Raw genomic sequence first — 63,547 nt, 5'->3', positions numbered from 1 at the left:
CTGTGGTTGCAGGTATACTTTTTTGTACCTAAACGTACGGGATACGGCTTGTTCATAGTTCATATCACGTACGTTGGTATGGTTAGGGCAGTGAATTATAATAAATAATTTATATATTTAATGTTAAAATCAAACACTGATATTTTCAGTCTACTAAACTGTATTTTATTGTTAAAAAATATAAAAAATTAATTTGTGATAATTGTTTCGCCTTGTTATGGCATTTTGAAACTAATGGAATTGTCACAAATTAATTTTATATGTTTTTTAACAATAAAATATGTTTTGGGTTGTGGTCCCGTGGTTAGTGTCGTGGACTCTTGAGTCAGAGTTTCTCGGTTTTAACCCACTCTACCACAATTTGATGCCTATTTCTAATAATGAGCCGCTTAGGCTCACAGAAATAGCATGAAATAGAAGTATTTTTGTAAATAATAAAAACAACTACTTTTTTTTAAATACAGTTCAGCAGAACCAAAAAAATCAGAGATTGATTTTTACATTTAATATATAAAATAAAATGGAGTTCTACAAATTAAACGCCAAATTTATAAATAATAAATAATTACGCATTTACTTTCCAAGTTTACAATCGTGCATTTTTCACCAAAAAACCTGGTGAATGGAATATAATTGCATTAATTGATTCAGCAGTCACTTTGTGGTAAAATCTATCCATTTTTAATTAATGTTTTACTTAGTAAAGACCACTTTTTCTTAAAATTTACTGTGACACGTGTTTCGATGCATTCCGCATCATTTTCAAACACCGTAAACACGGATTATATCCAACACGGTGTTTGAAAATGATGCGGAATGCATCGAAACACGTGTCACAGTAGATTTTAAGAAATAGCGGTATTTACTAAGTAAAACATTAATTTAAAAAAATATACATAATTGGTTGCCTCTGTAGTGATTCAGCTCCCAAGTGTGAAATTCCGGTAAATAAAAAGTCAAACATTTTAAACCATCTTATTTATTCATGTTTATAACAAACATATTATCGCATTTTTGTATGATTACGATCCAGCCCCAAGTGTGAAATTCCGGTAAATAAAAAGCCAAACATTTTAAACCATCTTATTTATTCATGTTTATAACAAACATATTATCGCATTTTTGTATGATTACAATTGTATTCAAATATCTTCAAAGTATAACATCTGCTTTGACTAACGAGAACTAATAACAAATACTGCATGTAGAACTGGGAACTAATAATTACAACTTACCAAGATCATTTCCACCGTCCCGTCTGCTGAGACGGAACGATTCCATCGCAGATGTAATGCACAAGTCGGTGCATACATCCGAGAGGTTGCAATAAATACCAGAACTTAAACAATAAAATAAAAAATCCAGAGTACAAATCAGTATGGGGTTTTAGCTAAATGAAAATAATTTACAATAGAAGTTCTCTTACATAAAAATAACCTTTGGAATTTTATAACTTTAACCATATTTTTTTCCATACTGAGAAATTACAGTTTTCTTTCTATATTCACTTAAATTAACTTAAAATTATTTACATAAAATATTTTATTTACAATTATAATCTAGTAAGGGTGCGTGCGGGGAGGTTATGTATCATAATATGGAACCCTCGGATCCAAACAGTGAACAGATAGGAATGGAGATTACGCCAACTGTTCACGTCATTCTGATACCATAAGTATTCAGAACAATCCACGTTTATTTACATATACATCTCTAGTCACTTTCTACCAATCACTCATTCAATACGACCGTAATACAAATAATAAACGTTACTCAAACTCGCTTTCTTAAGTTGGAAAAAATGCATTTTATTTCATCAATGGGCAAGATCTGACAAATGCCCTAGATGCGTTCTTAACCCACGATTAATCATCAACCTTCACCGTTTCTAACCTCTCCATTTATATTGACTTTAGAACAGATAACAAGCGTTCTCAACGGCCGTCAACTAGACCACTTATAACACTATAACATCTATGACACCCATTTTGACAAATACTTAAATGTTATTACACTTGTGTATCGGATTTATTATTTTTAATTAATGTACTTTTTATATTAAACAAAAATTAAAAATAATAATGTTAAAATGAATATAAATGCAAATATAAAATCTAGAAAAACTATAATTTACGGACTCTATCTACGGCTTTGTTCGCCCGAGAAACATCAGTTTGACTTTAGTTAAATTTCCTCTTGTCATTTATCTTTTTTTCGATTTATGACCAAAATTTAATGAATAAATACCATTTTACTGTCTCAAGATATGAAACACGCGAAATCTGTAGTCAAAATTTTGGGAATTGACGAACAATGACACCCGAAGATACAAATTAAATATTAATTACTTTTGTAGAAAAGACTCATCATTGGTCTAGCAGCAGACATATTTGCAAACATTTAAGGTTTGCTGCTTGTATAGTATTGCAGCGCCTAATCTAATCCCTTTTTTAATTTGTCCGCCTCCATGGTGAGCACATTCGGCTACCGCACTGGAGGTCCCGGATTCGATTCCCAGGGGGGAGGTCAAATTAAATGTAAGTGATTTTTCACTCTTACATTTATTCAATATTACCCTGGACTGGTACCTGAAGCGGAGGGCTGATCACCTTTCCTACATGTGTTAACGATTGATCTTGAGATAACACTGTTTTTATCATGCAGTGCCCTATGCACCATCAGGTGTGGATAATGTGGACATACGGGTTGTATGCATGTAATCTAATCTACCACAATGTGACTTGTATAGATTTTGGGGGTAAACACTTTTGTTTCTTTCCCACAAAGATGATTTGGAATTTTATTTTTCATTTTCAGATGCTATAGTTTTAAAATTTTAAAATTTTTTTAAAAAGTTTTCCCCAAACGCAGATGTATATGTTTACCATTTGCAGCATATGATTGGTATGAATTTGGAGGAATTTATTTATATTAAAGCGATGCGCCATTGGCTTTTTTTGTTGATAAATTTACTCTTGCTAATCTTTGCATTATAAACTATGTGAATCTGAATAACACTGATATAACTATATATTTTTATTTAAAAATAAATGCCAAGGCAAACCGCATTATATATATACGGACCAAATTGAAAATATGAAATATATATACTAAAATAAGTGAGAAATAGGGACGAAATAAAGAAATATAATTTAATTTTACACCAAATAAATCATTTTCAGCCCAATTAGAAAAAAATAAAACCTTTTTCAATTTTTTTTAAAGGAATGCTTTTATATTTTCCACAACTTTACCTAACAAGATAATACTTTTTTATTATTTTTAAATAACACGTCCCCTATAGTATGGCCATTATAGCACAGCGAAACAAAAATGTCTCCAAAGTTTCCCCACAAGAGTTTAAATAAATGAGAATTTACAAAAAGTACCGCAAAAAAATATCAGGTACAGTTCACTAGTAACATTTATTCAACTAGCCTGCATTTTGTAGAATTTCACGATTCTAGGCAGCTGCCTGCCTGCTAAACAGCTGTTTTCCCTCGAGATTTAACTGTCATCAACAATTAAAAACCTGCGTACCCAAAAGGACAACCAACTAAACTCCACAAGCTCACAAAGGATATGCGGAAGATTGATTAGGATATCGCCATAAAGAAAATATTTAATTTGCAACTACACTCTCTGGGTGGTGTTTCCACGTCTCGTCAAGATATCTAAAGTGACATTCTAAAAATCCACACACTAGAAAAACCAAATTTATTTTCATCACTACCCCCACCCTTAGAAATTCTTTATATGTATGTATATATCTGTCAATATGGTTTTAATCAATACAGTTGGACAATGCCATCGCAAGGCGATACGGCTGTCACAATACCAAAAATAGATTAAGCGTTATGGTGGGCCATAATGCTTAATCTATTTTTGGTATTGTCACAAAGTCCCCAGACTGACCTACAGCATTTTGTCGTAACGTAACGTCGTAACATCCCTCCGACTATGGATGGAGTGCTCGGCTCGCTGTATTGACTATACGAATGCTCGCATCGTAACATGTTACGTTACGACCAAATAGCTCCGGTCAGTCTCCACCATTACATGTTGTCCGCCTCTGCGCCTAAGCTTTAAAATTACATTCACAGTAAAATTGGGATACAATTTTATGTTGTTTCACATTTTCACATTTCATTTACAACATTTTGAGTGTGTCCAAATACTTGTTCACAAAAAAAAAAAAAAAAAAAAAATAATAATATTCACATTTCATTAAAAAAAAAATGTTTTGCAAGAGCAGATCTGTCAGGAAGCCTAGATGCTTCTGTATCAGATCTAGGAATGCGGTGGGACAGCTTTCAATGTGCGCCTCTGCGGTGCAATGGTGCAATGGTACCGTCCGGGAGGTCCCGGGTTCCATTCCCAGGGGGTTGAAAACAAATATGGGTGATTTTTTGCTCTCATATTTATTCAATATCACCCTGGACTGGTGCAAGCGCCGGGCCGATCACCTTGGCTTCAGGCAATAACGATCAAGATAACATTGCGTCGCTGAGACACAGTGCCCTATGCACCGTTAGGTGCATAGGGCACTGTTTGCATCATAAGGGTTTGATGATGATGACGATGAACATGTTACAGTAGAATCGCGATATAACGAAATCCAAGGGACCAAAAAATATTAATTCGTAATAACGAATTCCCACATATAACGAATTTTTTTAAATCATACTTAGTATGTATATGTTGCGCGCCGTTGCAAAAAATGTTGCGCGGCTTTTCAAAAAGATCGCAAGTTCTGCAAACAAAGGAGGAAGGGGGCCATAGGGAACTGAATATCTACATATTTTCACTAGTTTTCTTATTAACCTTACGGTGATAAAAGTGCCGCGGGAATCGATGATACTCGTATGTATTTTGTACACAATATGAGAATGTGATTTTAAAACCGGAAAAACGTAAATATTCCTAGTTGCTTTTACTGGCCATATTTAAAGTTGAAATATAACAATTTTGTAATGTTGGGTCTGGTAAATATGTATCTGAAAATGAGAATAAAATAATAATAATATCACAAGTAGCCGCCAAAGCCGAGAACGAGAACGGCTTGCGCGCTACTGACGGCCAGTGTTGTCAGACGTCAAAGAGTAGTTTTCGATATTGAGATTGCGAAATTACGAAATTGCGAAATTACGAGACGGCGAAAAAAATTTTTTTTCCAAAATTTACGCGATGAATTTTTTTTCGCCGTCGCTAAAAATTTCGTAAAATCCGTTAAAATTCCGTTATAATCCTTCAAATTCCGTTTGATCTCTTTATTCCTTCAAAATCCGTATAAAACGGACAAATTCGTATTTGTCCGAATTTGTCCGTCATATTTAATATTCCTAGTTGCTTTTATTGGCCATATTTAAAGTTGAAATAAAACAATTTTGTAATGTTGGGTCTGGTAAATATTATTCATAATGTCATTCATTTGCAGCGACGGAAATAAATAATTTGTAAAAAAATCGGGAATCAAATCCTAACATAAAATCGTAAAAATACACAAACGTTTCTGTGTTTGCGCGTGTGGCGTGCTTTGTAAGTATGCGTGCATGTCGTACGTCGTAACACGTTACTCAGCTAGTCCAATAGTGTGCAGATTGTCTTACCCGACACTACGCCCCACTTAGGGCGCTTGTCCACTACCCGAAATTCCGTGTAATTTTATTGTCCGGCACGTCAGTTAGCGTTTTAAAATGACGATTGGCTTGGATTGGCTTGTGCTTTTGTCCATCTTTCTTCGGATCGGAGCTCTTGATCGGTGCGTGAACACGTTGCGCGTAAATTCGATCGTAAAATCGTCGTTTTAAAACGCAAACTGACGTGTCGGACGGACAGTAAAATTATTCCGTGTAGTGGACAAATGCCCTTACGATGTAGATAAAAGACGGATGCAATTTGAGGATTATTATTGTCAACAGAATCATTTCACTGAGATAAAAAGATGGATTGTAATTTAAGAATTATTATTGTCTACCATTGAGATAAGCAGGTGGACTGATTATGGGAGAGAATATACTTGAGAATTTTTATGGCATACAGAAATAATTTCATTGAAATAAGAAGAGAGATTATAACTAAGTCGCCTACTTTCAAAATCCGCCAGATCCATATAAGTCGATTTTACAAAAAAAATCCAAATTCTCCGGATAACATTTATGTTTCAAAGATTTGCCTATCTTTATATAAAATATTTTAAAATAGAGAATTTTCCCATTTTTTTGGAAAGTTTTTCAGTACTCAAAAAAAAACACGAGACACAAATCGATAATGACGTCATCTTAACTTTTGACCTATCTCCGCTCTCTGACCGATATGGGTCAGAAGGCAAGTTTCATGAATATATCGGAATTTGAAATACAACGCTGTTTTTAAGTATTTTTTAGCGGTGTTTTCAAGTATTTAAAAATTTTGAACAATAAAAACCACAACTGGCATTCCGATAGAGTATTTATTTTGAAATCTTATAAAACTGGATCTAGCGGATTTTGAAAGTAGGCGACACAACTAAAGAATTATTATTGCTAAAGTAAATCATTTCACTGACTCATTGACTCTAATTACTAATTACTCAAGATGATGGGATATTGTATGAATTACTTTTAAAAATCGCTGTGCGGCTTGAATAATTTTATCTTAACATTTTTTATTTCCGCGCGGCGCCGTGTTTTAAAATATTTTTATCATAACATTTTTTATTTGTTATAAATTTACTTAAATGTATTGGCACTTTTTCGTACGGGACAAAAGTGATTTTGTTATACATAATAACGGGATTTCGTTATATAAATGCATTTTTGTATGAAAAATTAGTTTTAGGGAGTAAATTTGTTTTTCTTTTTCGATATACGTCATTTTTCGATATATCGCGATTACTTATATCGCGATTCTACTGTATAAGTCATTATTTGATCTCAGTAAAAAGTGATCTGACATTATTTCTTTACATTGATCTAAAGTGTTATCTATATAAATCTGTATTATTATCAGTACTTAAGCACTTTGGAATTCTAATATAAATATAAATATAAAAAAGGAGACAATGGGGATTCTTTAATCTTCCTTGGCAAAGGTAGAACATAAGACAATACGCAGTTTCACCCGATATGAGTAGTCCACTTGCAAACCACGTTATGTTAAAAACATTAAGTTTCTTAGCCAATATGATATCTTCTACCGATTTGAGCTGTTTTGAAATATTTTAGAAAGTGAACTGTCGATCGGCATAGCGAGTTTTGCAAGAGTATTGATTTTTCTATTCAATTTTATTCCTAAATTACCGAGTTTTGGCAGATTATATTAAAAATAAACGTTAACATTATTAATTTACTACCGATTGGAGCCATTTTCTAATAAAAACCTAATTTTATAACATAACGTGGTTTGCAAGTACACGTTATGTTATAAAATTACACATAAACATAATGGTAGGGACGGACCGGAGCATTTCGTCGTAACGTAACGTCGTAACATCCCTCCGACTATGGATGGAGCGCTCGGCTCGCCGTACCGACTATACGAATGCTCTCATCGTAATGTGATACATGACGAAATGGCTCCGGTCAGTCCCCGCCATAACGTGTACTTGCTTTTACAAGTAAAAAGTTATGTTTTCATAAAGTGGACTACTCGTATGTTAGTTGGTCACTTTTTGCCCTACAGCGGCAATCTGTCGGAACAACAAAAGGCGGTAACTCTAAAATAGAGAGAGGTTTCGGGTTATGTCTTAAAAATATAGTATATATCTTTACTCTATGGCAGTAAAATGAGGTCGGAACGGCCAATGTGATACAATATGCGACAATGACACAGTGGAGTGATTGTTCTGAACACTTGCGTAATACTCTCTTATTACTTAACTTTACACTTATCACTAAGCTTCCAAGGCCACACTTTTCCAAATTTTATCCTTCGAAATATAATAATTGCTACGCGACCAAATGTAGGCAAAGGCAGCTTGTGCACTACACGGAATTTTACCGTCCGGCAGTCTGGTTTTGAAAAATAAAAGCGACTACGACAGTTTAGCGAGATGGAATTTACGCGCAACATGTTCTCGCACCGATCCGAAGAAAGATGGATAAAAGCACGAGCCAATCCATCGTTTTAAAACGCTAACTGAAGTGCCTGATGGTAAAATTCCGTGTAGTGCACAAGCGCCCATATAGAGGGAAAAAAAAAACATAAAATTTGGAGATTCTGGGAGATGGTCGTCTGTAAAGGATATCGGTTTCCCGGAATCGATTACCGGGATATTCTGATTAAAAAAACGCCTCGTTGCGTAATAACATTAATATACATCAAATAACAAACAAACATTTGAACCAATTCGGGAATGTCTAATAATATTTACAGTAATCGGATTCAATTAGAATTTTTCCCAGAACTTTACGTTACAATCATCATTATACTTTTTTTTGTTTTTGTATTTTTTTTTGCGAAAAATGATCGGGTAACTCTGAATACATATATTTTTAAACGCTTAACACTTATATTTTTCTCATTACATGAGCTAACTGTTTGCCCGCTAGTACACCCGGGATATTTGTATAATACACACCCAGAAATGACACAGAACATACAAAAATTGTTATTATTTTAAATTAGTATTGTCCACCTGACTTAGTTTAGATAAACTCCTCCCGCTACATATATCACCTAACCTACGATTCAAAACACGCGTGGAATAACCCAACACTGATCCCGAATAGCATTTATTTTAAAATCATCTCTGGAGAGAAGGACTTTCATAGATAGCTAGTTTACACAAAGCTGTACCGCACTTATCGCTATATTTAAAACAAGACCATGTTATACATGTTCTCAGTTAAATTGTTTAAAAGTAACTTAAGGTTCGAAATAGTATTACATATTTTACCTATACAAGTCATTCATCTTTGGTCATCGATGCGACGAGAGAAGTCAAGCGGTAACCGCCCCGAGTACAAATATTCATCTCGCAAAAATATGTGCGGCGCAGCTGCGTACAAACCTAACCTCACACGGATGGGATCGGACACACGCCCACACGTGCCCTAAAGCGGGAAGCGTGTTCACAAAGGGAAATACCTAACCGAGTATTTTTTCTCTCTAAAATATTCCTTCCTGATACGGCAGTTGCGCATTTATTGTATAATTGTTAAGTCAACACCAAGTCACCTCCACTAGTATCGGTGTATTTGTATTTTGTAAAAATAATACATTTTTATCACTTACGACAAAGCGATGTCCCATAGGCTCAGTAAAAAAAATTACAGACGTGGATCGACACAATTAAGCAGTTTTTTTGTTAATGGCTTATGAGATATTGCTCATCGTGATTGATAAATCTTATGAACTTATAATTTTTTATATACATATATAAAAAAAAATTAAGAAATGTCAAATAAAATCAATAAAAAAAATAAACTAAAGTATATTTCCCCCTGCACGAAAACTCTCGTACCTTTCCGAAATACTAAATAAAAATGTACAATAATTGTGAAAATAAGCTCGTTGATTCCAAGTTGAAGGGAACAAAATTTAAGAAATTCATAAAAAAAGGTATTTTCCATTTACGAATTGATACACGGAGATATTACAAAGGTAATTTGAATGTTTTGCTAACAATAAAATATCAAAGACTGACTGATACATGGAGATGTTTCAAAGGTAATTTACATGTTTTGTCAACAATAAAGTATCAAAGACTCTAACTGATACATGGAGATGTTTGAAAGGTTATTGCATGTTTTGTTAACAATAAAATATCAAAGACTTACTGATACATGGAGATGTTTCAAAGGTAATTTACATGTTTTGTCAACAATAAAGTATCAAAGACTCTAACTGATACATGGAGATGTTTGAAAGGTTATTGCATGTTTTGTTAACAATAAAATATCAAAGACTTTAACTGATACATGGAGATGTTTCAAAGGTAATTTACATGTTTTGTCAACAATAAAGTATCAAAGACTCTAACTGATACATGGAGATGTTTGAAAGGTTATTGCACGTTTTGTTAACAATAAAGTATCAAAGACTTACTGATACATGGAGATGTTTCAAAGGTAATTTGTATGTTATCAAAGATTCTTATTAATATTGGATGCTACCAAAGTAAGCTTGTATTTTTTGTACACAAAAAACGAAACCGGTAATAAAATTGGAAATGTGATTTTTTATATTCAAATAATCAATCATTAGAGGGAGCAAATTTCAAATTTGACAAAAATTCACATTAAAGTTGATTGAATCTAAGAGCTTTTATCGTACAATGAATTCCCCGTAAATGTGTACACAAATATGAATACAATAAAATTGTTTGTCACGCCTGCCTCGGCCGATTGTGGTTATTGTAATTAGGAGTTGTGGATAACGCCCCCCTATCTGTGGTGCGGCTTGTCCTGGTGCGCGGCCGCGTGCCACTCGGGGTCCCGGGGGTCCTCGTCGGGGGGCGCCGGCGAGCCCGAGTCCTCGTCCTCCGTGTCGGAGGGGGCCGGCGGGGGCGCCGGGAGGGCCGGGACGGGGGCGGGCGCCGCCTCCGCCCCCGACAGCGGGTGGTTGTCGGGCATGGCGCCGAGCATCTTGCTGTACACCTCCTCCTGGAGGGGGAACGCGCGCGGGGAGTACGGCGGTATCACCTGCAGCGGGACAAGCTATAGGATTATCCAAATAAGGCGATAGAAAGCCTCGTCATACATTGGTTCTATCACAGAGATTATCAATACGCTTCGGATGGGAGAGGTATTTCTACCCGTTCAGTCAAAAAGAATTAAACAAATATTTATTAAAATTGAGCTGACTATCCTACATGCAGACAAACCTCTTAAATAGGTACTTTGTGGGTTATTCCTTGTAAAAAAAAAAATTAAGTAAACTACAGCAAAAAATTCAGTTTGTTAGGCCATGTACTCAGTATATCTCCAGACTTTGCATTACTGCATGAAAATTCCAAAAGTAAAATATACAATGCGCTCGGGGTTCTATAGGGTCCGCCATCTAAAGTTTTTTTTTTCAACTAGTGCTTATTTCGTGAATGGTAACACTTAGCTCATGTCTGATTTGACAGATAATTAGTTTTATCCTTCCGCTGAGCGAATATGGTTGTGTATACGCTTGAACAACGCTGGGAAATATTGCGACATTACTTTGAAAATCATGGTAATGTTGCAGAATGTGTGCGAAAATTGCGTACGGTTTTTGGAAGAAGAGAAGCACCGTCAGCTCCGTATGTTCGTTATCTTGTGAAAAAAGTGAAAGAAACTGGCATCCTCATCGATAAACCAAAGCGTGAAAAGCCAAAAACAGTGCGTACACCCGAGAATATCGATGTTGTGGCAGAAAGTGTGCGTGAAGCGCCATCAACATCAATTCACCGTCGTTCTCAACAATTGAACATTTCGGAGACATCATTGAGACGAATTTTGCATAAAGACCTTGGTATGACGCCATACAAAGTCCAATTGGTTCAGGAGTTGAAGCCAACTGACCATCCAATGCGTTTTCGCTTCGCTGAGTGGGCCTGCGATCGACTTACAGAAGATGCCGATTTTGCCAAAAAAATCATCTTTTCGGATGAAGCTCATTTTGATCTTGGCGGGTATGTAAACAAGCAAAATTGTCGTATTTGGGGCACAGAAAACCCGCACGCATACATTGAAAAGCCGGTACACCCAAAACGAGTCACTGTTTGGTGCGGATTTTGGTCCAGAGGCATAATTGGGCCATTTTTCTTTGAAAATGAGCAAGGAGTGGCCGTTACAGTCAATGGCGATCGTTATCGGGCCATGTTGAACGGATTTTTGTTCACAAAAATTGAAGAGGAGGATATTGGCAACATTTGGTTTCAACAGGACGGCGCTACGTGCCACACAGCCGAAGCTACACTCGATGTTTTGCGCCCTGTTTTTGAAGATCGCATTATCAGCCGCAGAGCTGATGTCGTTTGGCCACCTCGGAGCTGCGATTTGACACCGTTGGACTATTATTTGTGGGGTGCCCTCAAAGATAAATGTTACGCCGACAAGCCAGAGACAATTGACGCTTTAAAGGACAATATTCGTGAAGCCATTGGTGAAATACAGCTGCACACAATCGATAATGTGCTTAAAAATTGGACCGATCGTGTAGGCTACTGCATGGCCAGCCGAGGCAGCCATTTGAATGAAATTATTTTCCATTATTAACCGGAAGGATTGTACTTATAAATAAAAAAAGAAATTTGAGAAAATATTCAGTAGTTTTTTTTTTATAGCATTTTCAAAAAAAAAAGTTATTTGCCGAACCCTTTATTTGTAAAACGTTTCAGTGAATGTAAAATACATATCATCGCTCAAAACATTAGAAAAAAAGAGACAAAACATTGAAAAAAATATATTAAAAGAAATGTTTGAGCTATGAAGAAACTAAAGTACGGTGTGAAATTGCTAATAATTGTTACAGTTGAAAGTTGTTTTTTTTTTATTTTTCGAGTATGTAAGTAAATGACCTCCTGGGTGTCCTCGGTGATGCGGCGGCGTGCGGGCAGCGGCGGCGCGCTGTCGGGCAGCGGGGTCACCAGCACGCAGCAGGCGGGGGTGGCGGGGGGCGAGGGCGCGGGTGCGGGCAGCGCGGGTGCGGGTGGTGCCGGGCTGGGGGCGCGCGCCGGGGGCGGCGACCTGCTGCGCGACGCCTCGTCCGCCCCCGCGGGCGCGTCCCCGCCGCCGGGCGTGTGCGGCGGGGTCTGCGTGGGCGTCGTGCGCGAGTTCTGCCGCCGCGAGTGCTTCCTCTTCTTCAGGTACTTGCCCCTCTCCTGCGCCTCGCAGCGCTCGTGGCGCTCCAACACGCCCGCCTCCGACACGTCCTCCTGATAACACAATCGGACATCACACATTGTACTAACCGCATGCTACTATTGGTACCAATACAATTATTCGATATGGAAAAGGGTGCATCCCAAATGCTATTGTCACATTCAATTCAGGCTTTCACGAATAAAGCACTGCATATTAACAAAATTCCTTACGCCATTGTCCTGTCTCTCAATCGCGACCATTTTTATATTTTTTTTAAAAACTAATCCAACTTAATGAGTTTTATTTTTATATACGACTAGTTTCGAAAACTTACAGATGTTTTCATCTTGTCATCTGGTCATTTTTATAATTTTTTTTTATAGCTGATCATCGCTTTTGTTCTTTTGTCAACAATAAATACAAATCTATTACAAAACATGGCCGTGCATCAGTTTACGTATGAATAATTCGTGTTTTTATTTGCACATTTGTTGAATATGGTTTATATTACTCATATTGAGTATTTTGATTGAATCAATCCTCACCTCACTCTCCTCATCGCCGGGAACCAGGGAAGGCTTTCTGACCAGCCCGTTGTTGGGAGCCGATTCTTCTTCTACTACTCTCCACCTGCAAAAGTAACCATTCATTATTATAAGTACGCTAGTCCCTCTACATTCCCGGAAAGGGTTTGTAAATATTTATTATTCTACTGTCAGTCTTTCTTCTAGAAGCGGAATTAATTTGCAGAACGTATTTAACATGCGAGGAGAATGGAACCATCCAGACTCCCCCACATTGCACTGTACGGCTAACCCCATGGCAGACTCCCGGGCAGACCACCAAAGAGATGGGTCGATAGCTGGGAATCGACATCGCAGGAGGCTAATCCCTCTTAAAAACAGGCCACAAGGCCTACAACAAGATGAAGAAGAAGAAGATTTAACAAATATAGCCAAAAAACAAAACTTGCGTGATGTCAGCATTGCCAACCCTACCAAATTTTCGGTAGACCAATAGAAAACGGCTAGAATCTACTGTTCTAACAAAAGTACAACGTTTTTAGCTTCAGTCTACCTTGTGTGGAAATAAATTTTTGAGTTGGAGTCTGAGACAATTTCTCTGGTCATCGATGAGATTTGCTTTCGAAATCACGCTCGCATTGCAAATTGTGATACAGTAGAGAACCTATTATTATCCATTATTCAGACTAATAACCTGGGATAAAGATAGTCCAGATGAGGAAAAAACGCGCAGGAATCAAATCTGGGAGCTCACTCATGGTCGTTAATAGCGCCAACCACTTATTATACTAACTACACTATGGGCGTTTGTCCACCACATGGGATTTCACAGTCCGGCAGTTCGGTCTTAAAAAATGTAAATGACTACGACAGTTTAGCGTGATCGAATTTACGCGCAACGTGTTCACGCACCGATCTTGAGCTCTGATCCGAAGAAAGATGGACAAAAGCACAAGCCAATCGTCGTTTTAAAACGCTGACATGCGGGAGGGTAATTTACACGGAATTCCGGGTAGTGGACAAGCGCCCTATGGGGGTGGACTCATAGAGTGGATAACAGAGTTAAAAGGTACAACTTACTTGGGAGTTAAGATTTCTTTGTACTGTAATATTTCTAGTTTGGTATTGGCAGCGATGCTGTGGGGGATCATGATGTTGTCTATGTCGTACGAGGAGTTCAACCTCGTCCGCTCTCTCTCTCTTATCCTGTATCTGCAACAAGGGAACACAGTTCAACCAAATATAGGAACAATGCGACAATACATAGCATACTGATAATTCCAGTTCAAGAGAGTACAACTGCACAAATAGAATCTCACGTTTTATTGAATTGGACATATTTCATACATTATGAAAAAAAAAAGGATAACAAAAACATTCTGTAATTTTCCATCGAAATAAAAATTTGTTACACCGATTGAAGAATATTTTATGCTTCTGTATTCACTACTTTTTGTAGTTTTACTATCCCTACTGTAAAATTGTATTTTAATTCTCAAAATACTGTCAGAATCTATTGATAACGGTATTGAAAAAAAAATATTATTTTGAGATAAGAAACTGAAATGAACTGAGATAAATTCACATTCCCTTATATATAAATCTACCCTCTGTACGTATATTATAATATGTATATCTACAATTTGTATTATTTTTATAATGTATTTATTTATGACTTTAGTGCCAACCAACAAAAAACATTTAGCAATTAATTACGTTTTATCTCAGATGCAAAACTCCAATGTATCTGACAAAATAAAATATGTTTAAATATGTAAAAATCCTTCATATGTAAAATTGTATTTAATGGTGAGTGGAGTGATATTTAAAAAAAAATTGAATTCTCTGGGTGGCTAAAACTGGTGGTTAAAACTAACGTTTTAACTACCCATATCTAGTTTTTTTTTAAAAGGGTGTACATTAAAAATGAAAATGATACTGGTTTCTGTCTCCACATTACATTAGTAACCTGATAAGACACATTGTTCATTCCATGCGATTAGATTCGTTCTCGCGACAATTGCTAAGCTGAAGATCGGTTTATAGTATATCTACTCATACTGGATTTGGAAAATATCATCATTTAAACATTCCAATTTCAGCTGAAGTGGATATACTAAAACATAAGTCGGGCGGCGCTCCACATTCCGACTCCACAGCCGACCCCGGGCCAGTTTCTGAGTTGGAGCCCCCTTCGCCGCATCTTGATTCCTATTATTGATAACAGACCTACGAAAATGGTATTAATCTATAGCAGAGGTTCCCAACCCTGTGATGATTCGTATGTGCCCGCCACTATTCCACAGAGACAGAGTTTTTTCATAAACATTAATTTAAAATGTGAATTATTTTTGTTCATTTGTTAATAATTTCAATTTTATAGTTTAAATTTTTTGGAGTGCCTAGGTTTATTAAATACATTGGTATATTTGCGATACTGTATGTATGAGTGGTTCCTTTGCTGACAAAACTTGTCGCGACTTGTCTAGCGGCGATTGAAAATAGGCGGCGCCCGTCACCCTACCGATATTTTAGAATGTGCTCTTGAGTACAAAAAGGTTGGGAGCCCCTGGTCTATAGGAACATAAATGCATCGGAATAATTATAAAGCTTCCCAAAGCATGTTGGTGGAGAAAGTATGTGATGGGGGTACCTGTGGTGGTCTTGGGAGTCGGGCGCCGGGCTGCTGCCCCCGCTGGGCGGCTCCTCGTCCTGCAGCGAGCTGCGCCGCGTGCCGCCGCCCCCCGCCACGCGCGCCCGCCGGAGCCCTACACACACACGCCACAGCTTACACCGCCGCCTCGACCCCACTACCCTCCCCCCTCCCCCCGACGCAATACAGTAGACTCTCCATTCACCGGGACGAGCGGTTCAAACTAATTTCCCAATCAATCCGGTAACATAAAACGAACCCATCTATATATCTGATTTATAATGGCTGTCTCAAAACTGACTAAGATAATGAATTTAAGCTCATTTTTATTGTGCCTTGCATTTGAACATCGTTGTTGTTACAAAAATGGCATAAATTTTTCGATCATCAGTCAACAGCATCTCGCCTCGCTGTGGTGAATTTAATCTATAAATTTGAGGCTATTTGGTTTAATTCTGAATATAATAATTTAATTCTGAAAAGAGCTGATGACATATCGCTCACTCCTTTCAAGAACATCATAAATCAAAAATCGTCAATTTTCTGTTGTGCATGTTTTTGGAATGCCTAGAAAATGACTATATCCCAGCAAAAGCGGTATATTTTTAACTTAATATTTACCCGCTACAGGGCAGAAAATGTGTTTGCATTTTAAAAAAAAGGTATTGTTTAAGTTTAAGTATATTAAATATTTTTCAAATGGAGAAAAACATTCAGGTTTAACCTAAAAAGATGTGTTGCAAAGTAAAAATTTCAATAAGTGGCTTGATATTTGTTTTTAATACATTGTATTATATTTTTAAACTTTAAAAGCTTTCTCCTGAAAAATCAAGTTTTTTGATTTATGACGTTCTTGAAAGGAGTGAGCGATATTCTTCCTACAGCATGGTGCATCGGTCACTGCGGCCAAAACAACGCAGTTATTGCAGTATAATTTCCCGAAAGTGTTATCCCACAACGGGGAGAAGTGAATTGGCCACTAAGATCGTCCGATCTAAAGATATTATACAATTTTTTCAATGGATTTTTTTAAAAACAAGTGTACGCAAATAATCCATGACCACTTTTTGTACCTTAATATGAAAATTAAAATTATCATTGGTGAAATTCAGCCTCGATTATCTCAAAATGTGAGTCGACACATTTTGAGAATCAAATATTCTACACGTACCTTCTATATCCATATTCCACGTTGCAATAAAAACATCTTCAGAATTCGATTAAGATATGCATTTCATTAGAAAATAACAATCAAAGCGGGTTTTCAGACACATATATAATATACATTAAGGTTTCTGCACATTATGAAAGGCTCACAAATCCCACATATCTTTGTCCCGAGAGCAATCCTAGTAGTGGCCACGGAATGACATGGTATTGTTATTTTTATACTTCAACGGCCACAAACAGCATAGTGTATAAAATGGCGCATTTTGGACATTAAAAAGGTGTCTTTGGAATTAACAAAATGTCCACATCCCGGTAAATTGAGAGTCTATTATATTACTCATATAGCGTTCTTAAATTAAGAAGGTATAAATTAAGGAAATGTCCCGGCTCGGGCACATTCCGGCTAAAGCGATCCCGGTAAATTGAGAGTCTATTGTATTACTTACTCGTGTAGCGTTCTTAGATTAAGGGGGTGTAGAAATAGAACAGGTTGTCTTTACGCTTTTTAGCGACCAATTAAATAAATACTTAAAAATCACGGGATCAGTGCTATTCTTATTAAAAATATATAAAGAAATAAACTCGAGCCATTTAAAATCCCGCCATTATACCGAAGTCTAACTGCAAATGAATGACTTAGATCTGTACAGTGCACTATTACTACGGAGTTTGCGGACCATGTTCTAAGTATTCCTACTGGGAGATGAAATCGATTGAGGTAGGAACATTTTGCATTGATTTTACCATTTATGGTGTATTTTCTTTTAAAATTATTATGCCCCATTATATCATACCACTACGGTGGAAAAATAAATCAAAACTTCATTCAACCGATATTACCAACATTGAATTACCATCAAGAAAAATAGTAAAAACTATTTAATTCTAAATTAACCCAATACCGCCCACTATACACACCTGTGCACACCTCACTGTATTCTGTGGTCGGTGTTTTAATTTAATTTAAACACACCAAATCACTGTTCAAACAGGTTTACACAGGCATGCACGTCGCGCGGTAACGGGGCGTAAATAACATCAATACTATAAGAGTCTCAACCTGAGATGAAGCATCTTTCGTTTTTATACAAAAGAAGACAGAAGTCTGTGCATCCCGGGGCTTATGACCTGTAACAGGGGTCGGCAACGTGTGGCTCGCGAGCCATATGTGGCTCTTTCTTAGGCAAACCCAAAATTTTTAGTTTTTTTTTGTTTTTATTATTCTGTGCATAAACGTTTTTAGTTCAATTGGGTAAGGAGGGATGGTGCCGTTTAAGCATACGTGAGCCCTCATAAAACCTTAATCTTGTGAAAAATATAAACATTAAAAAGAAAACAACTTTTGAAAAACAACACTAGTTTCAAACCACTTTCGTGTTCAATATGTCAAGATAAAGCTCTTTGATTTAAAAAATACTTGAAGGTTCCTTTAAACATTTTATAAATTAAATTATGTTATTGTACATCAAAAATTGGCTCCTCAAAAATTTCCAAACCGTTTTGCTACTAACGTTTTTGGCCAAAAGGTGGCCGACCCCTGACCTATAATATTGATGTATCATCCAATAATCCAGTGTAAGAAAAAAAAAATTGTAAATAATATCCACAGGTAAAAATGATCAAAATCCTTGTGATATTGTAAAAGGAGATATCTCAGACGGAAATCTGCCAACGATGGAATGAGAGATTAGTTTTGACGATGAGACGTCTCGGGTAAGTAAAGTGAGCAGAGTGCGGGAGATGGACTCACTGTTGTATTTTCTCTTCTTGTGCTGCAGCATCTTGGGTAGCAGGCCGGAGGAGTGGTTGGGCTTGACGGAGGAGTTGGCCGACGGGCACTTGGCCGAGAGGCTCTTGATGGACTTGATGGAGCCGCGCGAGCTCTTCAACTGCCACTGCGGGTCCTTCATGATGGCGGAGTAGTGTATACTAGACGACACTTCTGCAACAGAAACAGATCCTCAATAAAAATGACAAAAAGGCTTTTTTTAAAGGAGAAATATTTGTTCTTAGGCATCTTAATTTAAAACAACTTTATTATTAAATTGCTAAGCCAGATTTAATTTTTTTAAGGTTTTTGTGAAATCCTTGTCCAAGTCGGGGGGGAGTGTTTGGGAGTGTTGTGTGCTGGCTGGACTAATTTTTTTTTATTGTAAGATACCCATCACTAGAATGCTGTCAGATCGAGATTTTTCAGACTGGCGGGAATTTAAAATCAAACACAGGACATTTTTATTTTTATTTAGAATAAAGACACCTGAATTTTGGAGGCATTTTTTAAGAGAAAAATGTGCATCTTACAGTTTGTAAAATATGGTATTACACACAAATATTTCAACCTCATTATTTTTGTGAGCCTAACTAAAAAAATTGTTATTAGTTTTATAAACTTGTATTTATTTACATTGGCAGTGACACGGATATTGAAAGCTACTTAATATCTGAATCCCTGGTGTATTGGTTAGCGTGTTTAGCTACCGCGCTGGAGGTCCCGGGTTCGATTCCCAGGGGGGGATGAAAATAAATATCAGTGATTTTACACTCTAATATTTATTTTATATTACCCTGGACTGGTCGCTGAAGCGCAGGAGTGATCAACTTGCCTTCATGTAAGTGACAATCATGATAACACTGCGTCAGTATGATGCAGTTCCCTATACACCATTGTGGATAAGGGTTAGAATAGAACTAAATGGTAAATTCACAGTAAAATAGCCATACAATTTTGTTTCTCGTTTTCTAGAAATTTCGCAACTTAGTAAATATGAAAAAAAAAAAGAGGTCTGTCAGGAAACCTAGATGCTTTGTTGGGTAATATTTCCAAAATAAAACAAGGCTTTTGTTGGATTGAATTCTACATTTATTTATGTATATCTTAATACGTGACGCGTTTTGTCTTCTTAGACAAAAAGACAAACTTGTTATTATCAAACACTCATAACAAGACGAAACGCGTCACGTATTAAGATATACATAAATAAATGTGGAATTCAATCCAATGAAAACCTTGTTTTATTTTGGATATATTACCTAACAATTCAATATGGAATTCTACCAACATCAGATGTAGAGAGGTAGAGAGAGAGAAAGCTAGTTACCCCTGTCGGTGGAGAGGACGGTGTGGAAGGCGGGGTCCACGAGGGCGATGCGCTCCCGGCGGGAGAGGGTGGAGGGGGCGGGCAGGGGGTGCATGGGCATGGCGCGCCCCGTGCACACCGCGCATCCGCCCAGCGGCCACTGGCAGATGCACCTGAAACCAGACGCAATGATTACTTTACTCTGCTGCCAACTCGACAACTCAACTTTCATGTTACATAGCTGAGATTCCAAACAGTTAATACTTTATTTTTATATTATTTTTCGACATCTCATCAAAGATGAAGAAGAATATGGAAGTCTGGGCATTTACGGGGCTGACGACCGTCATAGGCTGGTTTAAGTGATCACTTCACACACGTGTAACATTCACCAATTCTACCCATTATTAACAACCACACTAGTCAAATTCTTGGAAGTTCTATATATATGAACAAATTTAGAAACCTTGTTCTTGAATCACTAGAACTTCACTAGAGACATCTATTGGTGAGATGTAAAGAAGCCTTTTTTTACTAGGCTGAAACTCTTATATTAGAATGTGAGGTGCAAATCCTGGATTTCAATCACACACATGAAAAACGCCAGAAAATACCATTTTCATTTTTATTATTAAAGCTTATAATTTGACCAGATAATTTATTTACAACATTTTGAGTGTGTCCAAATACTTGTTCACAAAATCTGGATTATCTCCAATTACAGGAGTTATTTTCATATTATTTTTGTTTATTCAGACATTGTCAGATGCTGGATAATTCACCCTATGGATGATATATCAGCATTAGTTGTCTTAACTTGAGATGCAGCATCTATTTTTGTTTTCTTTATATGAAAGAAGATCTTGGATTTTTATTATGTTCTATTGACAAGGAATTAAAACTAAATATACTGTAGAACGGGGCTACTTGAACTTTGATGTGTTACTTGAGCCCAGTACAAAAAAAAATTAAATCTGTATTAGGTCTACAATAATGAACGTATCGACATGATTCATTGTTTCCCTGACAGGTGACACTTATTGTCACGATACTTCGATTGATACCACGATCTAAATATTTTTTTTGTACTGGGCTCAAGTAACACATTAAAGTTCAAGTAGCCCCGTTGTATGGTACTCAAAGTAATTCTTCACTGTTATATTAATTAAAACATTAACTGCCTATAGGATTTTTGTAAAATGTAGTCAATAAAAAAATGTTTGCTGGTTTCATTTCATAAAATACAATAGATTTATTTGTTTTGATAAATTTTATGACAAATTATTGAGCTTTTTCTTTTATCGAACATTGTCAACTGACACGGTGGAATCAAAGAATTCCACCGTGCCAAGCACGGAGGCCATCTCAACTCTTAACTCTATCCAGGCGGCTCGCATAACCGTTTGTGTTTTTACAAAACATTCCCCACACGCGGCTGACATAACCGTATGTGTTTTCACTTAGGTCCAAGTTTCGAACCTCAGTTCAACTTGGAGGGATTTTTTCATGGTGTGGAACTTTGGATAAAATAATACGTCAATTCTTGGCCTTATGACATCTGTTGAAATATCTGACTAATAATTTGTATCATCGCAAGGATAAATAAAATAACAGATCCCTGATTTTTCTTGGTCGGTAATTAATCCGCACCATAATCATGCCCCATATCTATCTCACTCTCGACGCTACGCATCGCCAGTGGGTAAGAGTGACACACCATGCTTGCTTTGATTTATTTATGTTACGGATCTTATTTGTTTATATTACGATATATTTCAAGAATAATGTGACACAAGTGTATTATAGAGTACCAAAAGGCACAATGAATCCCATTGAACGTTTTTGTTTAGGAAAATAAATCGTTTCTTAACTAAATACATGATAAAATGGGCTAAATACCGCCACGTACGGGCGTCTCTCAGGAACAAAGTTGACGCAGTTAAAAGGTTAATAATAATTCATGAATTTATTCTAACACCTCTAAAAATAAACTCAAAACAAGGTATATAATGTCAGCCACAGGTGGCCGACACGAGGCATTCCGACTGCGCCTTGTCAGCCACTGGTAGCGTCATGACAGTCAACATTTTTGTCAAATGTCACCCCGGACTGGTAGCTGAAGAGCAGGACTAGTTATCTCGCCTTAATGTAATCAACAATCAAGATAACAATTTTATTCAGCAGAGGAATGTAGCAGTATGATACATGGAATTGCCAAGTGGTAAAACACATAATAAAATCACCTGATAGCAATTACTGAAGTATTTCATTAAAATATTATCACAGGCGGTCAAAAATTAAATATATTCCATGGAATTCCTTCCTTTAATTTCTGAATTCAAAAAGGGCCACAGAGAAAAACCAAGATGGCGATGTTACATCAGTTTTAAAAAGGACTTGATAAAGTGTAGATTTTTTGTTTTACAAAACAATGCGGGTATTTTTATATTGCATATACAAAAAACTATTATTTTTAACGTGTAACATTTAACTTAAGAATAAGAGGAAAACTCGATAAATAAATTTGTGAGTAAATTTCTAAACATGTGGGTTTACGAAGAGAAATTGTTTCTTACAATGTAAAACAGTTACGCTGGCTAAAACGCTCTAGAAGGGTGAAAATCCATTAAAAAAAAAAACAGTTCATATATGAGTTTTTATTTGGTATATAACATAGCGATAATTTACTAAAAAGTGATAAAAAAAATTATAAAAAATTAATTGTTATAAAACTGAAGAATTGACACACTTTAAAAATCTATCAAATCCCTTATCTTGGTTTTTGTCTGCCGCACACTGTTTTATCGGCGGAGTACATTTCTATGGATGGAGGAAGATGGATGGGAGGGTAGGTACCTGATGTCGGCGGGTCGCGCGGCCTTGGCGGCGGCCGTGTGCAGGTTGTGCATCTGCAGCAGCTTGCGGCGGCGCGGCGCGGGCAGGGGGCGCGTGCGCGCGGCGCCGGGCAGCGGGCCGCTGTAGCCGTGCGGGGGCCCCTTGGCGGCGCGCACCTGGCGCAGCAGCTCCGCGTGCTGCCGGATGCGGTGCTCCAGCTCCTGCACCTGCGCCGACAGCCAGCCCCAGCGCGACGCGATCCACGCGCGCTCGCCTGACCACCTCCACAGCGCGCGCTTGCGACTGCAATAAAACACAACGCACCCATCAAACGCTATACTTTCTAAATACATACAAATGTAATCATTAAAAGATTCTTGCCATTATATGCCGTGAATATTTTTTAAGGAATAAGGAATAATTTTGTCTGCAGGTAGGATAGTTAGGATAGGGAAGGTAAATGTGAAGAATACTTCACCAACACTTAAACCAATTGAAAATAAATCTTGCTTGAACTCATTTTGCAATTGGCAGGAATCGAACCCACGACGCTAGTTTCACAGTCGAGCGTATACTTAACTATGCTATGTTATTAGTACAATAACATCTTAAGGGTAAGCTCATCTAAATGGTCAATCTTTGGGAATTTATTTCTCAAATTATTATAATATTGATCTAATATTTCAGTTTAAGGATTGAAACTTTTTTGAATTTAACACATTGTTTGCGGGAAATGCTTTTAAAGCATATTTTATGCTGTTGGTAGAGAGCGGGAGATGCCAAAAAACATTTTACATAATTAGGTTTGTGGTTACTTGCGATTAGTATAATATAATACGAATACGGTATCGCCTTTATTTTACTATACAAGTTAGGAAAATTTCATTTGTATGAAAAGGATATTGAGAAGTTTGTGCTGTCTTGGAAAAAAAGTGCAAATAATATTACAACAGCTGTACATCAAATAAAGTGGTTTCTTGGTATGAATCCATAACCCGTTCCAGATCCTTGGACTTATTTTCCCAGTAAAAAAAGGAAAATTGTACCTTTTGACAAACAAGTCGCATTCCGCTTCTAGAATTCCGAATGAATGAAACCCGAATAAAAACACGCATGGAAAATGGCCGTGAGCCGGCTGCCTTACACCAAACAAAACATTTCACTTCCAAACAAGATGTATGTATATGAAGTTGGACCTATTCCAAAGCGAGGTATATTGAGGTAGAACCATATAACTTTACATTCAAAATACACTCAATATTACTCATCCATCAGCATTTACAGGCATGATATACCAGACTGAGATGGTTTGGACATGTGGAACGTATGAGTGAGGAAAGACCAGTTAAACAAATGTACGAGGCGAATGTAGTTGAAAAAGAAGCAGAGGAAGACCGAGAAAAACTTGGCACAGTCAGGTATGTCAAATACTTGAAAGTGGCCGGGTCAGGAGTCCTAATAATCGCCGGGTATGTATAAGGAGATGCATGAATGTAGGAGAGACGAAGAATGTTTGCAAAGACTGAGTGGTGTGGCGTTCGATTCTCTCTGCCTACCTGAAGCGGCGTGATGGTTAGTTGGTTAGTTATATACCAGACAATTACGTAAAAGGTTAACTTATAAATTCAATAGCAATTTGGAAATAGAAAAACTAGTAAAACGAAAATTATTTTGGGAAGAGAAAGGTCAGAGCAGCATTTGTCAGCTCATAATTTTTGCCTGAACAAGAAACGATAATGTACATATATTTGGATTTTTACCTCAATGTTATACTTGTCAATTTTTGATCAAACGGCTCAGATGAAACATACTAATTTAAACCCTTTCCGGTCCCACAAAATTAAAAAAAATAATCTAGGTAGACAGTTACATTCCAATTGGTAAAAATCTTTAGTCCTCTGCTCAACATACTGTTGTAATAGATACGAGTGACAAAAATGTAAGCTTGGAATTAAATAAAATAAATAATACTCATGATGAAAAAAATGTCGAATAACATCCGACATGGGACCTAAGAGGAAAAAATCGATGTCGAATGAGATTCGACATTGGACCAGTAAGGGTTAATAAAAAATTCATCAGATGATCTATTATTTCACAAGTATACGGATTAAGGATAGTGAAGATAGCAGAGTTTGAGAGTTTAATTGTCATGATATATCATTCCCAAAAGGATGATAAAACAGTGTGCGACAGAGAAAAACCAATATGACAACTAGTACATGGCGAAATCAATATCGGCAAACCCACCCCTATCTACAGATCCTTCACATCACGGTCGTGGAGGAAACTAGATATTAATCAATTTAAGACCGATATCTCGAACTCCTTAATTGGTCTGGATACTGATCGTAGTTCCAAGAATGTCGACCAGCTGGCTGATTTGTACAATGGTGTACTTTTCAGCTTGATAGACAAACATGCGCCTTTAACCACGAAAACCGTTCGTAAAAGGAAATCAGATGCATGGTTTGACGAGGAATGTCGACATGGAAAACAAAAACTACGGCGTTTTGAGCGTAAATATAGAAAGACGCTATTAGTTTCAGATCGCTTAAAGTGGCTCGAAGCACAAACCACTAATAGATTTTTGATTCAATCAAAACAATCTGCATATTGGTGTTCGAGAATTAGAGAACATAGGTCGTCTCCGAAACTCCTGTGGCAAAGTCTGCAATCTGTCCGCGGAGATTGTGAACTTAAAATCAACACACAAGCCACTGCTTCCGAATTCGCTATTTTTTTCAAAAATAAAATCGAAAATATTCGGAAAGCAACATCATTGGTTAAAAATCCAACAATTTCCTGTAATGCCTTGCAGTATCTGAAATTTTTCGAGTCCACAAATATAAGTGAGGTAACAAAACTTATTAATGCTTTGCCCAATAAACAGTGTTTACTGGACCCACTACCGACATGGCTTTTGAAAGAATGTGTTAACGAGATTGCTCCATTTATAAGAGATCTTATAAACATGTCTCTGGAGAAAAGCATTGTTCCAAGGGCCATGAAAAAGGCAAACGTTACACCACTAATAAAAAATTCTCAGATGGACTCCGAGGACCTTTCAAGCTACCGCCCAATTTCCAACCTTCCTGTCATATCAAAAATAATAGAGAAAATTGTTGCCCATAGACTGACAACGTATGTTGAAAATAGCAAGTTGTTTTCAGAGAGGCAATCGGCATACAGGCGATACCACTCTACAGAGACAGGCGTAGTGAGAGTACTGTCTGATATAATAACTGCTGTGGATGCTGGTGACCTTGTTTTGGTTTCCTTTTTGGATATGAGTGCTGCTTTCGACACGGTTGATCACAATATTCTGCTGGAACGCTTGAGGAAGACATACGGCATCTGTGATAAAGCACTTGCATGGTTTTGCTCATACCTTCGAGAACGTGAATATTCAGTCATTTTTCAAAAAGTTAAATCCCCTTATCATTCCGTCTCTACTGGTGTACCCCAGGGATCAGTCCTAGGTCCTCTTCTATACCTTCTATATACGAAAGACATAGAAAATATTATAAAGTCACACGGATTGTGGTCTCACTGCTATGCGGATGACACTCAAATTTATTTTTATTGTAGGCCGGAGGAAAAATATAAACTTGTTGACTCTATTAATAAGTGCATTGAGAGAATAGGAGAATGGATGGCTGAAAACAGATTGACGTTAAACCCGTCCAAAACGGAACATCTCTGGATAGCCACACCTAAACGACAGAATTTGATTGATAACACGACACCACTCAATCCAAAGAGTACAACTACACCGGCCGTCAAACTGCTCGGCGTGTTCTTAGATTCTGATCTCTCCCTTGAGACTCAAATTAGCAAAACAACAAGTACATGTTTTTATCAGCTAAGGCAAATTAAAAGCATTCGCAAGAATCTGCCAGTTGATGCTGCCCGTCAATTAATAAATGCGTTTGTAATATCGAGAGTAGATTATTGTAACGGTATATACACGGGTCTACCAAACAATAAAATGACTCGACTGCAATCAGTGTTAAACGCAGCTGCGAGACTAATTTTTGGAATTTCTAAATTCAGTCACATCACCCCACTACTTCACAAACTCCACTGGTTACGCTTTCCCGAAAGGGTTGAGTATAAACTCTGCCTACTCATGTATAAATCAATACACAATATGGCTCCAGAGTATCTTAAGGAGCTGTGTATTCCAGATGAATTGGTTGATAGACGTCTCACGCTTCGATCGGCTACAACATCTGCAATGGGCAAAGTTATCTTACCAGCTCGCAACCAACGCACTAAATTTGGCGAGCGTGCCTTTGCTGTTGCAGGACCGACGGCGTGGAATGCTCTTCCACCAATGGTTAGAAATAGTGAGAGTGAGATGATCTTTAGAAAAAGACTAAAAACACATTTGTTTGCTAAATCATTTCCACCATAATATTTTCCCCAATTCATTCACAGTGAAGCGCCCTTGAGGTATTTTTTTACGAAAATGGCGCTATATAAGTTATCCAATTTTATTATTATTATTATGACGATGTTCAGTCAGGTTTGAGAAGGACTTGATAAACTTAAGCGTCGTTTCTTTGTTTTACAGAGCAACAATGGTATTTTGAAACAAATATACAATGCGAATGTAGTTTTAAGTAGAAACAGAGGAAGACTAAAAAAAACTCAGCATGATCAAGTATTTCAAATATGTGAAAGCAGTCAGGTAACGAATCAGAATAATGGGCAAGTATGTATGTATAAGGAGATGCGCGAATGTGGAAGAGGTAAAGAATGTTTACAGAGACAGAATGATGTGGCATTATATTGTCTCTGCTTACGCCTGCGATGATGCGGCGGGAATGGTTAGTAAATTTTGATAATGGAAAGCCACTTTTGGTTGTGCACTGTCAATAGCAACTAAGATTAACCCTAGATAACTAAACATTCGTCCACATGGCGAGGACACCCTTCTGGGAAAAAGTCAAGTGCATTTACTTCCCTGCACCCCGCACAGGTTTTGTTTACGGTATAGTGATTTATGGTTAAATGTCTCTTACATTCCTAATAAACCAAACTTAAGTGTCATGCAACCACTTACTATTTTTAATAAATACTTTTGATACATTTCTTGAATATTTTCCGCAGATTCTTTGTGATACATTCTATAATATCTTTATAAAATTTTAAATCAAAAACATTGAGAACATAAAAATACTCTGACCAAAAACTTAAAACTTTGGAAGTTTTTGGTGAGAGTATTTTAATGTTTTTGATTTAAAATAAACCCTGATGATGACAATGTATTGTTAAAACCGGTAGGTTGAATTGTTTATTGACTTGGCGTTTAATTTGTAGAACTCCATTTTAATTTATGTATTAATTTTAAATCAAACAGATTTTTTGAGTCTACTAAGTTGTATTTTATTAACAAAAAACACATAAAAAAATTATATTGTGACAATTGTTTCGCCTTGTTAGGGCATTATCAAACGAATGTTTTCGCCTTGTTAGGGCATTATCAAACTAATGACATTCGTTTGATAATGCCCTAACAAGGCGAAACAATTTTCACAATATAATTTTTTATGTGTTTTTTGTTAATAAAATACAACTTAGTAGACTCAAAAAATCTGTGTTTGATTTAAAATTAATACATAAAAAGGTTGAATTGTATTAATAAAAAATTTAAAAAAAACAGTCAATTAATTTTATAAAGATACTTTTGATAAACTTCACGTTTTTAAATGCGTAGTCTGCCTGACGAATGTTTAGTTACTAATATTTTGATTGCTTGATGTTACTCAATATTCTGATAACATGGCCATATAAAATGCAGCTTTCAGACAGTAACAATAATAAAATGGATGGCAACAAAAAAAAAATAATTCACATATGATATGATCAAATAATGTTCCAAGAAAAATATGATTAGGTCATGTTTTCAGACTGTGAACTGTACGCACACATCGCGTACAGATAATAGTGTGACTCTTCACAACTCTGTATAACAACGGGTGGTTACTTTACATTAGTGTCTGTAGACATTCAATGTTTGTTGTTGACAAAAGACGGTCTGCTTCTATGCAATTCTGATACCTTGCGGCACATTACTAACCAAAATAAGCTTAAAGCACATCAAATAAGGGTAAATTTGATTAGGTATGTATTTTATGGTGAAATACAGCGGTCGGGGAACCAGGGTAAATTACCCCAAATGGGGTAAAAACAATTTTTTTTAGGGTAGTGAAACAATATCATTTCTCCAAAAACTGAAAACCTGAATTTTCGTTTGATCCGATTTGAGAATTTTAATAGATTTATATTATCCACTGACACTTCGTGATGGAATTGCATTTTTAATTTATTATTAGATTAAAACCAATATTTTTAGCTTTTCCACTTTTTTATTTGACCAGCGACCGGGTTTCGTCGTTACCGACATCATCAGACTGGTGACCAGTCTGATGATGTCGGTAACGACGAAACCCGGTCGCTGGTCAAATAAAAAAGTGGAAAAGCTAAAAATATTGGTTTTAATCTAATAATAAATTGAGAATTTTATTTTGTTTGTTTATTATACTACTTAATGTAACTTTTTAAAATAAGTTTTATTTTAAATATGCATTGCTTGTCTTCTTTTCAAAATAGGGGGAGGGGGTAATATCGACTTACGCAAAAATATTTTGGGGTAACGGTTAAAAAAGGTCCTCGACGGCTAGTCTAATAGGTTTATTTTTTTTTAATGCTATGAAATATTTTTTCATTTTTTTTTTCAATAAATGACAGGGACATAGGGCACTGAATCGTATTGACGCAGTGTTATCTTGATCGCTACTTACATGAAGGCAAGGTGATCACTCCTGCGCTTCAGGGGCCAGACCAGTCCAGGGTAATATTAAGTAAATATTACAGTGTAAAATCACTGATATTTATTTTCAAACCCCCCACCCCCCTGGGAATCGAACACGGGGCTTTCAGCACGGTAGCGAAACACGCTAACCATTACACCACGGCGGCGGACTTTAAATAAGTGTACTTTTTAATTATTTAATTTGAACAACACCAAACAGTATCCTGGGTGACAGTACACTTTGATCATAATTTAATATATTACAATTTGAAACGGCTATTGACCTCTATTTTTGGGTCAGTCTGAGTCAACCTCATTTTTAGCAATGCTGCCAAATTTTAATCAATCATAAATATTATTTTTTTAAGATAGAAATAGTAATAAAAAAATATATTAAAAATTCTGAAAACTGAATAACAATAAAGATACATATTTTTTTGCACAGTAATAAAAACATAATTTCGTTTCTACACTTTCATTTAAAAAAAAAAGATGTTTACAAAAAGAAGAAAAAAAACTATTTAAATATGACTTGAGTACACTTACGACTCGAGTAAGACTGAAAGACAGAACACCCGATCGATATGAAATTTACTCAAATCATCAGACGCGGATTTTAATGTCATTGCACGTATTAACAGTCCGCTCTTTAATACATATAAAATATGTGTCGTACAAAAGCACGCAGTTAAAATCCTTAATTAAGTCATGTTATATTTTAAAATCATCTAATGATAGAAGCAAGTACCTAACTAGGTACGTATATTTAGGTAGGCAGGCACCTATGCTTGTAATATAAATATAAATTTAACAAAATTTCAAATTAATCACACCTCAACTCACCCATAAAAACAAAACAAACTAAATAAAACTAAAAACATAATTTAAAAAAATAGAGAACTCACGGAAATCATAAAAATAAAAAAAATAAAAATCGAAAATAAAAAAATTTATTACGGGGGTTTCCCCTTTCTGAGCCTAATGTCTTACAGATAAATTCGTTTGCATATTTTTTTCCCAAATTTAAAATGGTAAAAAAAATGTTCCCTAAAAATAATGCTACAATCCATATGACGGGAGAAGCCGGGTAAAATCGCTTGTAATAAAAGTATTTTTTTTTACCTCAAATAACAAATCGATTGCATCATATTATAAATTTTAAAATAACCCAACTCCAAACAGTTTCTTAAAAATGAAATTTAAAAAAAAAAAAACATTTCATCCACGAAAATTTTCGCTCAGCTAGTCATAAAGGAAAAACAATTTCCTCGGGAACCATGCCGCCAATAAAACAAATCAACGTATAAAGAAGATTGACGCTAGTAACAAAAGTTTCATGCGCGTCTCCACTTTCGTTTTATCTCACATTGTTCGTATCAAAAGCGGTGTGGCTGCCAATTTGATGTTATTATAATTTCACTTCTCATGCGCTCGTAGCAAACTAAGCAACTAAAACATCGAAGTCTCGCACGATAAAAAATAATCGGTGAAAAAAACTATTCCACACTATACCCCCCCTCATTCTTAAAAAAATGTGTAATACGATTGTTTTTAACCCCGAATGCGAGGCGCGACGCGTTAGATACGAACAATTATAAATAAAAATGCATATGCATACATGTGTATGTTTTTGCTTGATTCTCCAACCAATCTTAAAAGTGAGTTCATAGCTAGGGTTCCATACGGAAATTGACACTTGAAATTGGAAATTGCGTGGTGGTGATATATATCCACAAATGGATACTGGAGATGGAGTCAACAAAAAAACACAGCAATATAAGAAAAATATGTTGCGATCTCCCCTCTTAAAGTCTCTTTTAGAGCCTAAAATAAGTTGACATATATTATTAAAAATTGCTAATATGTTTATCCATTGTGCGGGTACTTATTTATCAGACAATTTATATAGCGCCGTTTTCGTAAAGGTGGAGACTGACCGGAGCATTTCGTCGTACCATAACGTCGTAACATCGCTCGCGGCGAGCATCCGAAACTATGGATGGAGCGCTCGGCTCGCTGTACTGACAGCCTGAATGCTCGCATCGTAACGTGTTACGTTACGACGAAATGCTCCGGTCAGTCTCCACCTTGAGAAATCATCACCTCAAGGGTGCTTTACAATATGCAGTAATTTTAACATTTAACCGCTCTACACATACGAACGTATGTGATTCGCGCGGTTTTTCTTCACCATTCCGCGCTAACCCGTATGACCTACGCGCACGAGAAAAGATATCTGTTCCAAAAATATTTAATGCGTACCGGATACACTGACAAATTTTCGTCAGGTTTCTGATCTGACAATATTTTGTGACAACAAACGTTGTGTTTTTTTTGCTTGTTTATAAAAAATATGTCTGAAAATAACCCGAAGGTGGGGTGGTTAAAAACGACATAACATACATACAAAAATTTAAAATTGTAACAAACAATAAAAATCAAGTAACACGTCAAAGGCAATTCGACTCGTCGATTTACTGAAAACATAAAGCAAAATTACTATTTGTTATGTTATTATTATTTTATGTTTAAGACTTTTTGTTTCTCTATTAGTGTATTCATTTTTATATTAGATACTGTACATATTAATTATGTTAAAGGCATTAACCGTTCAATAAAATAAATAAAATGAGTCGACGCGGATTGTCGGGCAGCGCTCCGTGCAAGTATTGTATTACTAGTCGCACCTCACCCTTCGTAAGACTTTTCCCCTCGCTTTACAATCGGTAATGTCAAACTCGGACCCATTGACGTCATAACGTTCTCGTAATTAACAATTTCTACGGAATCTCTCAATTTGTTTCTTAATTTATTTTTTCCTCCCCTTAACCCCTTAGATGCTGCGTGCCGCTTTATCGGCACGACACTTGATGTCTCTCGAGTGCTATGTGACGATATATAGGCACGGCCATAAAAACACTGCTCGTGTGCTATACCGATATCAATTTAACCTTTTCATAGCCGCAAAAAAATTACGCCGTAATCGGGCCAAGTATTTTTTTGTAAAAATCAAAGGCGTTTAAGCGTTATGTGACACGGTGCTTATACAAACACAATGCTTTATTATTTCACGTTATATTGACACTTTTCGTAGAATTTTTAAAAATCAATTGCCGCACCTAAAGGGTTTTAAGCAATGACGAATACTACCCGCGCTAATGTTCTATGCGACACGGAAAAAATATTACGATTATTTATTCATTTGAACTTTTTATACACGATAAAAGGCAAAATAGAGGGTGGACGAGTTGTGGGCAGAAGACGGATCTCCTGGCTCCGGAATATACGAGATTGGGCGGGGATCAGGACTGTTTAGAGCTGCCCAAGACAAGGACAATTACTCTCAAGTCATAGTCGACGTCAGGGAGACCTGACACGACACGCGCAGAAGAAGATACACAATACCTTTACATTGGTGAGATTCTTTCTATGATTGTTCGCAAAGACACATTGTTGTGCGGTTCTATTCTCTCTGCCTACCCCTGCGGAGAAGCGACGTGATGGTAAGTTAGTTTTTATAAATAATAAATTAACTGAAAATTTATGAAAGCAAGGAAAGCAAAGGAAGCAGCATCAGGTAAGAGGCTGAGAGTGGAGAGGTAGAGGTAGAGCAAACCAAGGATGAATGATAAGAAGACGGAAAAAATTCAGGATTTCTAATTACTATTTTTGCAATTTAAATTTTTCAGGCATTTCTTGAAATTCACATTTAAGTATATTTTGTAGTCATTCCGATATTCCTATCCGCACTAAACGGTTGCATAGGGCACCGCACCGGAACGGCACGGTGTTGACCGCAAATCTCGGATCGCAAATCGCACGCAGTAAAAAATATTACGACTTCGAGTTATGTTATGGGAGGCTATTTTTAGTTGCTACGTATTCAAGATTCGCGTAATGGGCCGAGCGAAAACGCACTGGCGGCGAACTTCGACATTAACCGAAAAACAAAAATATAGAACCTTAGAAAATAATGGTATTTATTATTGTAAATTAATACAAGATTTATAACCATCTCAACGTAGATAATATATATGTAATTATGATTTATATGAACACTTAAACAGCCCAGACATTCATATTCTTCTTTATATATGTCTGGCTCTGTAGTGCCATTGCTGTAACCATTGTTAGCGCGCTCGTTACCGTTCTGGAGGTCCCGGGTTCGATTCCCACGGGGGGTTCAAATAAATATAATTGATTTTTTTATTATAATTTTTATTCAATATTACCCTGGACTGGTACCTGAAGCGGAGGGCTGATCACCTTTCCTTCATGTATTAACGATCAGTATAACACTGCGTTTATATGATGCAGTGCCCAGATTTGTAAATAATAACACAACCATAAATGTAAATAATATTGAATAATTTACATGTCGCCTTTTTTCGTACAATACTACTTAAATCGACATCGCAGGAGGCTGATCCCTGTTAAAAACAGGCCACAAGACCTACACCAAGCGGAAGAAGACTACTTCAGGGGCACTTTGAATAACCTCACTAGCGCTCCCGTGCATCAAATTGCCGCCTTATGTCATCTGCGTCTCAAAATACATTGACAAGTCGCTCACTCCTTTTAACAACGTATATATCAAAAATCGTAAATTTTCAGTCGTGCATGTTTTCGTAATGCCCAAAAAATGTACTATATCCCAGCAAAAGCGGCATATTTTTTATTTAATATTTACCCGCTACAGGGCAGAAAGTGTTGCTTTTGCATTTTGAAGAAAAGGTATTGTTTTATTATTTTTTAAATATATTTAATATTTTTTAAATGGAGAAAAAAACCTTCAGGTTTTACCTAAAAAGATCTGTTGCACAGTAAAAAGTTCAATAAGTGGCTTCATATTTATTTTCAATACATTTTATTATATTCTTAAACTTCAAAAACGATCTCCCGAAAAATCTAGTTTTTTGATATATGACGTTGTTGAAAGGAGTGAGCGAAGTGCGATAATTAAACGCAAGTCAGTTTTGATTATTTTCTTGCGATTTTGTAACGCACGTACGTCACACACCCCCCCGCCACGAAGCAGTGTACGATTTTCACTTGTAAGGTGCTTTTATTACTGTCAATAGTCAATATTTAGTATAATTGTGGCAAATAAAAATCATTTTACAAAATACTAGATGCCAATGTAGTAAAAATCTATAATTCAACAATTTAATCGAAAACATTGAAGATGCTGTCAAGAAGCAAACAGTCCGCCATTAGCAATGTTTAGTATCACGTACGTTGCTGTTACGTTCAACAGATGCCACTACGTTCGAAAAAATGTTTTTTTAAAAAAAAAAATAACAAGTTTTTACCTGTGGCAGCTAAAAACTGGTTTCATAAGTGCATATGAAAACACGCGCGTATTCGAATGCAACGTTGATAGCGAGTGTTTTTGTCTAGAATTTTCACTCATGAATTACATGAAATTATAGTAACTTTAAACATAAAGAGTAAATCCACTCACAAGTAGGCATAGGCCATGAAACTTATAAAGTTGAAGCCTGAGTAGGGACATGATAAACGGTGTTGCATAAGCCGTAGCTAGATTTCAGAGTCACTTGGACGTTAGGTGATTCAAAAAAAAATATGCAACGTTGCATCAAAATTTGAAAGCAATCGGTGACTTACTTAAGAATTTTAAGATTTAGAACAAACGAATATTACCTTTTTATTTATATGGATAAGAGAGATATTTTCATGGTTAATATCCGACAGTGAGGTCAGTCACACGTTGCGCAGACTTATGGGGTCACCATAACAAATATGCGAAATTTGCATTTCGGCACGAACAGAAATTACATGGTAAGGTTATGGCGAGCAGGAACCGATTCTAATGATTAACCCTCAAGTAGAAAGATATTTATGAAAAGGTGTGTTGTTTATTATATGGATTTTTAATTTTTAACCATTGGATTTTTAGTTTTTAGATTGAATATCAACATTTTAAACATATTGCCACAGACATTATCAATAAATATTGTCAATTTGAAATAATCACTACGCCTCACATGTAGGACCATACGATATCCGACCAGGTATTTTATGGCCTCACGGTTGGGGAGGTAATGGACAGGTTAAGTATTGTTTTATCGGTAAATGTATAAATATTAATTTACTTTCGGATTTTGTCTCAGCCTCCATACTTTTCCAGCAAACTGAGTGCAAAAGATATTTTTTATATTTTTATAACCATTGTAAGTAGTCACATTTGTTTCAGAACCTACGCGGCTTGTCGACATTCTTCTAAACCTTTTGCACACCCAATGGTACATAGGGCACTGCATCGTATTGACGCAGTGTTATATTGATCGTTCCTGACATGAAGTCAAGGTGATCGCGATCACTCCTGCGCTTCGGGGACCAGTCATGGGTAATATTAAATAGATTTTAGAATGTCGACATAAAATACGTAAATACCATTTTTAATTTGAGGTTTACTTGGTAAATGCCACTGTAAATAAATAAACAAATAAATAGTGATGTTGACCAAGTAAAAGTAAATAAAAAATGGATAGATATTACCGCAGAGTGCTGCCGAATCAATTAATGAAAATACACGTAAATACCGTTTCGAGGATAATTTGATGGCGATTGTTTTTGCTGCGAACAGTTTTCTTTGTGCTCTGACGGTTTTATCAGGAATCAGGGACACTTAGGGGGAGAAAGGGAGCGGACACCCGACGAGGAACGCTTAGGCCAAAAATCAAACTATTCTTTGGCTGAATTTTGACCTAAAATATGTGTGCTAAAATTGCTTAGGGTATTTAAAGTGTGCCACCCTAAGGTAATGAGGACAAACACTTAAATTAAAAATGAAATAGATCTTCGTCAGACGGAAGGTCTAAGTTAACATATTCAACCTATAAAGGATTGTATTAGACTCGTTTTGGGTTTATAACAGCCGATATAATGAATATTTTCATTTATCGTTTTCTTTTGGAAAATTCGCCTTTGAAAAAAACGTTATTTTCGTAAGTTGGCAATGAATGACGTCACAGAAACGATGGAGTTATTTTAATGTTGGTGTCATTGCTAAATTATTGGCGGCTCTATTTGTTGATGTCTATGGTCCACCCTACCACCCCCCCTCCACTCATATTTGTATAACACCAATGGTAGTGTAGTGGTAAACAAACAATCCATACTACTACTATTACACCTCTATAAACCATAGACAATAAACCATATGACGTCATAAAACGTTCGATGACGAAAATTAGATGACGTATGCGAATGTAAGTTTTTCGTTTTATAAAAATATCTAAAGTTTAAACCTTCATATATCCGTTATTTCTCTACATATTCCAATAAGAATGCTACCGATAGTCTTGTGATTTTTCATATTAATTTATTAGCCAATAATCCAACATCCTGACAAAGGCCTATTATTCTTTGTCTGAATTTTGGCGTAAAATATGTATGTATAATAAAATTGCTTGGGTTATTTATAGTGTGCCACCCTAACGTAGCAGAAGGTTTACTCAATGAAAGAGTGAATCTATATCTAGAACATTTTTATCTACTAGTCACGTATTGTTATCATAATCAAACAAATTACTGGTACTACGTAAAGCATTGCGTGTTTTTTCTTTCATTATATCCATCAAAGAGGACCCCCGTCTAAAGTAGACTACGTTCTTTGTTCGAACGAGTCAAACTTCAACCGAGGTTTATCAAGGTTGAAATGCCACATGTCCACCGATCATCGTCGGTTAGTCAACCAACTCAGGTTTGAGCCGACGAGACTGGTAGTACTGCCAGAAAGGGATGGGGATCGCGAAGACGAGGCGAGCGGGAGAGAGACGGATGGTCGAATCCTCCCATTATTGCGTGGCAGATAGTGACTTGACGGAGAGTTGACAAGGCGAAATCGGGTCGGGAATACGAAACGATATGGAAATGGACTTGTTTATGCAACACGTTGCGCAATGAAGAACAATGAGCATTTTGGATTATTCCAAATAAAAAGATACTAGCGTATCACCAATACCAACTATCAAATGCGCACTTTGTAGTATACCATATACATTCTATACATTCTGAAAGTATATGTGAATATATGAATATAAATACATTCATCACATTTATTTTTAGACTATGACTAAAAAATAAATAAACAAAAATAACTAAAGCAACTAAAATTTAAAAAAATATAATAATTAAAACGAAATTAAGGTTAGGAGTCGTAACAATCGGCGGGTATGTATGAGGAGATGCATGAACGTGGAAGAGGCGAATAATATTTGCAAGGACAGAGTGGCGTGGCGTTCTATTCTCTCTGCCTACCCCTGCGGTGAAACGGCGATCACGCCGTAACTAACCATCAGGTTAGTTACTTAGTTAAAACGAAAGCCAGGGATTAAAAATGAATGAATTGAGAAAAAAAAATGGAAAGATATTTGTGTTGTTAGTGATTAGTTATATTTTCTCTTCTTTACTTACAGAAAAATAAATGCGTATGAGAAAAAAAAAACAGTAGTCCGTCCTACGCGACCCCTAAAACAACAAAGGGTGGTAGGTAGCTTGTCAGATCGTTCAGATTACAAAGCTAGAGTCTGATTTCTGTTCGTTTTCTATTACATATTATTCCACACTCGGGAATCGGACACCTTACAATTAACAGATGTGGCTCAAAGAATCGCGAAACTCAAGTGGAACTGGGCAGCTCACGTGGCACGTATGTCTGAAGATATATGGGCGAAATAGGTACTCGACTGGAGGCCTAGAAGCGTGGGAAGACCCCAGACAAGATGGTCCGATGACATAAGGAAAGCGGCGGGCCTGCACTGGAAGACAGTCGCGTCCAACAGACAACTGTGGAAGTTCAAGAGGGAGGGCTTTGTTCAATACTGGACACAAGAAGGCTGAAGTAATGTATACAATATCGAGTATATCCGTCGGAAAGGCTAACTTGGTAACGTAAGGGCCATTTGGGAGAAAAGTTGAGGTTCACCGTTTGTCAGAAGAAGTATCGAAGTTCCGGAAACTTTTATGAGTACTACAATGAACTTTTTTTTTATTCATAACCGAATTTGGCGAAAACAATAAATTCATACAAAATAAAGAAGAAAATAAATAAAATACTTGTCTGCCTTCGTGGTGTAATCGTAAGCGTGTTAAGTTACCGCGCTGTAGGTCCCGGGTTCGATTCCCAGTGGGGGTGAAGATGAATCGGAGACCATTCCAGTTTAATATTAGATAATTACAGAGTAAAATCACTAATATTTATTTTCAACCCCCCCCCCCTTGGGAATCGAACCCGGGACCGCCAGCACGGTAGATAAACATGCTAACATGGTGTAATCACCACAGAGGCGGACACAATTAAAATTAAAATATATATATATATTGGTAGATCCTAAGAATCGGTATTTCCAACATTTATAGTGTGTCCAAATACTTGTTCACAAATCTGGATTATATCCAATTATAGGAGTTATTTATCTTATTATTTTTTGACATCTCATCAAAGATGAAGAAGAATATGGATGTCTGGGCATTTACGGGGCTGACGACCGTCATAGGCTGGTTTAAAAAATAAAATAAATGCCCAGACTTCCATATTCTTCTTCATCTTTGATGAGATGTCAAAAAATAATCGGTATTTTATTTTAATATTAAAAATATAAAATATATTTTGTTTTGTTACGGGAATCATTATCGTAATAGACGGGGGTTAAGTAAGAGGGTACGTGTTCCCGATTGCGCAACGAGGGGTCATCCAACCGGGCGCAACTTGGTTACGGTTGGCAGTTGCTGCCTCGAGACGGTATCGATCCGCAACGCAACCCGCTTCCGGGAGTTGCGTCACCTCTTCTGCCGCTGCTCCGTGGACGTCGGGAACGCCGGGAACATCGACGGAAGAGCGAGTGCTTTTGCCGACAATTTTCACTCATCAATTATATGTCGCTCACCTCACTCCTTTCAAGAACGTCATAAATCAAAAATCGTCAATTTTCAGTTGAGCACGTTTTCGGAATGCCCAGAAAATATACTATATCCCAGCAAAAGAGGCATATTTTTAGCTTAGTATTTACCCGCTATAGGGCACAAAGTATTGTTTTTGCATTTTGAAGAAAAGGTTTTGTTTAACTATTTTTTTCAAATATAAATTCTAAATATTTTTCAAATGGAGAGAAAACCTTCAGGTTTTACCTAAAAAGATCTGTTGCACAGTTAAAAGTTCAATAGTTCAAAAGTGGCTTGATATTTATTTTTAATATTGTATTCTATTTTTAAACTTTCAAAACATTCTCTTGAAAAATCAAGTTTATTGATTTATGACTTTCTTGAAAGGAGTGAGCGATGTTTGAAATTATAATAACTTTAACATGAAAGGTTAATCCACTCACAAGTAGGTATAGTCTATAAAAAACTAGTTTTTTTTTGTGTTACACGTGTGTAAAGTGATCACTTAAATCGGCCTGTGACGGTCGTAAGCCCCGTAAATGCCAAATCTTCCAAATTTTTCTTCATCTTTGTTGAGATGCCAAATAAATCGTATGAAAAATAACTCCTATAATTGGAGATAATCCAGATTTGGACAAACAAAAATGTAGTAAAAAATAAGATGTTGCATAAGCCGTAGCTAGATTTCAGTCACTTGAACCTTAGGTAATTCCAAAAACGTTATGGATAGATTACTCGGCGAAGTTTTGAGAAAATCCTCATACTTTGTAGGCAGAGAGAATAGAATGCCACACCAATCTGTCTCTGGTAACAATATTCGCCTCTTCCGCATTCATGCATCTCCTCATACATTTACACATCTCCTTATACAAATCTGAAATACCAGAAACCACATTTAATTTTCATTTGCAAATTCGCTTATCGAAATAATTATCATTGTACATGGCAAGTTACAACATATTGCATCATTACGAGCGTGCAACGTTTTCAAAGGTCGCTTAGTAATGCCGCTAAAACCACCGCGTACAAGTTCCCAGAAGCGACAGTTTTCCGCTTGAAGTATGAAACTCTCCTACAGGGTACGTAAAGTCCGCGGTGGCAACAACGGCGCGACAGCGGAGGTAGCAAACATTGCAATTAACTGTCGGATTGTGGTCCCGTGGTTGGCGTCCCGGAGTTTGAGTCAGTTTCTGGGTTCGAACACACTCTACCAAAATTTGATACCTATACACATATATATTATTAGGGTATGTATGATTAGGGTATATTAGGGTATGTTGATACCTTTACACATTTTGATTATGAGGGTATGTATGAGGAGATGCATGAATGTGGAAGAGGCGAAGAATGTTTGCAGACAGAGTGGTGTGGCGTTCGATTCTCTCTGCCTACCCCTGCGGGGAAGCGGCGTGATGGTTGGATACTTCGTTACACATTTTGATTTTACAATACAATTTGATACAGAAATTGAAATATGTGAGTATATAATTAAAACAATATTATTTGCGTATATAATAAAAAAAATATGCGGCGAATGTGGTTCGTAATAGAAGCACAGGAAGACATTTGATCATTTCAAATAATTGAATATCAGTCAGTCAGTCAGGAGTGGGAATAATCGGCGTATTATATGAGAAGATATATGAATGTGGAAGAGGCGAAGATTGTGCGCAGACAGACTGATGTGGCGTTCTATTCTCTCAGCGTACCCCTGCGGCTAAGCGGCGTGATGGTTAGTTAGTATTTTTTTTTTAATTGAAACACAAATATGTATTTATTTTAACAAAAAAAATCTTGCGCCCTGAACAGCTAATGGCGTCACATTTTATGACGTCACGGATCCTTCGTTTGTTTTTCGTAATTAAAATATGCAATCATTTATTTCTTTGCAGATTTAAAAGAGAAAAATACAGTAAATTTATTTTTTCAATTATAAATTTGTTTGCGTGAGAATTACTTACATTGTTTTTACCAATTTTAACACAAATACATACCGCTCACTCCTTTCCACAACGTCATATATCAAAAAATTGGATTTTTAAGGAGATCGTTTTTAAAGTTTAAAAATATAATGAAATGTATTCAAAATAAATATCAAGCCACTTTTTAAACTTTTTACTGTGCAACAGATCTTTTTAGGTAAAACCTGAAAAGGTTCTGTTTTTCAAAATGCAAAAACAACACTTTCTGCCCTGTAGCGGGTAAATATTAAGTTTAAAATATGCCGCTTTTGCTGGGATATAGTACATTTTCTAAGCATTCCGAAAACATGCACGACTGAAAATTGACGATTTTTCATATTTGACGTTGTTGAAAGGAGTGAGCGATACAGTATTTGGAATATAAATTTGTATCGCTTTCGGTAGCATGGACTAATGATTCTCATAGTTCTATTTTTAGAGGCAAAATGGGTTGAATGTCAAAAGTTCCCAACCTTTGTACGTATTTAAACCTGTAACAAAATAAGCGAACGTTAGCGATAAAATTTGCATCATTCTTCTTATAAACGTTTTTTTTTAAACTATAGTAAAAAGATATTTATAAATAGCAATTATTTTCACTTATAACAAAACCCAACTGCAATGTGGCGTTATTTGAACGAAATAAACCAAATTTCAACTTATTAATGTTTGAAATGTCATTCAATATAACGAATCTGATTGCGTCTATATCGATTTTAAGCACGCTGGGTACTACGAAAACAGAGCGAAAATATACAGGCGGTCAGGTTGTCTTTTTTGTTTTTATTGAAATTAGCTCTTGATCTTCTTCTGAGGATATGCATGAACGTGGAAGAGGCGAAGAATGTTTACAAAGACAGAGTGGTGTGACGTTCTATTCTCTCTGCCTACCCCTGCGGGGAAGCGACGTGATAGTTAGTTAGTTATTTAGCTCTTGATTAACACGTTCGTACTTTTGAAAGGAGAAAAAACTCAGAAGTATTTTTATTATTCTATATCATTACTGACAGATCGAACGTGTTAACACATTTACTACGTTCAATATATCATAAACAGTCACGAGATGCTTACAAAATAGCAAATTTTCAAAAAGGTTAAAACTATATTTATAATATGAAATTTATTTTCGTAAATAGTACACACTGTTCTCTTTGTGTAAAGCACTCACGCGCGAGCATCATGTTTATACTAGCTTTGAGACAAGCGAGTATAAACACGTGTCATCGAGGTGACTAAAGCTGATTTAACACTGGCAAATTAAACATTCATACATGAAATTAAATTATTTATCCATTTTTAATTTAAGTTTTGCTTGGTAAATAACATTGTTTCTTAAAATCTATTGTGTTACGTGTTTCGATGTATTGCGCATCATTTTCAAATATCGTATAACAAAATGATGCGCAATGCATCGAAACAAGTGTCACGTGTTTCAATAAATAGTGGTACTTACCAAGTAAGACGTAAATCAATAATGGATAGATATTACCACAAAGTGACTACCGAATCAAATCATGAAATCAAATGATTGTTTTTGTATTATTTTATTCATTACACATTGACGTAAATATCGTGTCAAGACTGTAAGCCATTTGACTCATTGTTATCATCCATGGGCGCCTAGCGCGAATTCCGTATCGGAAGAAATTATGTACGCGCCTAGCGCGTATTCCACACCAAATGAACTGATGTACGCGCCCAGCGCGTATTCTACACCGAAAGAACTGATGTACGCGCCATAAGACATTATGTACGGGCCTGGCGCGTACGCAGCACCCAAAGTGTTAACTGTCAGTTCGATCGTTCGCGAGATCGGATATTGATAGAGGAGAGACCGCCATCGCTCCAGAATTACGTATGCATGTATTCCCCGTGTATTGTCGCAACAGCGAGTGAGCTTTAGTCTCTCGAATTTGATTAACAAATCTTTTCAGAGTGACAAAAACGCCAGATAAAATCGGGCGATTGTTATTTCAACCTTTACGGGAGAACAATAATTGATGTCCATTTTTTTCTAGTGAGTGGGTTCTTTTTACATGAAAAAAAATCACAAAATCTATGTATTATGGAGATGAAATTATGTAAAAATAATAAAATAAAACTCGACCATTTCTAGGTTTTATTTTATGGCAAAGTTACATACAAATATCCACAGATGTCATTTCTATACAAGTTACATCATACCAGATGGACTTAACGACATTCATTAAGGCCCAGTTAAGGCCCAGTATTCGTCAAATCGCAACTTAATATTCTCTAAATCCAAGTAAAATTTTACGTTATTAATTTTTTTTAGAACACAGTTTTTGCATTGAAGAATAATTTTTTCTTCGAAATGATTATATGGTTTTGAAAAGAAGAGTTATTGAAAGTTAAGAAGTTTCAAAAAATATATATGAATATTTTTTCTATATATGTATGTATATGTATATTCTAAAAAACTAAATTTAAAAATATCGCGCGTTAAAAGACGTGTCACCTCTCCAGGGTCGGCCGGAAATGAATTCTGTGTTTGCGAATATCACCTTTACGTCGATACTCCTTTGAGGAAAATTAGTATCGACGTTCATTTACGTCCATAAAGGTTAAAAGTGGCGTCGAATAGAAGACGTTGTCAAGGCGTCGGAACACGACACCGCCGCCGCACCCGCATACATTACGACATTACGATCGTATCGCCGCGAGATGTTATAATAATATTGCGCTATCGTGGATGGACGACAGAGGGAGAGGAGATGTAGCCGGAGAATGGCGCCAAAACCCGGCCAATGGGCGGCCGGCCGGCGCGGCGGGGGCGGGCGGGGGCGGGGGGCGCGGGGGCACAACGTGCTCGCTTATCAGCCGGCTCGATGATAAGCGGCCGTACTACCACTACTAAGCCAATACCATCTGGCGGTGAATCAATTAAAAGGAAGGTTCCGAAGCATAATTTTTTTCTTTATAAATTTATTTTACAAAAAAGTTAATTATCTAGGCTATTATTCTAGAGGGACCATTTCTTTTTCCAAAAAATGTATTCATGTGTTGGTAAATTGCTGTGATCATTTACACTGTGAGTCGACTTTGTCTTTGACTTGAGCTTTGATCATTCCCCTCTCCCCTTTTCTTCCCTTCCTCGTCCAGGTGTTTTTCAATTTAACGAATCGCTCACTCCTTTCAACAACAATGTCATAAATCAAAAATCGTCAATTTTCAGTTGACGCTTTTTGATTTAGAAAATGTACTATATCGCAGCAAAAGTGGCATATTTTTAACTTAATATTTACCCGCTACAGGGCAAAAAGTGTTATTATTTTTTTAAATATACTAAATATTTTCCAAATGGAGAAAAAATATTCAGGTTTTACCTAAAAAGATCTGTTGCATATTAAAAAGTTCAATAAGTGGCTTGATATTTATTTTTAATACATTTCATTATATTTAATTTTAAAAACGATCTCCTGAAAAATCAAGTTTTTTTTATATATGACGTTGGATTTTTGTATGTAATAGGAACAGTACATGTACTTGTTTCGTAATAATCGTATATGTAAGTAACTTGATGGAACTGTTCTGCTATTCCTTAATAATTAAAAATAAAAGACATGTAGTGCATTGCACGTATGCTCATATGTACTGAGAAACCGCGAGCCATTATTTTATATGAAAGAAATATGGAGGCGATCGCCGAATCGTAAGCCCTTAGCCAAAATATTAATATAATTTCACTGTCGCAAATCAATACAATTTTCATCAATTATAAGGTAATAAAAATGACAGTAGAAATAATCGACTCATAGCAAAAAATTCATCCAACCATTTCTCGTCATATTCTGATCGAAAACAGCTAAAACGGTGATGTTTTTGCACAACTGCACCGGTGTTGCGCAACACAAACAGAATGTTTATTGCCATGTTTAAGAAATGTACTAAATTATTTCAGATTGCGGCTAATTGAAGCCGCTCTTACTGAACAGAAGGAATTGCTCGCAATCGGCGGAGAAAGTCAAAGACGCGTTCTAACAAGTTATATGGTCTAAGATGTAAAATTTCCTAGACTTAAAATTGTTTTTAGCCGATCAAAAACGCGCTTTTTCGAATGGACTAAATTTACCAAAAGTACAATAAGTTCATCTCTTATTTTTTATTTTATTATTAAAACCCTTATCCGCACCCCAATGGTGCATAGGGCACTGCATCATATAAACGCAGCGTTATCTTGATCATTAACACATGAAGGAAAGGTGATCAGCCCTCCGCTTCAGGCACCAGTCCAGGGTAATATTGAATAAATGTTAGAGTGAAAATATCACTAATATTTATTTGACCCTCCCTGGGAATCGAACCTGGGACCTCCGGTACGGTAGCCGAGCGTGCTGACCAAATACACTACGGAGGCGGACACAAATCTTCTCTCTCTATAATATAATAATAAGTTCGGATAATTTATATGGCGCCATTTTCGTAAAATACTACCTCAAGGGCGCTTAGTATAAAATATGATAACCTTCGAGAAAATAACGATCTGTGTATCCTTAGAGCATTGTTTATCTTATCGTCCCCTCCTTTTAGAACCACCACTCTCACCCCCATACAATTACCCGATCACACACCCCATATTTTCCTTTATATCACCAATTAGTACTATATTTTCAAAATCATATAATTCAATTATTTATTTATTTATATAAACTTCATGTACAGAAAATAAAAAGTACATTGGCGGGCTTATTGCTAAAAAGCAATATCTTCCAACCGACCAAAGACGGACTAGTGATATTGATCAAAACGTTTGATACCATATATAGCCGTTTGCAATATAATTCCTATATAGAAATCGTTTTAAAAGACGACGTTTTAATGTATTTTTTTGTATACCATTATCATCATCATATTATTATTATTATTATTATCCATGTCTTTTTAAGCGCCCTTGAGGTAGTATTTTACGAAAATGGCGCTATAAAAATTATCCAAATGATTATTATTATAGAAACAAGACGGCTGTCCAAACATAAAACACTGTAAGGGACATTTTTTGTAGTATTTTTTTTGTTGCATTTTTGGACTAAGTAGAATCTACTTAGTCCAAAAATACAAAAAAACGTACTGCAAAAATAATGACCCTTACTGTGTTTTGAGTTTGGACATCCGAAGAGCTGACACTACCAGAGCAAAAAGCCTTCTCAGAACCACTGAGATGAAGACTCTACGACCCATCGTAAGTTTAGCATTTCGTGACAAAGAAAAAAACTCGGTAATAAGGAGAATCTGTAATGTCGAAGATGCTGCGCGATGATGGGCAAGAGCAAGATAGACTTTTGGAGAGATCATTCCCAGGAGTAAAAATAAATATTAGTGATTTTTCACTCCAAAAAAGGGTATAAATTGACTAACCACAAATTAAATCCTTTAAATATTAATAATAAGTTAGGTAGAGGAAAGACGATTGAGATGAATGGGCATATAGGACGCAGAGAACCCGAGCATGTCGTGAACCAGGCAATAGCAATGGATCTTTCTCGAAAAATATCTAAAGGAAGACCAAAAAATTCATGGATGCTGCAGAGAGAGAACATGGTTCGAAGACATGGCCTAGGTGACGTTGACCATGACAGAAGGACCTACAACCTGAGGACGAGGAGAGCTGACCCTAGCAGTCTACAAAGACAATAAGTTAGGATGTAGCCAGGAAGAAGAAATATTAATAATACGTTATTTTTATTTATTGTAACTGCAGACAGTTGGTAGAATTCCATATTGAATTCATGGGTAATATATCCAAAATAAAACAAGGTTTGTTGGATTGGAATTCTACATTTATTTATGTATATGTTAATACGTGAAGCGTTTCGTCTTCTTGGGACATTATCAATCACTGACTAAAAATATTTACAAAATGTCCTTATATTATTGTTACTTGACCCCCCCCCCCAGGGGGGGGGGTTCAAATAAATATAAGTGATTTTTTCACTGTAATATTTATTAAATAGTACCTTGGACTGGTACCTGAAGCGGAGGGCTGATCACCTTTCCTTCATGTGTAAACGATCAAGATAACACTGAGTTTATATGAAGCAGTGCCCTATGCACCATTGGGGTGCGGATAAGGGTTTTATTATTATATTTATTATATAAGGACATTTTGTAAATATATTTAGTCAGTGGTTGATAATGTCCCAAGAAGACGAAACGCTACACGTATTAACATATACATAAATAAATGTAGAATTCAATCCAAAAAACCTTGTTTTATTTTGGATATATTACCCAACCAGTTATTTATAATTTTACAAGAATAAAGAAAAAACAGTCATTTAGTATTATGACGTTCTTTCATAATACGCAATCTGGTATTTGAGAATTCAATTATGTATTCAATTTTATCGGGCCGAGCAGAGTATACATCCCGTCGAGCTTAGAGTCCGTGGAAACGATGTCCGGCCAAGGAGCCGTTCATGCCGCCTGCCCGCCTCTGCCGGTCGACTGGTCTACACTACACGTCTGTCTCTACACTCTACAGCTCTATACACTCCATAGAGTCCGGCCGGTCGCACAACACACGCTCCGACTCGTACAAGTCGGCCGGTGCGAATCAATACGCGGGGAATTTTCTCGGAACGCTTTTGCCCTGTGACATTCTCGCCTCGCATAATGCCATCAATTATTTCGGTTCTCAAGACAGACTTGAAGCTCTTACTATATATTATTCATTTAAAAAAAAGGAAATATGGACGTTTTACAAAAAAATTACGTTATATTGCATTTTATAGAAAAAAGTTTGTATTTTTAAAAATATATTCAAAGTAGTATTGAAAATCTTGTCTGAAAACTTGAGTACACATTGCGCGCTCAGACTATGACAGCGCGCCGCGCAGGCTCGCCAACTTGAAGACTAACGCACTTGCAGGTCATAAGAATAAAAGATGTGGGCAAGTATTCAAACCGAAGATATATGTAGCACTAATGCACTAGCACTAAAAGGAATATCTTTTTTATCTTTTTTTAATACAATATATCGTCCAATTTGATTTGTAGGGCGTCCAATTTAATTTGTAAAACGTTCAAATTGAAGTGAAAAGTTGTTTTTGGCTTGATATTCATGAAATGTATAGTGAGGTGACGTCACATAAAATATGTATTCGATTCAAAATAATAAAACAAAAATCCTTTCGATTTTCATATAACCACTTTTCATATACTTATGGAATGCGACATCGCGCTATGGCGAGCGGTAGAGGCTGAACTGTGCCCGAAGCGGCTACACGCCCTACGTCACTGAAGAATCTACAAAAACGCGAAAGTGAAGGGGATAATATCGCGTTAGCACAAAACAAATCAGGAGGCAATCGTTTTATTTTATTTTACTTGGTAAAATACCACTATTTTTTTTAATGTATTGTGACACGTGTTTTGATACATTCCGCATCATTTTTAGACATCGTATGTGAAACTAAGTCAAAATTTTAGAGCCGTGTCCTTGAGACGTTAAAGGAAGATAATAATAATAATAAAAACCCTTATCCGCACTCCAATGGTGCATAGGGCACTGCGTCATATAAACGCAGAGTTATCTTGATCGTTTTACACATGAAGGAAAGGTGATCAGCCCTCCGCTTCAGGTACCAGTCTAGGGTAATATTAAATAAATATTAAAGTGAAAAAAATCACTTATATTTATTTTACCCCCCTTGGGAATCGAACCCGGGACCTCTAGAACGGTAGCCGAGCGTGCTGACCTCCTTCAAATATTCGTTTGAACATGCCATAACTAGGCGAATCAATCGTCACAATATTAATTTGATTTGTTTTTTAATAATAAAATACAACTTAGGAGAATCAAAAAATCTCTGTTTGATTTAATAATCAATACATAAATTAAAATGGAGTTCCACAAATTAAACGCCAAATCAATACATAAATATGAAGGCTTTGATATACTCGTACATATCGTAGTCATACAGAAGAAAGTGACCTAGTGCATTTTATACAAAAACATGACCAATATTGTCCTGAAAAAAATCCCAAAGGATTTTAAACTTGAAAGTATAATATATTGACTTGGTAGAAATGACTAAATGCATTGATGTTTATTTTCTTGCAAAAGCAAGTGACTTAAATGGCCCTCCTGAGCATTTTACGTTTTGTTAGTTGGTTACTTTCTCCTGTACGACTACGATATTGATAAAATATATTTTAAAATCGTTTACATGAGGTATTTCGTAGATACGGCACTATCCACTGAGCGTGGAGATACGGCAGTGACGTGGCCTCCGCTCTCGTGCACAATGTCAATGATAGCCATTGACTGGTGAAGTTATCAGGCACGCGAGACTCACCAACACGAACGCGCAATACATATTATACAATCAAAATATTTATTATTGGTGTCAACAAGTTGACATCTCGTTACCGAACTCTGCGACCATAATGCCTACCGGAACATCGGAACTTTCCCGAAAACGTTCGGATTTTATATACCAGTCATTAGTACATTAAAGGAGGAAAAATAGTTACAATTTGATATCTCAACAAAGAAAAAGAAGAATATGGTGCATAGGGCACTGCATCATGTAACAGCGGTGTTATCTTGATCGTTAACAGAGACTTATTTAGCAGAGACCCTTTTTTCTTTATTTTAATTTTAATTTATAATAAAATTCAAATCAAACCCTTATCCGCACCGCAATAGTGCATAGGGCACTGTATACTTAGTCCAAAAATGCACAAAAAAATGTCCCTTACTGTGTTTTAAGTTTGGACAACCGAGTAGTTCTGGACGTTTATTTGTAACGACCTTGGCACTTTGAAACCGGTTGTCGATGTTAATGATACAAAAGAAAATGAATGAATTTCCCGAATATTACGGCACTGCGCAGTTAGAAGCTCGTCACGGTACGTACGCAATGTACTTGGTCGGTGCGTAAGGCGTAATTTGAAGATTCGTAAATCGCGAGACGGATTAATTATGTAATTAGAGCCCGGCAGGAAATTACATCTCAAATGACGAGCGGGCTAATCTCTCTGCTATAAATGTTATTACTTACAACCGTTCGAGATTACGTTCAGTCTGTACTTCGTGAGATTTCTGGCAAGCAGAAAAGAACATTTAATAGGCTATTTTCACTCGGGAGAAATATCGAACCTAACATACTTTGAAGATACTTTTTGTATTTTTATATTTTAGGAAATTTTACAGAGCATATACATAATTTTTATAGATGGAAATCGCATTTATTATTTACCTCGCTTATTATGTACAAGGTTTATATAGTATATCATTTAGTGGATTTTTGTTTATTTGAATCTGATGGGAACAGGAGGGATAATATAGTGTAACACACATAATAGGCTAAACGTTTCTGTGTGTGCGCGTGTGGCGTGCTTTGTAAATATACGCGCACAGCGTTGCCATATCGCTCACTCCTTTCAAGAACGTCATAAATCAAAAATCGTCAATTTTCAGTTGTGCGTGTTTTCGGAATACCCAGAAAATGTACTATATCCCAGCAAAAGCGGCATATTTTTATCTTAATATTTAACCGCTACAGGACAGAAAGTGTTGTTTTTGCATTTTGAAGAAAATGATTGTTTAATTATTTTATTCAATAAACTATTTATTTTTTAAATAGAGAATAGAGGTTTAACCTAAGAAAATCTGTTGCACAGTAAAAAGTTCAATAAGTGACTCGATATTTATTTTTAATAAATTGTATTACATTTTTAAACTTTAAAAACGTTCTCCTGAAAAATCACATTTTTTTATTTATGACGTTCTTGAAAGGAGTGAGCGATATGCCAAACCAAAAAATCTGAATCAAGCAGTCTAGAAATCTGTATAGAATCAATAACCCAAAATATAAAATGTATTTTTATACACATTTTTATTAATTTTAGAATTCATATCCTTAGAAATCAAATATTTTTAGTTTGTAGCATGGATCATTGTAGTTGCGTTGATAGTAATATCCCTTCCAACGTTTCAGTACTTATTATCAAATGATAATCATGCTCGAATCTATACATACTTTCATTCTTCTGTTTTATCATATACTATGACCAATTCCAAAAATCTGTATAAAACTAAAAGTACTACCTAAGAGTAAAATCTGTCATCTGTAACGGCAGCCTAAAATCTGTATCAATACAGATAAATCTGTATATATGGCAACACTGTACGCGCATGTCGTAACGTGTGTTTACTCCGCCAGTATTGCGCAGATCATCTTATGCGGCGGTCGTGTCGCTACGCTAGCTATTGCGGCTACTTGCGATGTTTTTTTTCACTTTTTTAGATAAATACCAGAGCTTACATTACAAGATTGTTACATTTCAACTTCAATTATGGTCAATAAAAGCAACATTTAGGAATATTCACATTTTTCCCGTTTTTAAAGCACATTTTTATATGGTGTACATAATACATATCACCGGTGCACGCGGAGGTTTTTTTTAGCACCGTAAGGGAAGGGTTAAACACGCCGAATATTTTCTATGATGTGTAAGCAGTACAATATGGAATTGAATAAAAGTAATGTACAAATGTTAGCGCTACTAAGACGGATGTTAGCGCTAAATATCCACATTTATCAATGCTACATATCCACATTTATCAATGCGACAGGTTAACGCGGCTATCTCGGGCGATAAACCTCGATTTTAACTGTAAGAGGACACAATAAAGCAGAAGATTGGATTTTGTTCTTCTTCTTCTTCCTCCTCTTATTTAGGACTATGTCCTGTCATTCTCCGGTCCGCTCCTGGGAGGTGGAAGACCAGCTATTCCTCCATCGTTTAGGTGGTCTTCCTGGAGGTCTGATCCCGCTTATGCTGCTGTCCGCTGCTATCCTCACCACTCGATCCGAACTCGCTCTTGCCACATGATTTCTCCAGAAACGTCTTCATTCTCTTCCCCATCGCACAACATCTCCAACATCGCAGATTTTTCTTATTTCAGAGTTTTAACTCTGTCGCGAAGTGTTAGGCTTACAATGGGTCGTAGAGTCTTCATTTCGGATGTCCTAAGAAGGCTTTTTGCTCTCGCGGTGTCGGCTCTTGTTTCCGTGCCGTATGTCAAGATATATTTTGTTGCTGAAATTAATTCGTCTGTAAAGAAACATCTTCAGAAAGCAACCGTATTCGATGGAGTTTCTAAGTCTTCCGCAATGATAATGGATTTTTCTCATGATGTGTTATTATTGGCTAATAAATTAATATGAAAAGTCACAAGACTATTGGTACGATTCTTACTGAAATCTGTAGCTAAATAAGGGAGATATGAAGGTTTAAACTTTAGATATTTGAATAAAACGAAAAACGGACACCGCTATACGTCATCAAATTTTACGTCATCGGCTGTGTTATGGGGCGTATCCCTTTATGTATCTGCTTTATAGAGCTGTAACAGTAGTGGTGCGGATTCGTTTCTGTGACGTCATTCGTTGCCAACTTACGAAAACAACGTTTTTACGCATGCGAATTTTGTAAAAGAAAATGATGAATGAAAATATTGATTCTATCGGCTGTTATAAACACTGCACGAGTCTAATACAATCCTTTATAGGTTGAGTATGTTAAATTAGATATTCCTCTCGTCTGAAAATGATCCATTAGATGTAATTTATGTACAAGTTTGTTAAGATAGAATTTTATAGTAAAAATTAAAGCACATCTTTTTTTATATGCTGCCATTTATTGAGTGTAATACACTGCCAACAATTTAAACTGACGATTGATAATAATGTATTACAAAAAAAATATTCCATGTCGTAGGTCAAACAAAAATTTTATTAAATACTTTTTCTGCCAGAATAACATTAGCTTATTTAAGTTTTAAAATAATAATTTTAAATAATTTAAGTTAGTTTTACTTAGTAAATACCACTATCCTTAAAATATACTGTGACACGTCGGCTGTCCAAACTCAAAACACAGTAAGGACCTTTTTTTGGTAGTACGTTTTGGTTTTTTGCATTTTTGGACTAAGTAGATTCTACTTAGTCCAAAAAATGCAAGAATAACGTACTAGAAAAAAAATGTCCCTTACTATGTTTCTAAGTTTGGACAGCCGACGTGTTTCGATGCATTCCGCATCATTTTCAAACACCGTATGCTGCGAAAACGACGCGGAATGCATCGAAACACGTGTCACAGTGGATTTTAAGAAATAGTGGTATTTACTAAGTAATACTTTAATTACAAATGGATTTACCACAAAATTACCACAAAATGACTGCCGAATCAATTAATGAAATTAAAAATACTTGTTGTATTTTTGAAAAAAAAGAACTAACCAGTAATTAAACGTGAGTTAGTGGTGTAAAATGAGAATTTTAAAAAATTCCAAAAATCTTTAAAAAAAAATATTCCGCATTTATAATGTTCATTTTTTTTCATTTACCTAGCTAGGAATAAGAACTGGGTAGCATCTGGCTTAGACAAAAGGGGTTAATTCTTTATAAAATTAGACAAAAATTTAAATAAATAAAAAAATCAAGTATTCATCCAAACACTGCTCCAGTAACAAATAATTAATTTGATTTTTTTTACGTTACCGGTTACTTATTGGAAACCAACCAGATGTTATTAAAATACCATTGACTGTTTCTAGACAATACGGGTAATTTAAAAAAAATGTTTCTAAAAATATAGCAAAATATTATTTAAAAAAATTATTAACCCTTAATAACTAAACATTCGTCTGGTGGACTACGCCAAAATTTCAAAACGTAAAACTTATCAAAAGCATTTTTTTAAAATAGGAACCGGTTACATAGCACTTAATTATTAGGAATGAATGTAAGAGACATTTAACAATAAATCACTATTCCGCACAGCTACTACATATGTAGTAGCTGTGCGGTCCACAATCTACAAATATAGTTTAGTTACAAGGGTTAAATTAATTATTTAAAAAATATATTACAAACTCTATATAAATGTTACCCGAAGTACTTTTACTAGCCATGTATTAATAGAGTTTGAACCGAATAAATGTGGCTGATTTTTTCACTAATCGATTGTTTTTTTACCTTCGCCATTGCAATACGGAAATTCGTTTTACTATAGCAAGTGAGCGGGTGTTAAAAATAGAGAGAGAGAAACTTCAGCTGAGTAATGCCATCAAAATAATAATATTGCGGCGATCTCCGGTCGCACGTACCCGGCACATCGTAAACAGGCGAGAACTTACCCACCGAGAGCAGTCAGCTGTTATTATGCACACAGAAAGGCGGGAAAATAAAGACAAAAGCGCACAAACTACATCGTACGGTCTGAGGATATTACTTTTCTCGTTACATATTGGTAATCCGCGCTCCGAAACAACGGAGGAGGTTCAAGGACATTTGTAAAAGCGAACATTATAACATATGGTAGGTGTAGTATGAGTATGGTACGAGTACTCACAGCGGCATCGTCTGCTGGTGCGCGTTGTTGTAGGGCACCGCCTCGTCGGCGCTCTCGGCGCCCGAGGAGGAGAGCGTGGCGTCCGAGTCCAGGCGCGCGCCCACCAGGCCGAGCTGGCAGCGCAGCGCGCCCGCCGCGTCCGCCAGCCCGCCGGGCGCCGACCAGGGCGGTCCGCACGCCGCGTGCGCGCCCAGCTGCAGGCGCTGCACGAGCGCCCGCGCGGCGCGGCGCGTGAGGGGCGCCGCGCCGCCGCCGGCCGCCAGCCGCAGCAGGCCGCGCGCCTCCTCGGCCGCGTGCTTGCCCATGGCGCGCGCCTGCTGCATGCGCAGCCGCCGCCGCAGGAACTGGCAGCGCCGCTCGAGGCGCGCCTGCGCCAGCGCCACGCGCTCGCCGGCCGGCGGCGCGCCCGCCTCCGCGCCCACCAGGAAGTCCATCGGGTCGGCGTCCATGGCCAGCGTGCCGCCCGGTCCCTCCATGGTCTCGATGACGCGCAGGATGTCGGCGCCGCCCAGCTCGCCCAGTATCTGCTCCATCTCCTGCGCGTCCTTCAGGAAGTGCTCGGCGCCGGGCCCGTCCATGGCGAGCTTGGCCCGGCCCGCTCCGCTGTCGCGCTGGCTGTGGTAGTTGTCTCTGCCGGCCTCTGACAGCGCCGGGGCCATGTCGCGCGAGCGGCCCCTTATCGCGCCGCGGACGGCTCCGATAGCGCGCGACGCATCCTCCGCTCCGGAGCCGGACGCGGAAAGCGGCTCTCGTATTACGTCACGGCGCTCCAGACGCGAAATGTCACTGCCGAGGAGCCGAACGAGCCAGAAACGAGACCGCGGACGGCGGGACTCGAATAATTCGCCGGTTTCTTGACGTTCGCGCCCGAGCCCCGAGCTCGCACCTCACTCCCTTGTTCTGAAACTGTAAACCTAACATTAAATGCGGAATTGTTTACCATACGTATTATGTCAGCGGAAATATCCGGCGAAAACATAATCCGAGGAAAGCGGACGACGCATATTTGAACTTTCGGACATATTACTGACCGGCATTAATAATAAGGTAACGTTAAAATAACCCACGTGATGATTCCGGTAGAACTGCACCCGTCGGAAGCTGCGATTATTCCGACCGCAAATACCGATACACGCTATTTATACGATTCACTGCGAATGTTTCGACAGTTTAAACGAAAACTGTTCCTAGAATAGCGATAAAAGAAACGAAATGCGACGCAACATGTTAAAATCTCACGAAAATTGTACTAGCAATGGCGGAATAGATGCCAGTAAAATACACTTCCACTCAAATAACGAATACCCCGAAGCGGCAGACGCGAAAACCTTCCGCGACGACTCTCGAAAAACGACTGAGACAGAAATATATCGCTACACGTATCATCATCGGATCAAATTGAGTACTCGCCAATCTAACGGAATGATTGAAAAATATTTTGAAGATCAAACGTATATTTAAATGAAACTTACGAATTAAAACGAAAGTTAATAAATCATTCGACTATAAATTGTACCTGCGAGATTCTTGTAAAAAAAAAGTTTATATTTTGGATTCTTTCCTGATCATTTATTAATTTAGTAAATTAAACAAAAGAGTCCACTTGAAAATGACAACTTCGGGCATTTATTTCTGTTTTGTAAATCTGTTTATATTTTATTAGAAACAATGGTCCACAAAACATTTACCCGATATTTTTTGGCGCTAACCCATTTCAAAACAGTATCTCGTTTGATCCGAAGTTAGCGCTGTATGCGTAGGTACGCGGCCTTGGCAACGGACATATGCAGTCACCACGCCCAATACAACAATGCAGTTTTTTAATTAAAATTACAACAATTTTATATTTTGGGAATGTAAATAATAAAATCGTTATATTCATTTGAAATAAAAAGGAAAACTTTCGGCTAATATCGGACTTCGAGCGCATAGAACGGATATTTTTTGAAAATTCAAATACGGCTGTAGGGCGTGCAACCGGTAAAACGATCAGAAAATTCAATAACATTTAAGGCGTATTACGATACGCATGCGCAATATCAGCGGACGCGGTAAATTCAAACCGACATTACTCGTTGATAATCGAATAGTATTCCTACTTGCACAAAATTTCCAAAAAAAAATTATAATGTTAACTAATGGAATGGAAATTTTAACGAATATGTAAACAAACTATTTAAAATACTTGAACTTTTAAAATCTTTTTATACATACATACATATTTTTATAATTTTTTTATAAAAAAAAAATGCACAGCATATTACCAAGTATTTCAGGCATGATGAGGTTACAGATTCGATTTTTGATTGAGTCAATATAAAACAAATCTTTTTCAAAATAAGAATATTATACTTTAGACTTGTACTAGAAGTGTTTTCCTAGGCGAATATTGCGTTATTTTAATTTTACGTCTGAACCAACATAAAATGCAAATAGTAGAAAGAAAAACTATTTAGAAAAACTTTTAGATTATAGTTAGCTGGAAGACAAAGATGAGTTTTAAAAATAAATAATATTATTGAATTTGGGACAGGGGCAAGATTTAAACAATCGCTGTATAAGTGTCCTCCATGTTGTACTTTTTGACATAGCTTTGTTTTTTTTTTTGTAAACGTTGTTTTAAAAAAATTTATCAAGTGATTTTATTACATCACACCACTCTGTCTTTTCACCTTTTCCACATTCATGCAGCTCTTCATATATACCTGCCGATCTTTTGACTCCTTTTTTGTACACTTTAAAGTATTTATTTATTATTTTAAGTTTTCCAGTGTCTTCCTTTGCTTTCTCTTCCAACCACGTTCGCCTCATAGATTTGTTGTCTTTTCCTCACTTATTCACAAATATCCAAACTATCTCAAGACAGTTTTTTTTTTAATTTAAAGGACAATGCCTTGCATTCTTTTCTCATTTTATAATTCAAACATCCATCATACATTGTTTTGCCACATATTTATCAGAGTAATCGCACCTCCGCTGCAATCAATCTACTTTTATCCATTTAATAAAGATTTTATTATTAGTTACTTTTATCATTTATGAACATTGAACATTGTGAGTGCTGATCGGAGGAAAATCTTATCGAAACATTGTATGGGCGTTTGTCCACTACACGGAATTACACAGAATTTTACCGTCCGGCACGTCAGTTAGCGTTTTAAAACGACAATTGGCTTGGATTGGCTTGTGCTTTTGTCCATCTTTTTTCGGATCGGTGCTCTCGATCGGTGCCTGAACACGTTGCACCTAAATTCAATCACACTAAACTGTTGTAGTCGCTTTCATTTTTCAAAACCGGACTGCCGGACGGTCAAATTCCGGGTAGTGGGCAATCGCCCTATGGGTGATATAGTAGAGAAAAGAGGCAAAGGACAATTTTTATCAGGACTTTAAATGGAATGTTTAATAAACCAGAACATTTTACGATTGCATTAGTTGATCAGTCACTTTGTAATAATTTCCTATCCATTTTAATTAAAATATTACTTGGTAAATACCACCAGTATCATCAAATACCATATGTGATGCTTAGTCTAAATTTTAGAGCTGTCCTTGGGACGTTGAAAGATGAAGAGGGGTAAGGACTTTATCAATGGGAACATGGACAATAGAGGGGCGGCTTTAGTAATTGTCATATTGGTAACACATTGTTTACGGTGTGCACATATTTGTGCATTTCGGAAATCTTATTGCGGTGGTGTGCACATTTTTCTGCTTCATGTGCAACAAAATACGTACGTCTTGTCATGTTTGCTTTGCTGTGTAGCAGATAGGTGATGCTAAATAAAAAAATATTATCAATTCTTTTCTGTCATCATTCTTTATATGCGACCTAATATCACCTGCGTCAAATTACATTTGTTTAACAAACTTTACCATAACCAATGTGTTAATTATGGATTGAAATATGGATTTCAATTGTTTCAAAATGTTTTTTTATCAACCCTTACCCTAATTATACTCAGACAGTCTGCCACCTAACCCCCAGTGTATTATGTAATCGTAAGTAACCGCAAACCCAATTCCTATCTGTACAATGTTTTATGGCGTCACACACTCTACCAAAAGTAAGCAAATAGAACGCTAATGAGCATCTCCCGCTCTCTATCAACAGTATGTAAAAGACGCTTTTAAGCGTTTCCCGCAAACAACGTGTTAACTAGGATAAAAGGATAAAGAGGGGTTAAAAACTACTTATTATTAAGTATTAGTAAGAACATCAGAGGGCATTTCAATCCAGCGTGGAGTCTGACAAGGAAATGTTTTGTTACCTATGTTATTTAACTTATACTCCGATCTAGCATTTAAAGAAACACTGCACAATATTGATATGGGAGTCAAAGTGAATGGTGTCAACACCAATAATATCAAAAAAGCCGATGACTCCGTTATTCTGGCTAATAATATAAACGATGCTGTGCTGATCAATAGAATCAATGATGCAGGAGTAAAATTGGTACTCAATATGAACTTTAGCAAAACAAAGGTCATTGTATTCAGCTGTCAGGAACACGCACAAGCATGTGTCACATTAAATGGGGCCAGTATAGAGAGAGTAATGAAATTGAAGTACCTGGGAATTGTCCTTGTTGAAAATGTTGACCCATAAACCGAAGTAAAGTGCATAATAGAGGCCTCTCTTACAGTTTGTAATAAGATGAGAAATATATTCTGTAACGACAGCCTCAATCTGAAGCTTTGGCAGAGAATAGTTAGGTGTTATGTCTGATCAGTACTTCTATACGGAGTTGAATCGTGAACCCTCAAAGTCAGCACTATGAACCAACTAGAGGCATTCGAAATGTGGCTACATCGCAGAATGCTACGCATTCCATGAACCGATATGGTCAGCAATGCAAATGTGCTCCAAAGAGTGAGGGCAGGGAGATAGTTGCTGACAGATATCAAGGTCCGGAAGGTGTCCTATCTGGGGCATGTGCTGAGAGAAGAGTATTAGCTATTGCACGTAATCATAAAAGGCAAAATAGAGGATCGACAAGGTGTGGGATGATGACAGATCTCTTGGCTCCGGAATATTTGAGATTGGACGGGGATCAGGACCGTCGAGGCGCTGTTTAGAGCTACCCAAAACAAGAACAATTACTCTCAAGTCAACGTCAGGGGGACCTGACATGACACAAGCAGAAGTAGAAGAAGAAGAAGTAAGGACATGGACAGTAGGAAGGAGGCTTTAGTTACTGACATATTGATGATTATGGTTTTATATTCATGAATACTGAAGTTTATAATTTTGAGCATTTCTGCATTGTTGTAATTATATTTGTATGTGTGATTGTTATCTATTAAACATGATTCACATATGATGTTAGACAATAATCCGGAATGATAATGGAAATATATGATACAGAAATGGATGCTACGCAATCCTTGGACTGCAAAACACATAAATATGTTTACCTCCGATGTACCATCAGGAATAGAAAGATCTCCGGATATGTAGAAAAGGAATACTGCTCTACTTAAGACACGTTGACTGAAGAAATGAAGAGTCTTTAGAAGCTGGTAGTAACGGGGAGAGTCGACAATAAGCAAGCAAGAGGACATCTCCCAAAAGATTAACCAACAAAATAAATTTGAAAAATCCCTCTTCATCAAACCCCGCCTTCAACTTATTTGAGGACCGGATCATTCCGGACAATTCACCTACATTCATATGTAGGTGAATTGTGCAACCTTTTATCCAGGAGCCCACGACATTCAGCATTGATCAGGAGAGTGAAGAAGAAGAAATAAGACATTATAAAACTATCAATCCTATGCTTCGTAACATTTAATTATTTTATTGATAATGCAATAATTCTTTTATTGACCTTATTAGAAATCGGTTCCGAGACCTCACGTATCAATCCAAGGATGTAACCATCCTATTCAATTCAAGGTAAGCTACTAGACAAAAGAACCATACAGTAAAAAATATGTTTCATTCATCTTTTCATACCATTTTCATATGTTAGATAATAATAAAATAATTACAACATAACCTAAAAATCATTAAATGTTTTATATTCAATTAATGTGTTACAAATAAATGCATAAACTTTACTTTGCTAGATAATATTGAAATGTAAAAAAGTACTCCATATTATGAAATACTTAAATAAAATATTTTGAAAATATTGGTTTATGGCACCAAGTAAAATGTTACTTCAATGTTATTATTTCATATATGTGAAGATATTTGTGAGAAAAGATATTCAAACTACTAGAATTTTCAGACGCGGAAAATATGTAATATTGGCAGGTTTAATTAATGTGAAAAAAATTACAATACATTTACTAAATGACTTTTTTTTCATTTAACTATTAAGAAACTGACATCATATATAAAAAATAATAACTTTTATCACAGAATGTAATAACGTGTTATTTTATATATTAGAAGTGATAATATTGGCTCTAGAAATGATGTCTGAAATTTAGACATATTTAGTGATACAAAATATATATACATATATTTACTAGGAAACTATTACTTAATTATTTAATTACTATTATAAAGATATTGAAGGTATTTAGAAATTGAATAACTTTATTGTGAATATCCTATTTTAAAACAAATTTTACTTTATTCATAAAATAAATCACAGCTGATATAAACAAATCCAGTGAAGGATTGACATTATTCTGATTACTATTTTTAAAGGTTGTAAAAACTAAAAACAGTTAAAATAATAAGAAATGATATACAATGGCAAATAATATATACAATAACGTGATTAAATTACTATATTTACCTGGGAATGAACTCATGACAGAAGGCCTCTGTTGACGTTTGCTGGGAATCATCATGGGATACCTATAAAATTATGACAACTTTTAAAAACTCTCGAAACACAACATATTTAATGCCGAAAAAAATATGTCTTCAATGATTTACACTATTTTTAATTAAATCCTATGCTTTGAGACGATAAACGTACAACCAATACCCATGACAGATAGTTTCAAGATAGGTATATTTTTTACTGACTTGCTTTTGAAGGAGTTGCCAAAATAGAATACGAGAATGAGATATATTTATTTTTTACAACAAATTAAAACAATAAGTTATTTTTGAAATAAATATATAAAATAAAATAGCCAAGCATTAAATATAACGCGGCTACTTTATAATATAAAACTGCACTATGATTTCGAATATTCCAAGTACCTTTCTTCTAGGCAGTTGGCGAGCACCTAGTACATACTATGCAAGTACATATATAAACAAAAAATGCAATATTTTATAAAATTATTACTTTAAATGAAAACTTATGCAAGTCGTAAAAAATAAATCATGCGTTGCAAATATTTTTCTAACATACAAGTTAAAATACAAATAAAATCAAACACGATGTAAATTTTTCTTTTATGCACCATTTTCATAAATTATTGTGAAATCCACGTAGAGTTTGGAATCATCTCCCAAATATACGTTTTTTAAATAATTATCAAAATTAAATTAAAGTCATTTTCTTTTGATTGTAAGAAAAAAAAACATTTTACTACCAAATATCAACCAATCCTAAAAGAACTGTGGTATGTCAAAAAATATTTTATGCATAAATACGTTATAACTAACTTATTTGGCACTAATACAATTATTTAATCAAAAGCAAACTTTTTATTACTGGTTTTATTGCAAAATGTGTAAAAAATCAATTTAAAATAATGATTTCTCACCATATAGCGAACGGAGCTGAATGTACCACCAACCGCCTTCTGCGAGCTGTCCAAAATGAATGAAATGTGGATATTTAGTTTTTCAGTATTTAGGTTTTCAGATTATTTTGAAATATATTTATGAATTCTTTAAAATAATAATAAATGATACAAATAAAACAAATCATACCATAAATATATCGCCTGTTGGTAATAAAGTTAAGGAACTTTATATTGGAAATACTTATGGCAGATTTTAATAATTTTGAGTTAGGTGTAAGTAGTATCAAAAAGTATCATAGGTGTTCATTATTTTCGTACATCAGCTGTAAAGCTAATAAAATAAAAGTCTTGCTGAGGCACATGAATGTATAAAACTTAAAAATTTAGATTAAATTATCTATTTCATTCATTTGAAAATTCCGTATTGTAATTCAACTTTTCACAAATTTATTTTAAAGATTTTTTTAAAAGTATTTTATATTTATTAAAATAATTAAAAAAATTGGGCATACATGATTATGTGATGAATATACATATAAGTTGCCCGCTACCTTACTAGGTATTATACCTGTTTTGAGATAGATAACTCTGTATAAAACATTCTGAAACAGAGTATTTATAAAGCAAAAAAATGAGAATAAAACATGTTATGGTCCGATAAAAACTCACTTACCTAATACTAACAAACTCAAACATTTGACTTTCAGCACCAATATAACAGACAACTGGCACAAAGTACTTAATAGTGGAATAGACATTAATACAGACCATGAATGTAAGGCAATC

At 36.2% G+C, this 63,547-nt stretch overlaps 1 protein-coding gene across 2 annotated transcripts; it reads right to left on the bottom strand.

The window, feature by feature from the left end:
* Positions 1-10,235: 10,235 nt before the first annotated feature.
* Positions 10,236-62,795, bottom strand: nsl1 (non-specific lethal 1). 2 transcript variants are annotated; one of them, XM_088274717.1, is made up of 11 exons: positions 62,780-62,795; positions 61,852-61,913; positions 55,097-56,002; positions 23,039-23,320; positions 20,204-20,355; positions 18,856-19,047; positions 15,936-16,050; positions 14,363-14,494; positions 13,304-13,388; positions 12,473-12,829; positions 10,236-10,625 (listed from the first exon to the last, which is right to left on the bottom strand). In XM_088274717.1, exons 3-11 carry the CDS (start codon positions 55,753-55,755, stop codon positions 10,368-10,370), a joined length of 2,232 nt encoding a protein of 743 aa, XP_088130843.1. In that variant the 5' UTR covers positions 55,756-56,002; positions 61,852-61,913; positions 62,780-62,795; the 3' UTR covers positions 10,236-10,367. The 2 variants fall into 2 exon arrangements, with proteins under 2 accessions (XP_088130843.1, XP_088130842.1); XM_088274716.1 differs by lacking the exons at positions 61,852-61,913; positions 62,780-62,795 and adding an exon at positions 56,164-56,452.
* Positions 62,796-63,547: the final 752 nt, after the last annotated feature.

The sequence above is a fragment of the Brachycentrus maculatus genome, unplaced genomic scaffold (genome assembly GCF_059751285.1).
Source record: "Brachycentrus maculatus isolate JH-2025_06_01 unplaced genomic scaffold, ASM5975128v1 h1tg000711l, whole genome shotgun sequence".
Lineage (NCBI taxonomy): Eukaryota > Metazoa > Arthropoda > Insecta > Trichoptera > Brachycentridae > Brachycentrus > Brachycentrus maculatus.
This window is presented reverse-complemented; position numbering and strand designations above follow the sequence as displayed.

Excerpts from the sequence above, each read along its gene's own strand:
- nsl1 (XM_088274717.1), bottom strand. The coding sequence starts at position 55,755 with ATGGCCCCGGCGCTGTCAGAGGCCGGCAGAGACAACTACCACAGCCAG. Across the intron at positions 20,356-23,038 it reads GCGCGACCCGCCGACATCAG|GTGCATCTGCCAGTGGCCGC; the intron begins GTACCTACCCTC and ends GTCTGGTTTCAG. Across the intron at positions 13,389-14,362 it reads AAAGAAATCTTAACTCCCAA|GTGGAGAGTAGTAGAAGAAG; the intron begins GTAAGTTGTACC and ends TTACTTTTGCAG.